General features: G+C 45.1%; 5 protein-coding genes, 1 long non-coding RNA gene and 1 other non-coding gene across 9 annotated transcripts; 2 read left to right on the top strand and 5 right to left on the bottom strand.

Moving 5' to 3' along the window:
• Positions 1-9,602: 9,602 nt before the first annotated feature.
• LOC100824383 (non-specific lipid-transfer protein 4) lies at positions 9,603-10,458 on the bottom strand. Its single transcript, XM_003568622.4, has 2 exons — positions 10,018-10,458; positions 9,603-9,878 (listed from the first exon to the last, which is right to left on the bottom strand). The coding sequence occupies exons 1-2, from the start codon at positions 10,355-10,357 to the stop codon at positions 9,862-9,864; spliced, it is 357 nt and encodes a 118-aa protein (XP_003568670.1). The 5' UTR covers positions 10,358-10,458; the 3' UTR covers positions 9,603-9,861.
• Positions 10,459-18,903: 8,445 nt separating this feature from the next.
• LOC100822638 lies at positions 18,904-25,150 on the bottom strand (the record flags this gene model as incomplete). Its single annotated transcript, XM_003568616.4, has 7 exons — positions 18,904-19,271; positions 20,345-20,476; positions 21,248-21,340; positions 21,422-21,581; positions 21,758-21,867; positions 23,775-23,830; positions 24,397-25,150. Coding segments are annotated over 7 exons (1,323 nt in total), but the record flags the coding sequence as incomplete, so codon positions are not given.
• Positions 25,151-30,246: 5,096 nt separating this feature from the next.
• LOC100822954 (TLC domain-containing protein At5g14285) lies at positions 30,247-31,525 on the top strand. The gene has a single exon (XM_003568617.4). The coding sequence runs from the start codon at positions 30,474-30,476 to the stop codon at positions 31,236-31,238; it is 765 nt and encodes a 254-aa protein (XP_003568665.1). The 5' UTR covers positions 30,247-30,473; the 3' UTR covers positions 31,239-31,525.
• Positions 31,526-38,895: 7,370 nt separating this feature from the next.
• Positions 38,896-40,995, bottom strand: LOC100822434. Its single transcript, XR_001406418.2, has 7 exons — positions 40,914-40,995; positions 40,753-40,824; positions 40,320-40,653; positions 39,738-39,808; positions 39,597-39,659; positions 39,361-39,480; positions 38,896-39,233 (listed from the first exon to the last, which is right to left on the bottom strand). It is a non-coding gene; the product is annotated as an uncharacterized LOC100822434 (transcript).
• A 2,436-nt stretch (positions 40,996-43,431) lies between these two features.
• Positions 43,432-44,676, bottom strand: LOC100831532. Its single transcript, XM_003566326.4, has one exon. It carries the CDS (start codon positions 44,395-44,397, stop codon positions 43,669-43,671), a length of 729 nt encoding a protein of 242 aa, XP_003566374.1. The 5' UTR covers positions 44,398-44,676; the 3' UTR covers positions 43,432-43,668.
• Positions 44,677-53,631: 8,955 nt separating this feature from the next.
• Positions 53,632-62,610, top strand: LOC100821921 (protein NRT1/ PTR FAMILY 8.3). The gene is made up of 4 exons (XM_014898350.2): positions 53,632-53,897; positions 60,352-60,475; positions 60,685-60,902; positions 60,984-62,610. Exons 1-4 carry the CDS (start codon positions 53,844-53,846, stop codon positions 62,340-62,342), a joined length of 1,755 nt encoding a protein of 584 aa, XP_014753836.1. The 5' UTR covers positions 53,632-53,843; the 3' UTR covers positions 62,343-62,610.
• On the bottom strand, positions 54,234-60,337 carry LOC106865981. 3 transcript variants are annotated; one of them, XR_002964117.1, is made up of 3 exons: positions 58,077-60,330; positions 57,338-57,917; positions 54,234-56,736 (listed from the first exon to the last, which is right to left on the bottom strand). It is a non-coding gene; the product is annotated as an uncharacterized LOC106865981 (long non-coding RNA). The 3 variants fall into 3 exon arrangements; XR_001405945.2 differs by having other exon boundaries at positions 59,223-60,329; XR_002964116.1 differs by having other exon boundaries at positions 57,338-60,337.
• Positions 62,611-68,716: the final 6,106 nt, after the last annotated feature.

Below are 68,716 nucleotides of genomic sequence, written 5' to 3'. Positions count from 1 at the left end.
GGTGAAAGTAAATAGTGCCTCGAAGCGGTAAGTTTGAATGATGGCCGTTCGATGTGCGATGAGTGGTTCTCGAGCACCATGATGACGAAGTGGTAAGTTCCTTAACTGAAGAACATCGACACCCATAACTGAATAATTGGACAGTAGAGCTTCAGGCGTGACAACTCCGTACTTTAAGTCTCTTCGTCAACCTCTTTCTACTGCTCTTTACATTTGAAATCGTACATTTAATACTCATCTAATCCTTCCTTTGACTAATGCGCGTTCTAAATTAGCATTCTCAGATGCTCGCAGACGCTCTTCTAACTCGTCCCCCATACACTCCGAACAATGTGATCAACTATCATTGCGGCTACTAACCCGGAGAAAGAAATAGATGGATGGACTTGGACTTAGAAAAGAAGAACTAATTAGAAGTATTTTCTATTTTTATACTCCGTATTAGTTTTACAATTATCAGTATAAAATGCACATCAAATGGAGAACCATCGTTGCCCCTACAAGGTGTGAAGCAGTACGCGCATTAATGCACACGTCACGTTCCACGTGAGCAAATCAGGTGGGCCGGTCCGTTGCCTTACCTCCTAAGGCTTGCTAGGCGCAATGAGGCCGATACGTCGACGGCCGATGTGTGCTACGACAATCCCTGCTGGTCCGAGAATTCTTGACGATTCGAGACCATCATAGAAACCCTCAAAACCATCCCAGATGTCGGTACGTGACGATCCAAAGGACCATCATGTAACACGCGACACAGATTGCGTTATATAATGGTTTTTTCTAACCGTCACAGAGTCGATCATCCATGACGGTCCTCGCCCATTACACGTGTTAACAAGGCCTTGTCTGACCCAGCCCATGAGCAACGGTCAGATAATCTCGGATGGTGTGTGCCATCAGCATTGTCAGAGAAGAATCTAAAGGTAACACGTGCGCTGACTAGGAGAACCACATGGCAAGTTCGATGGCTGAAACAAGGTAAGACAACGAACCTGTTGTAGGGCAACACATGTTAGTATGTTATTGGGACATTTTTTCGTCCACGACCGGTACATGTGGCACCTTTCAAATGGGACACATGTCATTGTTCGATATGAAAATGTATCTTCTGATAACCGAACCACGTGTCGTCACTTGAGAGGACAATGTACCACCACGTGATATAACGAAGCGTTTTTCTCCGGTCCAAGCCCATTTAAGATCCGTTAAGTCGATCCCAATAGTATCAAGGCCCAATAGAAATAGGTTCGGCCCATTTACATAGTAAAGAATAAACGTCCAAAATCATATATTTAGAAATAGAAATAACAATTTTCTGATAGATTGAGAAACGAACACTTCTACACAGGCCCGTATACTAGCAGGTGCAAGGTGGGTGACCGCATAGGGCCCCCTAAAAATTAGGGGGCCCAAATTATTAATTTGTAGTACTTTCTATTTGAGGAGTTATTTATTTAATAGTAAGCATATACTTAATTACTACCGCTAAACAGCCCAACATGAGCCAGGGAGAGGAAAAGAAAAAAAAAAGCCTAACACAATATATATATGTGAAATCATAGGTGATGTGTAACATTGGCAAGTGTTTTAGATGAAACATCGATGTGGATACTTTGGATAATATGGATATTTATGTGATGACATGTATCTTGTTTGGACTTAATTGGCGGTGTCATCTCTGTTCTTCTCGATTCTTCGTGGATTCTTCGTGCTAGATCTTTCTAACACTTTGCTGCAGGTTTATCACGAGTTCATAATACTTTTCTGCAGGTTTACCACGAGATCAAGGAAGATCGTGATTATTTCATCTTTCTTGTTGTTCCTCGAAATCGATTATAGATTAATTCTCGTAACTTTCTGTCAGCTGTTACTGATTTGATCATATCTTTTGATTGGTAAGTCCAATTGAGTTTATTCTTATTTCCTTGGTTAGATAATTTCAATCCTTTCTTTTGCATACTCATACGTATTTTTTGGTTCATCCAATCAAAAGTTAAGGCTGTTTTACTATCACGGACAGAAAGGTGATTTAGGGTTTGAACTTTCAGGAAAAGTTTTAATTTGCTTCCGCGCAATCATTCACCCCCCCTTTGATTGCCTATCTCTATCTCACAATATCTGATTATTCTAAAAAAGAAGTTATATCTGATTCCCGTTGGCCACGATCAGAGTTCGACAAAAAAAAAATACAAAACAAAAAAAATATCTCAAAATGGAACCATTTGTTTTGGTTCTGTTTGAAACATATATTCTAGTTATCTGCAGACTATCCCAATTTTAGTGTCTCCTGTTGGGTTTTGCACAGGGGCCTTAAATTCGTAGCTACGGCCCTGCTTCCACAGGTTCATTTATTTTCTGCCACCATGTGACAAGTTGAGGACCTAATAGAATATGGGGGTCTTGGAATTCCAAACCTAAGATATCTTTATATCTCCCTCCTTTCTTCCTGGATCTATCATTATATAAAAGATAATAATCGTCTTTGGAAACATATTGTAAATCACGAATATGAGGTCTCCAATCCTAATATCTTTGCTCGTGATGATCACTCCGGATCCACCTTCTGGAGAGGAGTGATGTGGGATATCAAAGCTACTAAATTGGGTTACCAATGGACCGTGGGAGATGGTAAATCCATACTTATTGCGTTGGTTAGATAATTTCAATACCTTTCTTTTGCATACTCATACGTATTTTTTGGTTCATCCAATCAAAAGTTACGGCTGTTTTTCTATCACGGACAGAAAGATGATTTAGGGTTTGAACTTTCAGAAAAAGTTTTAATTTGCTTCCGCACAATCATTCACCCCCCTTTGATTGCCTATCTCTATCTCACAATTGGTATCAGAGCAAGATCTCTCTAATTTATCTTAACCGGTTGATTAGACTTGCTAGATATGGATAGATATTCTACCGAACTCTGTGTATTCGATGGTGTTGATTTTCAGTTTTGGAAGGCGAAAATGAAGGCATACATCATGGCACAAAGCTACGCCATATGGGAGAAGGTCGCCAAGCCCTATGAGCTTCCCGCGGACAATGCGATCACACCAACAAACTTGGTCCACGTGGAGAACAACTACAAGGTGAGGAACTACATCATCCAAGGTCTACAACGAAGTGACTTCGACCGTGTCGCTCACCTTGCATCCGCTCATGAGGTATGAAACGCACTTTGTAGTTATCATGAAGGATCAAACTCTGTTAAGGAGGTGCGTCAGGACATGTACAAAAAGGAGTACATGAGATTTGAGATGAATACAGGTGAATCTTTGGATGAATTCTTTGCACGCTTTAATAAGATTCTCAGCAATTTACATGCATTAGGTGTTACTTATACTGATGCTGAGGCTTCTAGGCAACTTTTGAGTGCATCAGATATGTCCATATGGGAGATGAAAGCTACATCTATTAGAGAATCTACTGTCATGAGCACACTTACACTTGATATTCTGTACTCAAAATTGAAAACTCATGAATTAGATATTCTTGCTAGGAGAACCGGTTCCAAATCAATTGCACTTGTTACTAACCCTGGCAGCTCTAATGATGGTACTTCTACATATTGCTATGCTCTGTCTCGTTTGTCTCAACTAACTGATGAACAGTTAGAGCAATACCCAGAGGAAAAATTGGCACTCCTCACCTCTCGTTTTACACGTGCCCTGCAAAATGTTCGTTCAAGGAAGAGAGGTGGGAACAATGCTCCGAGGTGCTTTGAATGTGGTGATCCAAATCACTTTCGCCAAAATTGTCCTAAATTCTTATCCAAGATGGCGAAAGAAGAAAATGGGGAGGACAAGAAGAAGAAGCGCCCCTTCAACATCAAGAATAAAAAGAGGGACGACTTTGCTCGAACGGTGGCTCACAGTATTTTCTCTGTAATCAATGAATATGGTGAACCATGCTTGAGTGATGTGGATATCGAGTCTGATGAAGATGATGCATCCAAAGGCAAGCGCGACATTAATGGGATGTGTCTTATGGCTAGCAATAAGAGTGCTACCTCCTGTGACGACTACGACAGTGACAACAACAATGAGGTAGAACTCTCTTATGATGAATTACTTAAAAGTGCTAGTAAATTGAGTTCCTTGCTTAATCATGCTACTAAAAGAATTAAGAAATATGACTTGAAAATTGGATCCTTGAATTCTGAAATTACTAAACTTAAGTCTACGATTCCTGATGATGATTCCTGCAAGTCTTGTGATTCTATATATTCTGAGCTTACTTCTTTGCGTTCTATTCATGATGATACTCTTGATAAGCTTAGAGTTGCGTTAGAAAACAATGAGAAACCTATTGTGCATAAACGTAAACAAATTAATGATGCTAGCATGGATACTTCTGATTTGACAGATTCAATTTCTTGTAATAATTGTCATATTTTTGAATTGAAGTTGAAAGATGCAAATGTTAGGGTTTCTCATGTTGAAAATGCTTTACACATCCATGAGGTTTCTTTGTGCGCTAATTGTAAAAGTGGAAAACAAATCATGAATAGTGCTTGTGATAATTGTATTGCCCTGTCTCACCAAGTTAATTATTTACAAGCATCTTTGCAGAAATTTTCTAGTGGGCACAAAAATCTGAATATGATCTTAGATAAGTCTAAAGTGAGTAAGAACAAGACCGGACTTGGTTTTAATGCATATGCTCATTTTAATGCTAATCCACCAACTATAGTTAAGTCACTAGGCAATGGAATTTTTGAAACAACTGACAAGCCAACCAATGTGATTTTTAGATCAGCTGGCATCATGTCTAATGATACTCCAACAAGTGCAAATGTAGGTCATGCATCACATCCTAAACCTGGAAGTAGGTACACTTGCACTTATCGTAATAAACCTAGACATGATGTAGGTTCTTGTTTTAGACTAGCTAGAGTAATTAAAAAGGAAAGAAAATAAGCTAGATCTAATTTCTTCAAGGCACATTATGCTCATGATAAAACTACTACTCCCCGTTATGTGACTAGGGTGAATGTTTCACCTTCCGTTTCAACTTGCACGAGACACGTACAATCTGTCCCAATGTATAAGGAAACTCCTGCTTTGCCTACTCGTCGTGTATCTCAGTACTGGATACCTAAAAGTTTTTTATCTAACCCCAGTACGGAGATCTCGGCATGTGTTTGTTGTTTGTAGGCACTTCACTTGAGGAAGGGGAACATATGGCTAGTGGATTTCAGTTGTTCTCGTCACATAACCGGTGATAAAAATTGGTTCTCCTCCCTCACACGTGCATCTCGGGCTGAAAGTATAATTTACGGAGATGCTTGTATCTCTACTGTTGTGGCGAAAGTCCTCTTCTTCGTAATGTAGGAACATATGTTCAGGGGGAGGAAATATTTTTAGAGGTCATACCCTTATTGGTCAACATTGGGTATTATGTTATTTTTCGCAACAAGGCTAGGTTTGAAGCTTCCCCACGCGCATCACATCTACAAGTTGTCAAAAGGATTTTCAGGTATCTACATGCACCCTATGTTTTGGCATTAGGCTTCTACTTGCTCTAGTATTGTATTGCGTGCATTTACAGATGCTGATTTTGGAGGTTGTAGAATTGATAGAAAGAGTACATCTGATACATGCTTATTTTTGGGTGATTCTTTAGTACTTTCGTCTTCTAAGAAACAAAGTTCTGTTGCACAGTCTACTGCTGAAAGTGAATATGTAGTTGCTGCTTGCTATTGCTCACAGATTTTATGGATAATAGCTACAATGAAAGATTATGGGGTTATTTTAGAAAGTGTACCACTTTATTGTGATAACACTAGTGCTATATGTATTACTAAAAACCCAATGCAACATTCTAGAACTAAGCACATAGATATAAGATATCATTTTCTTAGAGATCATGTTGAAAAAGAAAATGTTGTGCTCAACTTTATAGATACCGAACGTCAATTGGCAGACATTTTTACTAAACCATTGGATTCTTCTCGGTTTGCTTTTCTTCGAGGTGAACTTGGAGTAATCAAACCATACGGATGGTTTGAGGGGGAGTTTGTTCTTCGTTTACGATATGTAAAATATCTTTTCAGTTGCTTCTTTTTCGTTCTTTTACCTTTAATAAATAAAAAATCTGAAAAAGTAATGAGCATTGTATTCCATCCTGAAATGACATTTTTGCAACCACGTTTATATTTTGAGGACATTGTCATTTTATATGTATGCTCGTATGAAGTAGTCTATCACATGATTTTCTAATACGAATGATAACTTGAACTAAATTTTGTCATGGTTAAACTTTGTTAGCTATTTTGGTCTTGGATACTTAATTACTAGCAATGATGAAAATATAATGGTATCAAGGCTCCAAATATACAAAGACACGTGGTGTCAAGCAAATTTACTAATAAAGATGCCAATGTCGCAGTACATTTTCACGAGACTGCTTACCATTGCACTTTGGTATGAACTTGGAGGTTGCTGTGTTTATTGAAACCTTTGTCTTAAGCTTCTGATTGCTTACCATTGCCTTAAGCTTCTGATTGTTAATCATTGCACTCTGGACATAGGCTTGACATGGTGTTTTAAATATAGGCTTGGCAACGTCGAATTGACTTGGCATATAAATTCAATGAAAATAAATATTATGCTTTTATAAAGTGCTATGTTTAATGTAATGTGCTGCAAGCTATTTTGTATTCAAGTATTGATGTAGTTGACAAGCGAAGACCATGTCTTGCAATAAATCGTAACAATAGTTGATTTCTAGTCATGTGTAGATTACATCATACTTATATACATGTCGAGTACAACTACTTTTTACATGACTTGGATGCACAATTATCATGTTCATGATGTTTCATAATGCTCATTACAACAAAGAAAAATGAAATATGACAAAATAAACAAAAAAATCGTGGCGTGAGTTGTGTGAAACTTAACCTGAGTCAAGTCGTGGACTTGTGATCGTACTGGTTATTTGTGTGTTCGCTTTCAGGTGTGGCCGGAGCTAGAGGAACGTGGTCGATGCCGGGATCGAGGGACGAACCTTGGGAGAAGCTGAGGTCAAGGTATCAAGGTCATGCGGGACGTTCGTGCAAAGGAACAATGAAAGTGAAGGTTACGATGATCCGGGAGGGCACCGGTTTGTCGTACGTTGTTTATACCGGAGATGTACGGTATTGGAGATATTCGACACGTGATGGTCGAGTTTTGAAGACATCACAAGAAGAGTTGATGGCATGGAGTGGCATCGATGTGACGACATGTAGATCCAGCCGTGGCTGGATGAGAGCTGTTTAAAGATTAAACAGTAGCGTCCTGAATATGGCGTCCGATGGAAACATGGTCCACATGAAAGTTGTGCGCGTCGTCAAGACGAACAACTTTTCTTTTGGAGTCATCTCAATCCGAGGTCGTATGCGGGCCTCACGGGCAAAATACCGACCGGGACAGAGGAGTTCGTGTTGGATTCGGACTCGGTTTAGGGTCACGAATTTTCCCTTATAAATAGAGGACGTCCTAGTTAGGGTTTTAGCAAAGACGTGAGGGAACTCAGAGCTTTGGATCTAGATCAATTCTTGGAGAGTTCTTGGATGCATGGTTGCATCTTTTGTAATCGATCGACATCGTTGCAATAAAGAAATTAATTGGCGGTGTCATCTCTGTTCTTCTCGATTCTTCGTGGATTCTTCGTGCTAGATCTTTCTAACACTTTGCTGCAGGTTTATCACGAGTTCATAATACTTTTCTGCAGGTTTACCATGAGATCAAGGAAGATCGTGATTATTTCATCTTTCTTGTTGTTCCTCGAAATCGATTATAGATTAATTCTCGTAACTTTCTGTCAGCTGTTACTGATTTGATCATATCTTTTGATTGGTAAGTCCAATTGAGCTTATTCTTATTTCCTTGGTTAGATAATTTCAATACCTTTCTTTTGCATACTCATACGTATTTTTTGGTTCATCCAATCAAAAGTTAAGGCTGTTTTACTATCACGGACAGAAAGGTGATTTAGGGTTTGAACTTTCAGGAAAAGTTTTAATTTGCTTCCGCGCAATCATTCACCCCCCCTTTGATTGCCTATCTCTATCTCACAATATCTGATTATTCTAAAAAAGAAGTTATATCTGATTCCCGTTGGCCACGATCAGAGTTCGACACAAAAAAAATACAAAACAAAAAAAATATCTCAAAATGGAACCATTTGTTTTGGTTCTGTTTGAAAAATATATTCTAGTTATCTGCAGACTATCCCAATTTTAGTGTCTCCTGTTGGGTTTTGCACAGGGGCCCTAAATTCGTAGCTACGGCCCTGCTTCCACAGGTTCATTTATTTTCTGCCACCATGTGACAAGTTGAGGACCTAATAGAATATGGGGGTCTTGGAATTCCAAACCTAAGATATCTTTATATCTCCCTCCTTTCTTCCTGGATCTATCATTATATAAAAGATAATAATCGTCTTTGGAAACATATTGTAAATCACGAATATGAGGTCTCCAATCCTAATATCTTTGCTCGTGATGATCACTCCGGATCCACCTTCTGGAGAGGAGTGATGTGGGATATCAAAGTTACTAAATTGGGTTACCAATGGACCGTGGGAGATGGTAAATCCATACATTTTTGGGACGACCAATGGTTTGGAGGCTCTACCTTGGCTATTCAATTTTGGGACTTGTATGTTATTTGCAATGAACAATTAGCAACCTTGAGCGAGGTCTGGGATGGAAACACAATATCAAACTTACCCTTAGAAGAGGCTTTCGAGCTATATTACTAGAGCAATTGGGAGTTCTATCTCAAATCTTGTCAAGTGTTAGTTTTTGTGATAGATCACAATCTTTATATGTTGTGGTCAACTTTGTTATGGGTATAACCCCTCTTTATGTTCGTGTGCTTTGGCAAATTAACATCCCCCTAGGATTCATATGTTCTTATGGCTTTTGAATAATAACAAGCCGCTCACCGGAGACAATCTCAGTAAAAGACAGGAGATTGATGATAAACCATGCCTATTCTGCAATGAACCTGAATCTGTGACCCGTCTATTTTTTGATTGTATGGTTGGTATATTGATACTTCAGAATATTCTGAAATTATTCAGAAAACCTTTGATCTGCTCCTTTGCAGAAATGGCTACCTATGGGCAATGTGACAAGAGAAATTGAATTATCAGTATGTTTATTGCTGCTTCTATATATGTGGACTATGTTCCGTAATGACCTGTTGTTTGCTTGTCTTAACTAGCTGAACATACAGGTCCTTTTGAAGCGATTGTTGTTCTTACGAAAGCGAAAGATCTGCAAATCCTGTTGGAGATCAAGGCAACGGAAATTCCCTGATCGCGGTGATCAAGAAAAGGTGCACTTCTCTCTCGGCCCCGGGGACACTTATTCTGAATGACAGAAAGCTCTTCTGAGTAGTTTGCTCGCTTCTTTCGATATGATGTACTTTAGTGCACCTACTCAGACGTTTTTTACTTTCGATATTTCTGCATCTTGGTATGGCCCGTTTTGGGTTTGTAAGTGGAGCTTAAACGACTGTACGTTTCGTTTCGATGAAAATGGAACAGGCCGGGCTTATACCTTTTCTCTAAGAAAAAAAAAGTTGAAGGCCTTGCTGAAGTACGCATGATTATAGAACAAAGAGACGTTCACTCTTATTTAGCACAAACGAAACATTTTTTTTTTCGAAAAAGCACAAACGAAACATGATATACGGTTGGGAACATATTCCCACAAGCACACACGCGCGTAACGATGTTACTACGTACGACAGCCCGCCCGACGTGAGCGGTACCCGTATGCAGGACTCGCTTATTGCCACACAGATTATTAAGCCTTCCACGGCGCCATATATTCATCTTGATCCGTAGCATGCATAGCTTAGCTTATCAGGGCAGCGTGTAATCTGTGAAATATCAAAGAAACTGGATTTAGCATTGCTACAAAACTGAGAACGTACTATATACATTCAGCTAGCTTGAAGCAACAAGGCACTACTAATTTAGCAGATTATTCGTGACAACACATGTGTCAATGGAGCGTACCTCCGCACTTGTAGCCAATGGGGCGGTCGGCCATGTTGCAGCGTTTGGGAATGGTGATCGCGACCTCCGGCTTGATTCCGGCCATGTTGGCCGTGTTGGAGAGCATGACGGCGCACAGGCAACTGGGGCTCTTGCCGATGGTGTGCACAGCCGAGCAGCAGCTACTCGTAGGTGCGGAGTTCGGGTCGTCCGCCGCCGAGATGCACGGCGCCATTCGCAGCGCCATCCGGTCCGGGGAGGACCTCCCGCACTCCCCGGCGGCCTCGGCACCCCCTTCAAGCATGACACCAGCAGTCAGCACCGCGGCCAGGGCAACAAGGATGACCGGCCTCATTGTCATCTCGATCGATCCCTCTGCTTAATTATTTGCTGTGATGATCACTAAACTTATGCTTTGCTTACACTATTAGTCGTCGCTGCTGCCTTCTCCTGCTAGATCGTGCTTCTTATATAGTAGCAGGGTCATGTCCTCGTGGTAAGCATGCACCTCTATCTGGCTCTACCTAGCCGGAAAAAAAATAAAAAAAATAAAAAATAAGAGTGGCAAGCATGCACCTCTTTATGGAGGGAGCACTTGGGATTCGTTGGTCACATTTGTCACACTAGTGCTGATGGTTTGTCCACTTTGGATAACGAATGACGCAGGTTAGCCGGTGGGCTTCTGCCTAGGACAGCACTTCGCGTTGTGGCTCTGCATTCATACATAGTGAACGCGGCATCTCACAAAAGAAATAGTTAACGCGGCAGGCCTGGTGCGCGCGGTTAGGTTAGGCGCGGCGACATCTACTTCGGAGCACTGGTTTGGAGGACATAAAGAATGGCGATGTCGGCAAATGTTGAATAATAGTAGGTAGTTTTAGTACAGATTTATACCAGAAAATCACAATATGAAAATCAAATCAGATCCTATAATGCAGACCAGAAATGCTAAATAGCAGCACTTTCTTGTTTTTTACTCCTCCCTCCCTCTTCGGGGACTTTTCTTAGGTCCTCCATGTACAGTTTCTTTTCATCTAATTGAATGACTGTGTCTTTGCCCTAAAGAAAAAAGCAAACGGCTGAATGCCAGATTTAATTTTACAGCAACCTTTTTTTTCGAAAAGAGGAAAAGATCTCCGGTCTCTGCATCAATCGATACACACAGCCTTTTTTTTTACAGCAACCTAGATATGCTAATTCAGCCTGCGCCTTGGCAGCCACAACAGTCAAAGGGACTTAGACGGACTTAGACTTAGACGGACGGAGACGAGCAGTCACGAGTGAACACTCCTCAAAAATCGTATTGGTATTCTCCTAAGAAGGACCACAATTGATCACCTTGTCATTGATCAGGCCCTTGATTCATGGTCCACTGTTGGAGCTAAAGAGAGCTTTTCTGGAGCTAAACTTTAGAATTCTCTTGTTGATCATATTGACATTCAAGCAACATTATTACCAAGATGGTCTGCCACCTCAACAAGCCACAAATACATCCTTCTGGTGGAAAGATGTTATCAAGCTTCTGTACACTTGCAAACGTTTGGCTGTCTGCAACCTACATAGTGGCAAATCTATTCTCTTCTGGAAGGACAATTGGAAGAATGCCTGTTTACAAACAGCAGTGGCCTCACCTCTTCTCTTTTGCTACAAATCCAAACACCACTGCTTATGACATGATCAGAACTGAAGATCTCAAATGCCAATTCCATCTACCTGATCTGTCTACTACTGCATATGAGCAATTTATTCAGCTTAATGACACCATTCAGAACTGGCCAACTTCAGCAGATAATGATGAATGGACTTACATCTGGAGTAAGAATTCTTTCATACCTACCAAGGCCTATGAGGCTCAAATTGAGCACACTGATTTCTCTGCCAGCTTCCATTGGATATGGGCATCATGCTGCTAGCTCAAACACAAAATCTTCTTTTGGCTACTACTGATTGATAGACTCAACACCAGAGCCATTCTTCAAAGAAGGCAATTTCATCTTCCTACTTACACATGTGTCATGTGTGGAAGTGGAGATATTGAGAAGAGAGACCACCTCTTTTTTGAATGTCCTTTTGCCGATGCTTGCTGGAAATATCTGAACCTACGGTTCCAAGTTAAAGATGACATACACGATAACATCTCTCATCTCAAAGATATTCTTGATATGCATTTCCATATGGAAATTCAGATCCTTGCTGCATGGAGTATTTGGAAGACTCTGAATGACTATATCTTCAACAATGTTCAGCCTAGCTTATATCGCTGCAGGAAAATCTTTATCGAAGAACTCAATCTTGTCTGGCACAGAGCTAAAAGAAAAAGGCTCAAAGGCTTTGAAGCCTGGATAGCTTCCTTTAGATGATTTTTCACTTTTTATTTTGTACATATACTCTTTTTTTCTATTAATTTAATACATGGCAATAGGCTTTTAGCCTATTGTCTCTTTCCCTAAAAAAACATTCAAGCAACATTTAAATGAATTTGGGATTCAGGCTATCAACTCAAACATAAGATTTTTTGTTGGCTGCTCCTCATCGATAGATTGAACACCAGAGCAATGCTCATCAGGAAGAACTTCCACCTGTCATTTTACACTAATGTGCTCTGTCAGCAGAATCTCATGGCATGGAAACTAGAGATCATCTCTTCTTACATTGCCCATTTGCGCTCGCTTTGCTGGCGTTACCTCTGCCCTTAGTTTGCATTAGGGTGAATGTTCACCAAAATCTGATTGAGATCAAGAGGCAGCTTGATGTACCATTCTTCATGGAAATTGCTACCTTGACGTGTTGGAGCATTTGAAAGACTAGCAATGATTTCATTTTTAACAATGTCCAGCCATCTCTCTATAGATGCCGACGTATCTTCATCGAAGAGATGAATCTTATCTTCCATCGAGCCAAAAGAAAGAAATATGCATGCATGGGTGATTGGCTTAGAACTTTTAGATAACCCATTGTATATGTAACGATATACATATTTTAGCAATAAATATTTACAGTAGATCAATTGATCTACTGTCTTTCCCTCAAAGAAAAAAAAAGAGGCGGAGCCAGGATTTGAGTGCGAGGAGGGTGAGAAAGAGAAAGGCATCAATTATACGAGAGATAAACCATTATAACATATAAAGTCTCAATGTAATATATTGATATAAAGCACATCAACAAATGTCTGCGAGCAGGCGAGTATATAACGAAAAATTAAATTTGAATTTCAACGCTAAGAATTGCATTTTTGGCACCTTAAAGCAATCGTCTTGTAAAATTGTATATTGATGGTGTCTTCCTTTCATCTCTGATATTGGAAGCATAACAAACTACACAAAGACAAATTTATTTATTAAATTAAGAGTAAAACGTATCACAAGTCCTAATTCTTTTGCAAAAGCCTCGGCGGATTGGGCCCACATGTTAGGTCAGGATGTGGCTTTGCCATCTTACAGAAACCCCCCCTACGTTTCAGGTCCTTCCGTTTCGCAGTCCCTGGTGTTCTTCTCCCTAGCCCGCACGTCGCCCCCTCGCCTACCCCGGGCAACACCGGCTCTCCCCTTCCCCAACAGCGTTGCCTCCATCTCCCCTCAAGCTCGCCGCCTTCCTCCTTTTCCCGGGCAAGCGCCGCCTCTGTAGAAATTTTCCCTTTTTGCTCTCTCTACGCCTGAGCTTCTCCCTGGCCGTCGGCGCTGAATCCCCGAGCTCCTCCCTGGCCGCCCCGCAGAATCTCGGAGCTCCTCGGCGGGTCCTCGGCGGGCGCTGCGTACTTCCTCGATGACTTGTTTGTCAACTTCGATGAATTTGGTGGAGAGAAACGAGAGCAGAAGAGATAGAAAGAAAGAGACGGGGGAGATGTAGAAAAAGGCAGGAGGTTTTTAGCAAAAGTGTGTCCAGCTTGGCACCTGACATGTGGGCCCAAATAACCATGCGTCCGAACCACAATACGACCTATGTTGAAGCACTTATGAAACTATTAGGATTAAAATATACAGGTTCAAAGAAATAGGACTAACTTGGGATCTTTGTGAAAGAATTAGGGCGTGTGATGCAATTTACTCTTAAATTAACTTGTTAACATATAGAAGAATTTAAACAGATAGATTGATCAAAAATAGAAAAGAAATTCACAAGTAATGAGAGGTTGGGAGATTTGGTGGTGAAGTGATGAATGAAATAATATAAGAAACGAGGTACCGGTTCTGCAGCAGGATTGCACTATCCAGCGACTAAGCGAGGCAGCAACCAATCGCCAACTAGCAAAATTGCAAAAGCACCAGCTAATAGAGCTGGGGAATTGATGATCTAAAAAAAGGAGGGAAAGAGGATCGGAGGGAAGCGAGGAGACTGAACGCAGGAACCACCGAAAGACATGAAGTAAATCGAGCCATCCGCCGAGGCCTCCAGCTGCAAACGTGCAGCTAGCTAGCTTATGAACCTTTGCTTATTAGGCTTTCCCCCTTAGGTACTTAGTAGGAGTAGTAGTGTTAGCTTTCCCCCTTGGGTACTTAGTAGTAGTACTTCTTAGGATACGGATTTTTGGTTCCCATATCCAGGAGTCTCGGAATGGCCTTCCAATCATCGTTTACCTTTTTCACATGTTTTCAGGGTCAGGCCACAGCTTTTTGTTCCAATATAACGTATTGAACAGTAGAGCGTACTGGGCTGGCCGGCCCAAATAAGGGTGGTGGGAACATTCAAAATTCTCGTAGGAGTGTTGGGGTTCCGCCTGGAACATACGAGCCCAGCTCGGTGAGCTGGACCGAGCCCACGGCGAGCCGAGCCAGCTCGGCCCGAGCTCGTCTTTTTTTCGACCGGACCGAGCCGAGCCCACGAAAACGGCTCGTGAAATCTTCGGGCCGAGCCGAGCCAGCTCGCGAGTTTGGCCCACCTCCCGATTCCCCAATCGATTCAGGCCCAGCCCGGCAGGAATACCACGCGAGTTAGGTCAAGTCCCGACTCGGTCGTCCTCGTCCCGTTCGTTCCCCAATCCCCACCCCGAGCGAGCGAGCTCGCAGCCGCCGCTGCCCGCAAGTCGCCCACCGCCGCAGCCGCCGCACCCCGAGCGAGTTCGCTCGCAAGCAGGCACCCCCGACCACGCGCTCGTGCCCGCTGCCGCTGCCGCCGCACGCAGCTCAGGGCACGAGCTAGCGCCGGGCGCCGGCCGCCGGCCCACCGCCATGGAGAAGGACCAGCCTGCGAAGGAGAACGCTGCTGCTTGCTGCTGTGCTGCTGTTGTGCTGCTGCTGAACGCTGCTGTGCTGCTGGCCTGCTGCTGACGCTGCTACTGCCAGCTGATCGCTGCTCTGCCGTCTGGACCGAGCCAGACCGAGCCAGCCCGAACTGGGTGTCGGGAGCTCGGCCAAAATGACTCGGCAGGTTTTCGGGCCGAGCCGGGCTCAGCTCGCCGGCGGCGAGCTCGGGCCGAGCCGAGCCGGCTCGGCGTCCACCTAGAGTTGGAGGTGCGGACTGTTTTTGGAGTGGCACATCGGTGTCCCGATGGATCTCTTGGGCCGGTCCACCTCAAGTCAACCCCCGAGCCAATGATTTGCACTGATATTTTGACCCAAAAAAACACTGAGATTTTAAACGAGATCATCTGCGGGCGCTATTTCCATCCATCAAATTTTAGAGCATGTCCATCAATAGGTGGCTAAGACATGAACTAAGAAGACTAGGGTCAAATTTCAATCAACTGAGAAGAAGCTACTAAACCGAAAATCAACAAGCCGAGCCAAAAAATTTACGGGAACAAAAAGCGGGAACTACCGAAAAATAGATCCAACAAAAATTGTAAACCCAAATCAAGGCCAGACCTGGAGCTACTTGATTGATACAAAGATGAAAAAAAAAACATCCGGAAGCAAAACTGGGCACGGAGGCAACAGCTCCTCATCCGCCGACGACAGGCCTTCCTCCTCCCTGGCACCTGTGCCTCCTCCAGAGCTCCGGCGACGAGATCTTCTAGGGGGATGGCCGCGGCCACGGGATGTATGGCCAGTGGTGAGGAGGGCCGCTGGCGACCGGATCCCGTTAGGTGGAGAGACGCCGCTATCGGATCCACGAGGAGGGTGGCCGCGACCATCCCGCGAGGAGGAGGGCCGCCACCCCCGCGCGTAGAGCTCGCGCCTTGGCGCGGAGCGGGGCTTCGTGTCGCTCTTCACGCACAGCGGTGACATGCTTGGCGGCGCGGGCGGCACCGGGGGCACACCGAGCGCGAAGCTGCCCGTGCGCGTCGCGGGTGGCTAGGACCGTCGGATCTAGAGTGGGCGCACGGAACGATGTCTGACCGGGGACGGAATCCGGACTGGGATTCGCCTCCCTGCGCTCCTCCGGCTCTGGCAGGAGTTGTGGCCGCCACTTGCCGGGATGCTAGCGCACAGCGTGGCCCGCGGCCCCGGCTGGTGCCTCGCCGGGGGTGGCGGGCGGTGGTGACGGACCGGCAAGCGTTCTCGAAGGGGGTAGGTCGTCCAATGTTTGGTTGCAGAGCGGGGTGGAATGGTATGGAACGATTCAGTCCCTATAGGAATGGAACAGAACTGTTATACTTCTTCATATTCTACTAACCAAACACCTAGAAATAATGATTCCAGTTGGAAACATATGATTTGTTTTGAGAAATGGGATGGTTAGAGAAACATATGATTCCTACGTTTTTGAGAAATGGGATGTTTAGAAGAATATTCACTTTTGAGAAACTAAATGGTTCCATTCCACTTTCTCTATTCTATGAACCAAACACAAGAACCATCTTACTTTTTGGAACCATTTCATTAAATTCCACTTCATCTCCTCAACCAAACACCAAGTAAAGGAAGCCAAAGCATGCAACCTGTGCCGATCCAGGTGGTATGCATTGCGCATAGCTGGACCGAAAGGCCATCACCTACCACGATTTAATGCAAGACAATGACCCCTTTCTTGTGGTTCTAGGTCCTAGGAAGCCTTAAGCTATCATCTACTCCCTCCGTCCCGTATTAATTAACTTTATATTACATGTATCTAGACGTTTTTTAAGCATGGATACGGATATATTTGGACGAATTTGAATCACTTAATATGTGACGGAGGGAGTAGAAAAAAAAATTCTCAGTTAGATTATCTTCGAAGCCCATTCTTTTTCTCGTTGGTACCAGGAAGCACCGAAAGAGGCGCTTCCCGAGCTTCTCGGTATCCCGCGAATCGCTTTTCTCCTGATTTACAACCAAATTGCCCTTTCCCGAATCGATTCTCCGTCCCTGCCTCTTCCCAATCGCTCGCCCCTGCCTCTTCTCCTGAGTGACGGCGCCAGGACCACGCACCTCCCCTCCCCATGTAGATCCAAGCCCACACCAGGATGGGACCGCCGACTGGCATCCTCCAGTGAAGATACCTCACCGGAGCATCTGCCCCGCCACCGAGTTCCTCCGTCGCCGTCGGTCGCTGATCTGCAACTGTCTTCTTCCGAGCACCTGCAAGAGATGCCCAGATACCATGATGCATGGGCAACGGGACCTAATAGGAATTTTCGTAGGCTATCTAACTGACGCATGCATATACCGGGAGATATATGAGGTTGTTCTTTGAGTGCCCAGTTGCACGCTCTCGTAATCTCCCCAGGTCATATTGTGCGTGGCCGGTTGACGAGGTTGAACCCTAGCCGCCAGAAGCAAGAATTTTTTCGGTTTCCCTCGTCTTCGATCACCGATTTGGCATTGGATGACGAGGGGAACCATAGATCAACGTATGGTTGTTGTTTGTGTACATTCTTTGTGAAGTTTTGTGTCCTCGCGGCGGTGTTCGGCAGAGGAGGCGACGTCGTATAGAATAATGGTATGCCGGCTCCATCCTCTTCCGGGCGTAATCAACTTGATTTACTTCATGGAGCTAGTAGATCTCGTGGTTAGTTTTTTCTCGTTATTTTGGTTTTCTTTCTCGTCGGTTCGGTGACGAATCAGCGGTTCGACAACCTGCCTTGCAAGGAGTGTGTCCTCGGCCGAAGTCTGTTCAACGATCTTAGATTCTCATCGGTTGCGGTGAGCGACTCAAGCGGCTATTTAAAACCTACGAGGTTAGTCCAACCTATGCAGATCTGGTCTTCTGCAATTTCATCACTAGAGATATGGAGAAATTTCAAGATACAACTGACGGATTTAGAATTTTTACATCAAATAACTTTTAGTTTCATTAGTGATCTTTGTTGTCGATTTTTGTTTCAGTTTCTCGATCCTGTGTACTCTGCTTATTGATTCAATAAAGCCGAATGTTTCTAAAAAAAAGGCTAGCTAACTGACTACTCCCTCAGTTCCAAAACACAAATCATATAGATTTGTGCACTTGTACCAAGATAACTCTCGTTTTTAGTGCCTGACCACTCATATTGGATTAATAATAAATAGATGTGAGTAGTTATTGGTCGGATGCGGATACCAAGAGAAAAATGAGGTGTGTTTTGGAACAAATGAGAAAAATCTATATGAGTTGTGTTTTGAAATTGAGGGAGTAGCTCTGGCATGGAACTAAAAGCCGGCAGCAGGACAAAAGAAGAAAATAGTATTTTAAGTTAGAATCACACTGCGTTTTCATCGGAATTCGCAGGTTTCCCTAACATCACTCATGCGCCATCTTGGCGCTATGAGATTGGAGGAACCTTGGGTTCGCCTCTACGCATCTAGACCTTGTGGTCTTCATTGGCAACGCTATTGCGGAGATGCTATGTCGTAAGAAAATAAAGGTACGATGATTCTTCCTCTACCGTGGTTAGGAAAGTCAAGTTTGCAGCCCACTGGTGGACTAGGCTTAGTTTTCTTAATAAAACAACAGCATTTCATGCTCCTTCCGATTCACTTATGATTCACAATAAGTGCCACCAGTTTAGTAGAATTATTATGGATCCGAGGCCATGATGACCTTCCATAGAAAATTTGAAACCGCTATGACCAATACCAGAAGCTTTAAGTTCATAAGATCAGTTAATGGTCCAAAAAAATATATTCCAGAATTGGGTTACATCCGGTTACAAAGGAAAAGAACTAAATGATTTCATACAATTGTACTAACAAAAAACGACCTGACCGTGCATCAATTTGATGCAACGGAGAACAAAATGCATTCTTGACATCTGGTGCTAGTAGCATTTTGCATATTCTGAAAAACAATGATACCGAAAGCTCAACTATGTACTCCTACTGTGTAATTTAGAAGATTCGAGCCTTCAAACGTTAATGAGGCTTGGCAACAGGAAATTGGAGCTTCAAAATATGGGCAAAACGGACCCTTCGATGACTGGCGCTTCATTGATCCGGCAAGGTCTGCACGACAGGAAAACAATACCATCAAGCAAATAACCTGTCTAAAAATTTACGGTAAGTATTAAGAAACCCTTACTTTTGGAACTTTGTTATCAAAAACCACAACTCTTGAAATTTTTATTACATAACCACAACTGTTGTGCTAATCGTTTAAGAGAAACCCGTAATTTGGCAATCAGGCAGGTTAACCACAGATCTGACTAGTGGGGGCCCACACATCATCCTCTATACCTCAAATAAGCATGGTTTTTGCTTGCCTGGTCCAGAGTCTGCCCGGTTCAACTCCAGTTCAGGCCCAGCTAAACGCTGGGGTAGGATTCTACGGACAATATAACTACGTTTGGAGCATACACCATGGCCAGAGTACTAATTGAACTGTAAATATCAAGGCTGTGGCTGTCTACGACCTTGGGTACGGCCTCATGGGACCTGGCAAATTTGATCATTTTGGCTCACTTTACTTTGTAATGGCAAATGATCATTTGAGCACAAGTGGGGCAAATTATCAAACCCTCAGATAGTCAGATCTCTACCAGCAAAAAAAGCAGTTGCTCTTGCACATTTTTACTTATTTACTTTTAGATCCAACTCATCGTTTGCTGTTCTATTGTAGAAATATATTAATTCCAATTATTATTTTGCAATTATGGAGTCAGAAAGGATACTCCAAAGTAGCAAAAGTGAAGTGCCTCCAGAAAGTCACAGAAATGCCAAACAGAGTTTTAATATTCAAATCCCACGATTTGTTCTGGTTCAATTCATCTAAATTTGGCTGATGTGGAAATACTATTTGCAGATACAAAAACCCTTCAAGGATGCCCTAGGAGTAAGAATAGAGGCTCATTCCTCTTCTAGAATTGTGTTGGGGAAGTTGGGTCATATTCTGCCCTTTTTGCCATCTTCAAGTCCTTAATGTTTCTAGGATGTCATTTTCACGGACTATTTTTCACACATCCAGGGAAGTCTAGCATGCTCAAAACAGACAATGGTAACTTAGTATTCAGATGTGCAATTTCCAACCATGGAAACACGCATGTTTGCAAAGCAAATCACAGGTAATGGCAAGCACTTACCAGGCCAAGAGCTTCTGCAACAGTTCTCAAATTACCAGTAGAACAGATGCTCCTGTATAGAGATAGAAGGTGAATCCTCTCGGCAACTTGCAAATTCTTTTTTAGTCCACCAGCAACCATTTCCATTTCAGCCTGCAGATGGCAAGACAAAAGAGCTTGCATAAATTATGTTTTTCCACACGAGGATAGCGATAATAGCATTGAAAAATGCAACATCATAATCCCTGAATTATTTTCTATTTAGGTTATTTGCATATGAACAAGAAAGTAACTGAGAATATTTTTTTCATGTAATAGTAATGATGATTAATAAATACTCCCTCCGATCCATATTAATTGTCTCAAATTTGCCCAAATATGGATGTATCTATGCTTAAAAAGCGTCTAGATACATGCAATATTTTGACAATTAATATGGATCGGAGGGAGTAGCATTTATCTTCATGAAATCAACGATGTGGTGAGCCAGCTCAGGTAACCAAAGCCAAGTTCTAAGGGCTAGTTTGGTTAATCCCAACCGGATGGGGATCAAGGGGGAATGTGGGGATCGTAGTTCAGTTTTCCACCAATCCCCCTCAATCCCCTCTAATACTGGCAGGGAACTCTGAAACCGAACAAGGACTAAGGGGAACTTGTGTAAAGCCTCAAAGCCAAACACACTACAAACTAACTCTTGGTCCCTGCAGGATAAACCCTGGAAAACTATATCAACTCAACTGAGCTTTCGTCCCCAGCTCACTCAAAATTATCCATCTTGATCTCAGAGTTACAATAGTTATCCCTTGGGTTATATGCTGTCAACACATCATGTAGGAGGCCACTTGGCCAACAATTTAGGGCTATATGTGGGATGAAAAGTAGATTGAAAGCAGAAAATAGTAAGCTCAAAAATCAAATACATACAGAATTCTCTTCTGGGGGAAACACATGATGAATTCTGCAAATATTCATGAGCTCATCTAGAGCTTCTGCTCGTTTTCCTTGAATCTCCAGAGCCTGCAGGCAATGAAAAGATAGAAAACATGACTGATACATATACAAGACTGTACACATGCCTAAAACTATATAAATCCATACCCACGATTGCAAGAGGCACCCACGTGTGCGAGCAGCAACTGCTGCACAAACAAGTGTGGCAGCACGGATCTTATCCAGCCCAATATGTCTTGCAAGACCAGCAAGAAACATTCTTGGATTCTCTCCATTGATTTGTGCTGCTCCTATGTCTTGTGCTGTTCTTTATTAAGAACAAAATATCACGACCGTGCAGATCGAGTAGGCAATAGATTAAAACTAAATCATTAAGAGAAAATAAGCACAATTTACAACTCCTTTCGTAGCAGATATTTCCCAGGAAGAGCTGAAAACATATAATATGAAACCGAAAAAATGTTGGGCTGAAACAACACACACCTGCTACAATCATCCAGAACAAAGTTTACTGTTGCCCTAAAGAATGAATCACGGGAATTCTCTGCATCGAATGAGACCTTTACACCTGATATCTTGCATAATTGCCTGAGCTGAATTCAAAAGCAAGGAGTGATTAAGGTAGTAAGAAGGCATGTTAGACAAACCATAGCATTATTCCAGAGACATTTCTGGTGCACCAAAGTTTGCCAGTATAAACCATTAACAATAATATTTGCATATTTCAGAATCCTTCCTTTAAAGCATATTGTTAAAATAGTTATGCTGATTTATGTAACAAATCAATGCAGTGGCTAACACATGTTGTTGAATAAATAATAAATGCATAGAAGGTGGCAGTGTTGTGATGAATGTTTCATGTGGGGAAATACCTACAGGAGAAGACATGTGTCAGTTAGTGTTGTGATAGAGCTGTCGGTGCTCGTGTTACCCCAGTCTAGTGCATCCGCATGTTGAGTCGTAATCAGCTTGTAGCTGCTGTTTGCGTTTATAGGGATTAACTAGTACTACCTCCGTCCAACAAAAGATGTCTCAAGTTTGTCAAAATTTGAATGTATCTAGACATTACTTAGTGTATAGATGCATTCAAATTTAGTCAAAGTTGAGACATCTTTTGTTGGACGGAGGGAGTAGAAGACTTCATAAAAAGAAAATGATTGTTAGAGACATATCAAGAGGTCATGGCTCTTCCGCACAGATCGATTGGAGGAGAAGCATTAGGTGCGCTATTTATTGCAGGCCTTTAAGAAGACATACAGTATGATATGCAAATCGTGGAACAATGCGACCTAGAGAAAGCTATGAGTTTAGCATGTGCATATTAAAAGAAGAACAGCAAGCAACGTGGTACAGGACGTGGGACTCCAATGAACCGCTTCACAACAATGACTGCTTCCAGAGCAACGACTGGCAACACTACAACGAATACCACAGTGCAAGGGAATCCAACAAGGACCTTCCACAAACCGACTCCCACAGAGATGGCGGAAAGCTGGGCAACGATTGAAGAAGGAACAGAGCTGGTAATTTCATTGTATGCGGTGTCGGAAATTTCCACCAGCGATACAATGTGCTTGAAGGTTGACATAAATGGGCACAAGTTGCTGGCCTTGGTTGACTCTGGATCCATGGATAACTTTGTGATGTGGTACAGCAGATCGGGCTCCCGCTCCAACCGGCACGTGACGGATTTCGGGTGACAGTAACCAATGGTGATCGACTCACCAGAACCGGCATATCTTGCGCCTTGGGTCTGCACAGAGCGGCATTCACAACGGATTGGGATCACAGCCCTTAGGAGGCTTTGACGTGATGCTGGGAACACCAGCACTTACTGGTTAGGAATATTACCTCATAGTTACGAAAGTATCAATTAGTAAGAATGTAAGACTAGATCTTATTGTTAGGGGCTAACCATTTCTATATAAAGAGGGGCGCCGCACCATCCATGGGAAATCAATCAATGAAAGAAGTATTTATACTTTTTATTGTTTAGTTTTTCTCTGGAGTAGTCTCATTTACCATATAGTATGATCTATGTAGTAACGATCGTAACACTACATGTCTATTTGTCAGGCTTCACTCCTGGTTTCTGGGGAGAAGCTGGAGAAGCCAGATCCAGAAAAACTGGACGTGAATTTTATTAAGTTGGAGGGAGCAATTCTGGGTAGCTTCACAGTCTCCTAGCTTTGTACCAAAACAGGAAAAGTAGATTCTTCCAGACTTTGAAACCAGAGCTCGGACAGACAAGGCGCAAGATCAGGCAAGAAGTGTATATGCTAACAACACCAACCAATAGAGTGGTTTGAAATCCATATCCATATTAAAGTGCTAAAACAGTAAGAACATTATCTAGAAGACCAGGCCGTTCTATCAGATTGTCCCTGAATGCTGACCTACCTGCTGCAGACAGCATATAGTACAAATAGGATGCTAGCGCTTCTCAGATTCAAAGATAGGAAGTGATATAGTGTCTGAAATTAACAGGTAAAAAACTAACTTGAATCGCATCATCATATCTGTAATCCCTCCCTGCGATCCTATTGTCAATGATTGCTGGAACACAGAAAGATTTAAAGATTTGAGATATGAAACAGTATGTGAAGTTCTCGTGAGTATGATTAGATCAAAGTTATAATACAAGAAATTGCATTTGCATTTGACATGGCTTGGTCTTGAATTGTGAATGAAGTATGACAAGGAACAAAGAAACTTGGTTAGCAGCAATTCCTCATTCAGTACTATATTTCTACCAATGCTAACATCACATTCCTATCAATGCCGAATGGACTCCAACCAAAACATAACTTGTTTTGCTATTAGCAGAACTCGCTTCTGTTATAAGCCTATTAATTAAGTGAAAGTAATGACCAAAACAAATAAAACAGTGTTAGTAGAACCTCATGAATCCCACATTCTAGCCTTTTACCACTTTTCGACAAGGATAAAATTATTAGGAAGTTCGTAATTACCATTTTCTGTTTGATATACTTATTTTATTTGCAAGGCGGGACACATTCAGTATTCATATTTACTTCATGTGTAATCTACAAACAAAAAAATTAGCATAGCAAAACAACATGCCAGTGTGAAAGTAGTTTCAGATATTTGCAGGGATTCACCTCGGACCAATCTATTGACCAGTCTCGCCCACTTTTCGGTCTCCTGCCCCAGCTCCATCACCTCCGTTTCCATCTCCGGCCACCACTCTGGGACCCTTGCCTGTGGTTCCCTCCTCCTGACTTCCTTTGCTGGCTCCCGGACGCGACTGGCCGGAGTCGTCGTAGTTGACGGCAGAGCGACCACCACCTCCTTCCCTCCCAAGCTCCGGTCCCTCTTCGTCACCACAGCTCCACTTTCCGGTCTATCCCACCAGCCCCGCCACCATAGCTGGCGCCGCGAAGCCTGTGAGACCAGCCCCAGCAACGCCCACGCTGCGGCGGAGAGGGCGAGAGACCATAGAAGGGCGGAAGCGAGGAAGCGCAGCGAAGAGCGGCGGAAGGTCAGAACCACGCGGTCACTGCTGACGACGCGGACGGAGGAGCGGAGGTCGCTGTAGGCCTCGTCGGCCTCCGCGACAAGGCGCTGGAGTCGCAGCTCAGCCCGGCGGCGGAGGCGCCAGATCTCCGACTCGAGGGCGCCGAAGCCGTCGTCGGGGGTGGGGATGGGGGTGGGGGTGGAGGTGGGAGTGGTCTTGCTGCGGGAGCGGACGGGGCTAGGGTTGATTCCGCGGAAGCGCCGGGCGAAGGCTGAGGTGATGACGGTTCGGCGGCTGCGGGACAAGTAGCGTTGGGGGAGCGATGGAAGAGACGGAAAGGAGACAGAGGTTGTGGCTGCTATCGCCGGCGATGAGGCCATGGCAATATGGCATGAGGTTCAGTGATAAGAGAAGGCAGTGCGTCCGAAGAAGGGTTTTCTCTTTCTTGGGGAGTAAAATGCATCCGCAGTCGTTTAATTCGAATTTGGTACTCGAACTTAGATTTTGGACGTTTTTAGGATTAAAGTATCTGAAGTGACTAATATACGATCATTTTATATCTCTGTACCCTCCGCGAAGTGGTATCTTCTAATCTGGACCGTCAATTAACCAACGGTTTAGATCTGCCTGCGTTTCTCTCTCTGACACACGGGGTCAGCCTGTCAGGAGGCCGCCCTTCCTCTTGGCCGAGCCCTGGCCGACCTCCACAGGCCGTGCCGCCGCCCGCGCCCCTGGCCACCCGTGTGCCTGGGATGCCTCCTCTTTGTCGACGATGCCTAGGATGGTCGCAGCACTTCTCCAGCCACTCCACTCCTCTTTGACGAACCGAACCAAACCACCGTGTCTGCTCTCCACGGCTCCACGCACAGGAGGCATAGAAGACACGCTGCTGGATGTTGGAGGTGGAAGACGACTAACAGGCGGGCCCCGGTTGTCAGAGAGAAAGAAGCACGGGCAGATCTAAGCCGTTGGTTAATGACGATCCAGATTAAAAGATACCCCTTAGCACGCGTATAGGTGTATAAAAGGACCGTATAGTAGTCGCTTAAGGTACTTTAGTTCCTGAAAACACACAAAATCTAAGTTCGAGGACCAAATAGCACATGCTCTTCAAGTTAAGAGACCGCGTGTGTATTTTACTCTTTCTTCAGAGCGGAGTTCGCCTATCGCAAACCTGAAAAAAAAATCCTCTACGACCTAACTCGTTCCCTCGATAAGCTGGACCACATCGATTTATCAACACTTGGCAAACTGAATCTCAAAGCAATCGACCCCCCACTAACCGCGATTCCTGGTTATCAAATCGTTAGTTTGTTTCCATGTTTACCAAAATCCCGATTCCCACGTCGGAGCTCTTTCCCTGCCATTTCATATTCCTGCCGTTTCATCTCCCTGTGACGGTTCGGCAAGATCCTGACGACGCAGCAAGATGGCCGTCAAGCAAGACGACGGCACCACGGCAAGCGACGCCGGAACGGACATGGCAGCCTCTTTGTCGGATCCTTCTCTTCCACGGCTCCTGCACCCATGGTTAGTGCACTAATAGTATACATCTACAACACTTAGTGTCCTGGCTGCCCAAACCCTTCCTCTTCTTGCAATAAAGTAACACATGTTTGCAGGCTGCTAATCAAAATTCACATATTCAGCAATACTTCCTCTCGGTGCACCTTATACGCCAAATGCCACGTTTTTTTTTATTTTGCACACGCACGCATTTCTTACTTTAACGCATCTTTAGCAATCCTTCCCCGCGTCTAGATTGTTGTCGTTGTTTTAAGCAGATATTCACCAATATTTTCACTAATTCTACATTGTTGTGGTTGTTTTTTTAATGAAAACAAGGACAAGAATTTAGAATAGGAGGAACTAATCTCTAAACAATCTATTACTATCTACTTCATTAAATTACGAACGGTGATGGTTTAGGATTTTTCGTCAAAATTATAACGGTTGCCACTAGAGGAAAAAAAAACCGTCCGATCCAGATTCTGCACTCCTCTCGCAGAAAAAAAAACGCCGAGCGCGCCTCCTCGCTCCTCGCCGCCACGTCCGATCCAGACTCATCCTCGCTCCTCCTCCTCGTCCTCCGCTCCTACTCGCCGGCCCGAGCGCGCCTCCTCCTCGCTCCTCCGTCCTCGAACTCCCCCTCTCCTCTTCGAAGCTCCCTCCTCCCGATCCGAATCTAACAAGCCCGCACGACGGCACCAGCGCCTCTTCGCCAGACAAAATCTTCTCCGAGTTGAACTCTACACGAGCAATTGCTACAAAGCTCTGCCCATGCCTCCGTCTTGCCAGAACCGCCCGAGTCTGGGAAAGGGATGGGAACGGCCGACGGGAGACAGTGAGTCAAGGGCTCGAACGACTCCTTCCGTGGCCAGAGGACAGGGGAGACGATCTACAGGTACCGGTGTGCGTGCGGGCGCAGAAGTCTCCGCCGCCACGGGAGTCGCCGCCGGCGACGCGTCCAGGGTATCGTCGGCCATTGTAGCACGAGAGGGGCGGAGAGAGACGGCCGGGTGGAGAGATCTGAGAGGGAAAGGTCACCGCTTGCTGGCCTCGTGCTCGTGCAGATCAAGAGGCCGCCATGGGGAGGATAGGGACAAGGCCACCAAGCTGCAGATCGGGAGGATTGGAAGGGGTGGGCTCGGCCTGGAGAGGAAGAAGCAAAAGAGAAAATAGGATGGACCGCTGCGGGACTGAGCCAGACACAGAGAGGAGATGGGCTGAGAAATGTACAAAAAAAATAAAAAAGATAAACATGCTGTGTTGTGCCGGTGGGCTCGAGGCCAAGGCATGACCCATTTATTATCGTGATGGGCTGAGCCCGCAATGAGTCGGGCACGGTTGGCTCGCTGTCTTTAAAAAAAACCCGCCCTCTTGGCCAGCTATGCTCGAGAGGTTAATCGGATCGATTCGGTTGCCTCGGTGGGATTAAAATATGGACTGGTGGGCTGTTTTTTTTTTTCTAACAACGCACGGGCACCCTGTACCAATAGAATTTTCTAAAAAAAAAAAACTAATCTTTTTCTACATGCCTACATTCTTGCTTTAAAGAATATTCAGCAACAAATTCCAAACAAGACTCGCAGAAAATGGAGGAGCCCGCCCTAATAATTAGGTGTAACACCCCAGCCCCCAAGTTAGTCCTTGACAAGTCTCTAGGCTCAAGACTGACCCCACATGCGTAGGTTCTTTTTGGATGGGCTATAAAAAAAAGGTACACCTTGTTGATGTGTTCTGTCAATCCTATTAAACTTAGGCCAAGCTATCATAAACAACACCCCCCCCTCCCACATGTACGTTACGATCTCTTATATCTCAAGACTAGGACTAAATTAGTCTTTTCAGGGGCACTTTGTGCTCACTCACACGTTTTCTGGAGAAACTTCTCGATCGGTCGCCCATTCGAATGGCCTACCTAAAAGAAAGGTGCACCTTGTTGATATGAGTATTCTATCAATTTTATTAAGTTTGGGTCAAGCTGTCACAATAGGGGCCAAAAACTGGTATCATCTCTGCCATGAGCACTTATTTCATTGCCCAAATATAATTTTCTCAGCTATTCTAACACGTATAACATGTAATTCATATTTTCGTTATGTATTGTTTGTATAATTGAATATTTCTAATCATATAATTCAACCACATTCAAATCCGCATACAATTCAAATTTTTAAAACCACATGATACTAACTTTTCCTCGAGCGAGTTTTCTGATGTTTCTCACGCGAGGCTTCTTAATGCGTGAATCCGTGCAACAAAGTAATGTATCCTATGCATATTTTCTTCACTAAGTTTATCTAACTTTTTGAAGCATATGTCATACGGATAATTGGCCAAAAGGGTGTATTATTGTACCAACTGGTGTGAGGCTGCCAGCCGAACCATGCGACCCTCTCCACCTCTAGTGGAATTATTTTCCTGATGTGAGCATTGTGGTCGCAGTTAACCTATGTAAAGAGAGAAGACAAATACCGTCCACCAGGACCGCGGGTTGCTGTTGAGGTTTTTCGCAAAAAATTAACATAATTCTACGAAAATTATAACATAATTCTCTACGGATTGTTGTTAAACTAGCAAAATTTTGACATAACTTTCCGTGGGAGATTGTTAAATTTTTGTGAGTCCCCTTCCCGAGAAACCCTAACAACATCCCGTGGTCTTGGCTTAAGCCCACATGGCTGACACGTGGCGGGAGTTAACCCCACAGAACCGTTTTTGGACCCAAGTGTTACGGTAATGCCAGTTTAGTGCTTTATGTGTGCGTTTTTTTAGTTCCTGAACTAAACTGTGCATTCGTTTCGATTTTATGGACTAGTGACCTCTTTTACTACGGTGAGATAAAAATTTAATATTTTTTTTTGAATAAAAGGAAATTATTAAGGATAATTTTCATGACTCTACATCTTCCTCTCAATTTTTTTGATGTTTTGGAGAAGATACAAGGTAGTATGTCTCTGTCGTTGCAATCCATTTCGACTACGATTTTGATATAAAACCCAAAACCGGTCAATCTACACAGGTTGTACAAGATTCTTTCGGGTCTCCTCCTAGTTTTGAAAACCGGACCGGGCCGGCGGTCCGACCACAAAAAACCGGAACCGGAGCTCTCTGCGGTCTGTTTAGCGCACTGGACCGGACGGCCCACGGGACCGGGAAAAACCGGGCAGTTTCGGTGAAAACCAATGAACCAGACGGTTTAGCTCGAACCGCCCGGTTCAGTTGCTGATCCCGCGTGGCCGCGCCTCCCCGCCGGTCGATCCCGCCCCTCGCGCCCGCGCCTGCCTCCCGCTGACGCCTGAATCCGGCTAATCCAGCAAAGAGAGAGGAGGAGAAACAATCGGGAGCGAGCGAGAGAGTCGAAGCGGAGACCAACCGGCGGTGGCGGCACCCGGGCGACGAAGAGGAGCGAGGGGGCTGGGGCAACGGGATGGGGCAGAAGGAAGAAAGGGTGGCGGCGCTCGTGGGCTCGCTCGAGGAGGAAGACGAGTGAGGGGCTGGGTCGTAGCGATCATGGGCGGCGGGGCAGGGATCGATCTCGCGGTCTCCCGGCTGAGAACACCCCATCGCACAGGCCCTGGTTGCACCAAGAGGATAAGGAAGGAAAGGTGGGCTTGTGGCCCATGGATGGGCTCTCATGGTGGGCTGGGGGAGAAGTTCAAGGCCCGATAAAAGAATTGGGTGGGTTTCCTTTTAAAGAATTTTGTATGTTTATTACAGCATATATATATATGTTATTTTGTATATAAAAAACCGTTCCGATTCAACCCATGAACCGGCAGTTCGATCGGAAAAACCTGAACCGAGAGACTCGCCGGTTTGGTAACCGGTCCGGTTTTCAAAACTAGGGGTCTCCTAGTCGCTCACGTAATTAAAGCAGATAGGTTTGATTATAACTAGGAGAAATTGTGAAGGTTCTTGTTTAAATATCCATCTTGGAGTCTTGGTTATGTTTTGGAGAACTCTTGGAGTCTTGGTTAGCACCAAAACCCACCTCGCGTTATCCCACGAGGCCACACCACAACCTCAGCCCGATAACCATCCACCTACGGTCCTACGCCGACTCGCCGCCGAAACCCTACGGCCCAAATCGGGACCCCCCGCCCCTTCCCCCCCGCTCGTCCCTCTCCCCCGCCGCGAGGTTTGGTAATCCGGCCGGCCCGAAGCGGCGGATCAAATCCCGCTCCTAGCTGTCGGCGCCAATCTCGCGCCCCGGGCATGGCGGAGCTCTTGGCGTCTTGGGCCGCCGAGGAGCGGTGGATGTACCCGGCGTTCCTTGCCATGTACGCCGCCATCTATTTCGTCGGTCAACTGGCCTTGTTCCGGCAGTGGGCGTGGCGGCACCGGCTGGACGGCGCCAGCTGTCTCATCTCGCTCGCCCACGGCTCCGCCGCGGCGCTTGCTGCCGTCGCGGCCATCGCCGCGCAGCCAGCGGAGGAGCGGGGCTTTGCAGTCCCCAACTCCCGCCTCCAGGACCACGTCCTCGACTACAGCGTCGCCTACTTCACCATGGACCTGCTCCACTACCTCGCTTTCCTCCCTGGGGACATCCTCTTCATCGCCCACCACCTCGCCACGCTCTTCGTCTTCATCACCTGTCGCTACCTCGTCCACCATGGCGCATACGCGCTCCTCGTCCTGCTCTTTCTCGCAGAGATCACCAGCCTCCTGCAGAACGTCTGGACCCTCGCCGGGATCTGGCGAGCTGAGGTTCCAGCTGCTGCCAGGGTGTACAACGCCCTCTCGCTGCCGTTCTATGTGCTATACACCATCGTCAGGGGCGTCGCCGGACCACTATTCTTCCTCAAGATGAGCCTGTTCTACCTGTCGGGGCAGGCGGTGGACGTTATCCCATGGTGGGTGCGCATATCTTGGATCATCGTCGTCGGCACTGCTATCACGGTGAGCAATCTGTGGATTTGGAATCTTTGGAAGGTGATGTTTAGGGAACGGAAGCAGAGTATGGAAAAGAAAGCCACATAGTTGTGGCCTTGTAGGTATACCATGTACCTGTTAGGGGCTCAATTTGTCAGAATCGTGGTGTACTGGTGATAGCTGATGAGGATGATAATTGATAAAATTGATGTTTCCTCAAAAAATGCTTATGAATTAGTGATAATGGATACTTTGAGGATATTCATGGAGAATGCATGCTTTGATATCTGTCCCTTCAGTCAGCCATTTAGGTGAGAAATTTAATTAGTAATCTTGTTTAGTAGTGTGCTTCTGTGGACATTTGCTACTACATAGTGAATTTGTCTTGGTGTGCCCTTTCAGTATTTTGTCAAAATGTACCACATAGACCATTCTATACACAGAAAATAGCTCGGTGAGTTGATGTTTGGTGCAATTGGGTTTGACTTGATTGATCTATTACAAAACAACTTTCTTAGCTTGTGGGTTTGTTCAACTTGCTGAACTGTCCTGCCATGGCGTGTAGTACTGGTTGAATAAAGAATAGAAAACGAAAAGTTAGTATGGGTTGAAATATCTACACTCTTGATTTTGTAAAGCAATACTTCTTCTGTTTTGGAATATCATATACACAGATAAATAAATTGTTTGGCCTTCCTCTCATATTCCCATGCAATGAATTTTATCATTCTTCAATATCTCTTCATGTCCACCTTGTCTTATTGAATAGGGTGTCAAACTCTGTCAATATTGCTCAGGGAAAGTAAGCATGACTGATTATACAATAATTAATTAAGACATTAAGTTCAGGGAGTCTAAATGTATAGATATTTTGGGAGAACTTGTCTGTAGTTTTTTTTTTTTGAAAAGGAAACTTGTCTGTACTACATGTATGTATAGATAAAAGAGAAATTGGTGGAGTGGGTTTAACTAATTTGTTCTGAAAAGTTGAGTTGAACCACCTGAAGCATGAGCATATGCTGCACTTTCGACTTTAATCGTGCAGTGGCCTTATTTGTGTCCAACATGTGGTCGCATACGAGTAGTGACGATATGAGCTCCGTGCTTCTCTGCCTAATTTCGTCCAATGATTGCTTGATTCTGAAATGTTTGTCCATATCAACTTGGTTTATTCCATCTGTCACTCATATGCCTATTCAAAAGCTTTATTTCTCTTGGGATATGGATTCATTCATTCAACGGAACCTCTTGTTGGTTTATTCACCAGATAAAAAGTTCAAACATCTGCTGTTACGTGCATTTGTTTCTAGATTGTGCAAGATCATGTAGATCTACCACATTTGTTCTATAATGCAGCTGTGTCGAAGTGCTGGAGTACTCTCTAATTGATGTGGCCGTTAAGGCTGTGTTTTCTAGGTAGAGCTTTTCTTCGGTCAGCCTTTCAGAAGTTTTATACTCCCCCGTCTGACTTTCTATTACATGGATGTAGATGTTTTTTAGGCAATACATTCATATTTAAGCAAATTTGAGTCACTTACTATGGGAACGTATGGGACGGAGGGAGCAGATGCTACGGATGTCGACAGAAATGATGTTGAGACTACAAGAAGGCCTGCTTAGGATAACGAACCTTACTTTACGGCCCCAACAATTGGTCCGCGTATACAAGTGAACATTGGTTTCGGGGCCATTGCATATGCTGTGAACTGTACCGAGGTCATAGGTCAACCATCAAGCTGGGTGAACCTTTTACGTAAGGCGGGACGGGGCATGATGGTTCCGCGATGAGGGCTTGGTATCCTAGTTTTCAAAACAACCCCGGAACCGGAGCCTTGTGCAGTCTGTTAAGCGCACTGGACCGGACGGGCCACCGGACCGGGAAAAACCGGGTGAACCAGGTGGTTTTGCCCGAACCGCCCGGTTCAGTTGCCATTCCAAGATGGCAGGCCTCCTTGCCGCACTGCCGGGCCGCCGCTCGATTCCGCGACCGCTCGTCACTGACGCCTTTCCCTTCAAGCCTTGCATTCCTGGCCGCGCTATGCTAAGCCGTTGTTCGATTACGCGGCCACCCGCCGCCGGCGCCACTCCCTTTCCCGTCTCGCCCGCCTCTTGGCCACGCTCGGCCGTGCCTCCATGACCGCCCGCAGCCGGCCCCGCTCCCTTCCGTCCTCGAAGCCTGGGAAAAGAATTGTCGTCTGGTACGAGCGCAGGCTGCAGGCACGACGATGAAGTTGAAGAATAAGGAGAGACGGGGCGCTGCTGGCCTGCTGGGAGCCTGGGAAAAGAACGAGCCCGTCTGGTAGCCCAAGCTAGCTTTGGTCTTGGGCCTCTTGGCCGACCTGCCTTTAACTTAAGGCTTGTTTATTTCTAACTAGCTTTGAGCTTTAGAGACAGAGTGGGCTGGCCGACCTAGGCCGATTTTGTGCCATGTTTATCGCAGCATTTATGAATTATAATATATTATTTGAAGACCAGACCGGTTCAACCGGTGAACCGCTGGTTCGACCGAAAAACCAGAACCGAGTCTCGCCGGTTCGGTGACCGGTCCGGTTTTCAAAACTAGGCTTGGTATCCCGTACGTTCGTACATAAAAAAATATATTGAGAAGATGTATTGTATTGGTCAGAAAAGATTTTTTTTTGCATTGTACTCCCTCCGTCCCGTATTAAGTGACTCAAATTTGTCCAAATATGGATGTATCTATACTCAAAAAACGTTTATATACATGTAATAGAAAATCACTTAATATGGGATGGAGTGAGTATTAGTAAAAAAAAAAAATAGATTTCTTACATTCTAGATCGCTCCGTCGGTGTTTGGGCAGCTCTCTCCCTGTCAGTTCATGTAGCTGCCATGGTCTCTACACCTGCGTCCACGATTCAATCTCGTTGTTGCTGCTTGCTTTAGTTAGTGTTTGGTTGCAGGGTAAGAAGATTGAACCGAATGTAATGGTTCTATTCGTACGGTTTTACTTTTGTATTCCCTCCGTCACATATTAAGTGTCTCAAATTTTTCTAATTATGAATATATCTATGCATAAAAAGTGTCTATATACATGTAATAGAAAGTCACTTAATATGGGACGGAGAGAGTATATTCTAGGAACCACGCACGTAACCATTGGTTTCACTTGGATGGTTCCATTACATTCCATCATGTTCTAGCATAGTTTTCCGATCCCGTCAACTGCATGCACAAATGCCGTGGTTCAAAACCAACCTTTGGCTACCAACTGCGGTATTTATACATCTCTTTTTAATCATGTGTCTTCTCTCTATTCACCCTGACACATCCATATCGTCTACTTTTTCTTTCTCTCTCTTACACATGCATGCTCTCTACTCCCCCCTCCCCCCCCCACACACCTCTCTCTTCTCTGACACATTTATCTCTCCCATTCATGAATGGCATGTGCATTAAGCTCCCGTTCATGAATGGCATGTGCATTAAGCCGTACCTTCACTTGCTATGAGATAAAGATTTAAATCACCCGAAGTGCATCTAAAATTGATGATATATTTGGCATGTGCCTGTCGTGTGCTTTGATGTACTCATTTTTAGTTTGATGCATTCATAAATCTTGACGTGCTCGTCATGTAACTTATATAATGTATAGTCATGGACATTGATGTACACGTCATACTGTACCACATACTACAAATTGATAAAATACTTATCATGTACCACGATGTACTCACAAATGAACCAATACAAAAAATGGAAAGAAAAATGTGTCGGCACGTCACATGCAAAAATGTGTCAGCCTATCACATGCAAAAAGTCATAGAGAGAATGAGAAAAACAGGAAAAGCTGTCAGCACATCACATCATCCCATAGACTGTTAATCATCTCTGACTAATTTAATGCATGATAAACTAATTTAATGCATAATAAAAGGTGTGAGCTAGTCATTGTTAAACTTGGTGCAACCCTTTTTTCTCGAGGGAAAACTAGGTGAAACCTTTGGTCTACCCAGGGTAGCCCCTCTCGCCTTTACTCGATCCTTGATTACAGGACAAAAAAGGAAGGAAATCCAGCCACGAGTTCCTCTACCGGATTATACCGAGGCATTTTGACTTACTGATGCTACGGTTTTCGACTAGGCCATCAACATGACTTCTTTGTAAATGTTGATGGTGGATTGTCGGAGAATAGTTATTCCACCATATAAATATACAACATGCATAGTTTAACTAGTTCTGGTAGTCCGACAAGTACAGGTGCCCTAAGCGGAGATCATACGGGGACACACCAATAGTGGCAGGTACGGTGGGGTCTCAAAGAAAACCTTGTGGGCTACTTGGAATGTAGTAACATGAATTATAGAAGACCAGAAAACCTTGACTGGTGCATCATGGAGTTCTAATAGGATACGAACGAGTAACCGTCATAGTGTGCATATGTAAAAGTTTGCAAGGTACCACATAAAAAGGAGTGCAGTCGAAGGATTACATAAGATAGACAAAGAAACCTAACCCGTTGAGTCCCATAGACTTGTTGGTACCCCTCATTGTAAATGACATTGTACTATGTGATACCTATATTACACAATAAAACAAGAGCATGACTATTACCCAATCTAAAGGGAGATGAACTTGGATCAATCTAAGTGCTCGATCCATCAACACCCCGGGCACCAACCTTGCCGCCTGTGATCGACCTGGGAAGCGAAGGCCTAGGAGAAACCCTAGCTGCCGTCTTCTTCGAAGAAACTTCAATCTCCAGCGGTTCCCCTCGTCTCTCACGGCCGATCTGGCCTTAAGAGACGAGGGGAACCACGGATCAACGTCTGGCATCAAGTTTTGCTACCTTCTTTTGCTAGGTTTTTGTGTGCTTCTTGGTGGTGTCTTGGCGATGGAGATGCCGTCGTCTAGAAGATTGGTGTCCTGGCTCCTTCATCGTCATGGTGTAGGCGTTGCAACCTATGCCATGGAGTCAGTGTCATGACACGTCTTTTCGGGTTGCTGGTCTTTTTTCTTGTGGATTCATCGACAGAGAAGCAGTTTTACAACTTGTCTCGCAAAGGGTATTACCCCGGCGATGGTGCGTTCAATGATCTTACGTTCTCATCGTTTGAGGTGGGCGGCTCATGCGGCTTTTCAAAACCTCTGAGGTTAGTTCAGCTTGTGCAAGCACGGTATTCTGTAATTTTGTCAATGAATACGTGGAGAAGTATCAAGATGCGAAGGATGGATCAAGAGAAGTTTATTTCCAATAACTACAATGAAGCTTTTAGTTTTGTTGAGTTTCTTTGTTGAGTAAAATACACCCGCGGTCCTAATATTATTGACGAGGTGTCAAATTAGCCCTAAAATTACTAAACTGCATATTTAGGTCCTATTTTTTTGGGAAGTGTGTCATGACACGTCCTAAGCTCGTCCACGAACGTTTGACCAGCCTACGTGGCGCGCCGACCGACTACACTTCAGCTAAAGGGCCCGCTGGACATGACTGAAGCTATAAAATTAGATTAAATGCACCCTCGATCCTAATATTATTGACAAGGTGTCAAGTTAGTCCTAAAATTACTAAAACTACATATTTAAGTCCGATTCTTTTATAAGTGGGTCACGACAGGTCCTAACCTCGTTCTCCATGACACCTACGACCAACCCCGTGGCCGCACATGGTCTCTAAGCTACGTTGCCTTGACCATCTTTCTCCGTCGAAGCTAGAGCCAAGAGCCAGTCCTGCGCTAGTGCCCTGTATCGTCGGAAACGTGAACGACAATTGCGCCGTTGCATGTGGTCCTGGGCACACTGCACGCCGTCGCTGTACACCGCCTCGGCCAACGGCCTCCCCGAGCCGTGACTCCTTGCTTACTAGCTTCGCCTCGTCGTTGTACACCTTCAACCATCCTCGTGTTGTGTAGCGTTCCACCGCCTAGCACCGCCCTCCATCGCTACACGAGCTCATTGCCAACCCTCCTCCGGTTCTCCGCCAAGCACCTCCAAACAACTCAGTAGCTGCCCCTGAAACCCAGCAAGCCACCCCAATTCTCTATTCTCCCTAGCCGCAACTCCAGTGACTCGCCGGCAAGAACCACGACGATGGGAGAGACAACACACTATTTCATAGCGCCAATTATGCCAACAGGCCCCTTAGCCGACGTGTATTCGGTCACGAAGGACGGTCAAACGCTCCTAAACGAGCTTAGGACCTCTCGTAACCCACTTAACAAAAAATTGGGATCTAAATATGCAGTTTAATAATTTTAGGACTAACTTTGCACCTGGTCAATAATATTAGGGCCGCGGATGCATTTTTTCTCATGTCAGTTATGTCGAGCGGGCTTTTTGGCTAACGTGTACTCGGTCAACGCGCCACGTAGGCGGGTCAAACGCTTCTGGACGAGTGTAGGACTTGTCGTGACACACTTAGCAAAAAATTGGGACCTAAATACGCAATTTAGTAATTTTAGGACTAACTTAACACCTCGTCAATAATATTAGGACCTCGGTTATATTTTACTCTTCTTTGTTATTTGTGTTCGGTGGTGTATCGATCTTTTGTACTTTGTCGCTTGAATCAATAAAGCCAGATCGTTGCTCTGAAAAAAAAAATCAATACCACGAGCGTATCTCCAAATCAATACAAACCACTGCGAACACCCTACCATTACAAGGCTATGATATTTCATCCGTCAGCACTATCAAAAGGAAGATAAACGTACATGCAAGTGCCACTAGGCTACTTTGGCATCACAAATTAAGGCAAGATTAGAATATAGTAGGCTTATAACGTTGGTTGTTGTTTGCCCAATCCGTAAAGACTATTTCATAGATTGCTTAGAAACCATTCTTATACTAGTTAAGAGCCCGTGCGCTGCTACGGAAAATAAAATATGAATACAAAAGATAAAATCAATCTCATAAAAGCAAGACCTAGTCTTCTTCTTTCTTTTCTCCCTTTCAATCCTATTCGGTTTGACATGTCATGTTTATCTTCCAACACTCACAATACATTTCATGTTTATCTTATAACTAATTATAACAGGCACCTAAAAGACATTGTATGTTCGATCAGATCTCAGCTCTAAATGCGAAAAAATTGGTCCTACTTTTCAGTGGAAAAAAAAGCTTCACATCGCTTCAACTTATACCAAATACCTGTGCATTCCCAACTTAATTCAACATGCAACAAAACAACTTCGTACTTCATGTTGTTAAGAAGGAGCATAAGCTATTCTGATCCTCGCCTTCCTTTTATACAACCAACACATTATGTATAGCCACCTGTTCCCCGCTACCTCTTCCCAAGCAACGGTACAAGAAAATAAAATGATACTCGATGCTCGATGGAGGACTAAACATTTGATGATCATCTCCGCTCGATATGCCCTGCCACTTCATTTCTCCTTTCTTTTTCCTCACACATCGGCTTCTCCACACGTCCGAATCCACGACACTCCCTCGCCACGGAATACAAATTGTCATCACAACATATTTTTTTTTCATTTTGGACTACAATCTTTTGTGTATGTTACGATGGTTGGATTCTTAAGTAATATGATGACGCGGAAGCCGAGGGATTCTCTCCTTTTCGAAAAAACACTGGATTTTGAGTGCATGATGGTCTCATTAATGAAATGCTTACAGACTTTTGAGACAATTTGATAGCAGAAGAAATGAACTGAATACTAAATTTTTGTGATCATATCTAGCTAACCTTTGAAACATCTGGATTTTGAGTGCATTTTCTGAACATCACACAATCAGTCTTTCTAATTCAAAGTTTTTCATTTGGTATATGGAACACTATTACTAAAATGTAACAACAATTATCAAAATCTCACATAATAGGATAGCTTCACAAAATAATTCATGTTATAAATCTGATAAAGCTGGACATAGCACTCTAGTGTTATTGGTCCGTATATGAAGGCAGCATGCTACCCCATTAGTGAGTACAATAAGCCATCCTTGCATATCTTACCATTGAAATGGATGGTGTGCCTAACATTGAAACTCAGGTATTCTGTATTAGATAAAGCCGAAAACCTGGGTAGCTCGTTTTTAACAGGTGCTTAATCAAAGTTGTTTCCCTGTATAATATTGACCAAAGAGCATAACCATTGGTTTTGCACCGAAGTTGCTGTTTGTCTGGAAAATGGCAGAATTAACAGAATGCCATGTAAGTACTGACACAAGAACACGAGCAGGATGAAAGAATATGTAATTGAGAACATTGTCATACGGAAGTTAAAAGGAAACTGAGGTGTGAATTTACCAGTGATGGGGAAGCAAAATTGGTAAACGGGTATGCAACCTCTAAAGGCTTCAGTTTCTCCACGTATAGTCTTTTTAAGCAATCAACTACAGAAGTGACAGCAGTCAGATGGGTTTGCATCTGCAAAGCACAAAGCAAAGGTACAGGAGTTCAGCTTCATACCCAAAAGAGCAAAACTATACGCTTGCTAATGACAAAATTACTGAAAATGAAAAGCTCGCACATAAGTCTAGTACCTTCTATGCTGATTTTGAGCTGAACCAATTTGTTTGCAAAAGGTGATTGGACCTGAGGGATGTCTGAATACAGCAGAAATTATTAGCAACACACTAATTAACATGATTAATCAGGAGGGCCGGGGGTTTATGTATTATTACCATGAGATTTGCACGCCAGCATCCAAGAAAAGAACAAAAGATGAATTGGATGTATAGTTCAAATCCAGATCCTAGAAGAAAAGATAAAAAAGATAACAACTGACTGAAGATTTCTTCCTAGCTCCTAGAACTGTTTATTTAAGATTCTGAAAGGCAGATTAGTGATTCTCTGTTTAACTTTTTAGATTTTCATCCAATAAACTAAAATGTTAAATACTAATTGGTAATTACAATAAGCTCATTAAGGCATGTAACCTGCAAGAACAACAGCATTTTTTTACATCATTATCATCTGCGATAAAACAGTACAATGAGAATAACTGATTGGCAAGTTCATATTGAAAAAAACACATTCAGAGAGAAAGAAAACTGTAAAGACAAGATCATCTTTAGGCTTCAGAGAAAAAGAAAGACAAGATCATCTGCAGGTTTCTTTAGCTGTGTAATTTGTGCAAAAAGAAAACTGTAAAGCGACGAGCCATATAAATGTATCAAGAGATTGACAAATTTATCTCTCATTTGATATTGGCTTGCTTGATTTTCTCTTTGGAGAAGCATAAGTGCAAGATTGTTTACACAAACCTGAATTTCTGAACTTGAGTGAATGCTCCATCTAAAATATACACCAAGTCACAATCATTCTCTAGGAAAAAAGAGCTGAGAAATCCATGTGAAGCTAGGTGCACAGTTGCTCATGCCAATTGGAGTAGACTTAATTTTAAGAAACCTGCATTCAAGACAATAGTAGTGAGATTTAGTGAGAAGGCAGAGATGAAAAATCTCACCAGCCAACTTCACAGGAAGAATGAGCTCATGTAGGCGGATGGACAGCTTGTTGCTGCTGTGGAAAAGCTCTCATCTGATGACTGGTTGTGCGGCCTTTCAAGTCCGTCGTCGGTGGCGGTCGGATGGCAGCCTTATCCAAAGTAGCATTAAGCACCATTATATTGTACAACGATAAAATCAACAATATCATGACACAAAATACAATAGTAACATGAGTTTTTGCCTCTACCTCTTGCTACAAATTAGCATCGATGAATCCCAGGAGGGGGCTTGAGCAAAAGGGAACCTCTTCGGCCGTAACCTGCAGCCGCCGCTTGTTCCAGCCACCATGGATGAACTTGACGAAACTGAATGTCGCTAAGGATGGAATCGATGCTGAGAGCCGCTTACCTGGCGACGTTGGAAGCAGCATGTGCCACGGTGACGGGCGGCGGCGGCTAGATCCTGCTTCTCCGGGAGGGGGAGGGGGGGGGGGGGGGGGGGGGGGGGGAGGGGCTTCATCGTCCTGCTGCTGCTGAGGGCCTTCGGTCGCGTCAGGGGAGGGGAGGACGGCCGTGCCGAGGGAGGGGATTGATTCGAGGGATCGAGGGTGAGGGCAGACAGATCGGGGCGAGGGTCTGTTTCGTGTGATTTTTCCTTCTATGCTGCTGCAGGTGGCAGCGGCTGCAAGGGAGGCGTTGCGGGATAACAGCAGGCGTCGTCAGCGGCGGCGATGCAGGCAGGCGGATGCGAATGCGGGGAGGACCCAGATCGGTTCGGTTTTGATTCGAGCCGGCTGGGCCTGCGAGGAAGCGGGAGGGAGGCAGCGCTGCGGATCAGGAGGAGGCAGGGAGGAAGAGGCAGGCGGCGGCGGCGCGTCATCGCGAGGAAGGCGAAGGGAGGGAGGGAGGCGGCAACGCCGGCGCGTCCTCGCGAGGAAGGCGGAGGGACGAATGGGGCAGCAGCACGGATGAGGAGGAGGGGGCGTTGCAGGGAAGTCTGCGGCGCTGGAAGGGAGCGGTGGAGGGAGGGAGGACGATGCGGATCGTGAGGAAGGGGATGGAGGCGTCGTCCAGATGGGATCGATGCTGATGGAAAGGAAGGTGGAGCTAATCGCGGGATTCTGCACATGCGTGAAGGTGGGAGGAGGCAGGTGGGAACCGGTTTTTTCGACGATGCTTTTTTTTCACGGGGGTGGGACAAAGTACGAGCGTATAACATACCAGGACACAACTGCAAATTAAGAAATAGTAAAAATTATCCACTGTTTAGGATGGATATGTATAATAATTTCTGATTATAGTTCATCAGATATACTATATTTTGAGAAAAAAATGTTACTTCCTATGTTATATAAATATTGCGTGGTTTTAAACTAGAGCTAGCTCAAGGCCACGCCAATCTTTATGAAACGGAGAAAGTATGTATCATAAAAATATGATTTTCAAGGGCGGACGTATTTAAAGACACTCAATACATATTTATAGTTCAATAGCAACGTCCACATTTAACTAGCAGTAGCAAACCAATCAGCATATTGTACTTGTTCCGTCCGAAAATAAGTGACTCGGATTTGTCTAGATTGATAAATTTGAATCACTTATTTTGTCTAGATTCTCATGTATTTCCGGACGAGGGAGCATTAACTAAGCTCGATACAACTAGTAACTATTTAGTCTAATTTTTTTGGGGCAACAGTCTAATTCTTTTAGGTACGACGTGTAACTATTTATTCAAATCTATTTTCTTTGTACTGCCTCCCTCGCACTCTAGAAGACTTATTTTATTTGTTTTGACTGAGTGTTTCTCCAATAATTATTGACAAACAATTTACGTGATTTAAATTGATATCATCATATTCATATACAATGCTTAATTATGGTTATCATTGGGTCACATAAATCACGTGTTAATGAAGTAATCTTGGTCAAAAATTTGATCAAATCAAATGCTCCTTTAATAAGTCAACTGTAGCAGAAACTTGTTAGGCATAGATACATCTCTCCGTCCCATATTAATTGACTTTTATCTAGATGCTTTTTAGACATAAATACATCCATATTTGAGCAAATCTAAGTCACTTAATATGGGAAGGAGGGAGTAGTTGCTGGTACACGTGACAGCGCAACCTTTTCTTTTGTTAATCCGCACGGATGAAGGTCTCAATCAATACCAATATAAGATGTTACGTACACCTTCGTCAATCGTATTACTTAAAAGGGAGCGTTTCATTTGAACCGTTGAAGGACAGCCATCAAATGATATGATGACAATGACTATGTATCGGCTGAAAATATGGTACTCCAAGCCATATTGCTAAACATGCAGAAACTGATACTATAACATGAAGATGAAGCCCATTTATTGTTTCTTTCTTTTTCATTTATTACGACTTCAAGAAACTGAGAGGTTGCAGAAGTGATAAACTTAGTGGATCAATGCTTCGGAACGAGGAAAGGTACGGTACACAGTATGCAGATGTTTTTGGAACACAGGAAGCAGGAGTATCAGAAGGTACGATCTGTGCCGATGAGACTTCATACCGTACCAGACAGAAACACTTTCAGAAGGGAGCAGAACTAAAAAAAATTGTCACGACTTCGCACAAGAACAAGGAAATAATTGGGGGAAACATCCCTCCTTTTTTCTCCTGCACCTCTTGCCCTTCACAATAAAACAGTACAACAATAACTGAATCTACCTGATTTCCCGGACCAAGTTTCAGGACGGGTCAGGCTACTTCAGAAGGGATTGATAAAAAACTGGAGGATTTCTCAAGCTGTTATAGAAACAGATACTATGGAGTTCACGTCCCTGTGGAAATCCAAAAACGTCGAGCTAGTATACTTCCTACTGTACTATAAATCAGATTCAAGAGCGTATTGGAAAGATAGATCCATATAGGTACATGAAGATCCAATCAAAGAGAAAGAAACAAGATCTGGAAAAGAATCCCTTCTCCATTTTATTCACACTGGTAAATTGAGGTTTGAATCATGAATAATCCATGTTCACGACAAATTAGCTAGTCACCATATACACAAATGACACAATTAACAGGAGGATGAACAGATGAACAGTATATACACACCACCCGCAGATGGAAATTATACAACGCAGGAGGGATGCATCTGACCTGTCTTATTTGCAAATTAATCAGATCGGATCAGGTCGATGGGATCTCCTCCACCACGATCCAGTCTTCCTCCCCATCGGAGAAGTCCAAAGCGATTGTGATGCCCACCATGCAGAAATCCATCTCCCCCTCCTCCTCCTCCTCCTCATCATCATCATCATCATCATTGGTGGTATCATCTTGCTCCTGCTCCTCAATTGCATCATCACTGTCTGCTACTTCTATGTTATTGGCATGCGCCATGTCAGATTCTAGGCCGTCCGGCGCAGGGATCCTGCCGACGATGAGGTCGTACAGATCGGAGAGCCCTCCTTCCGCCGGCGGGTTGCCTTCAAGATCGGCGCCGTCGTCCTCCTCCTCCTCGTGCCAGCTGTTGCCGCCGGCCATGTAAGCGAGCACGGCCGACGCCGAGGCACCCTTGTAGTCCGGGATGCCGGTGCCGGCCGCGGATGCCCCGGCGCCGTCGACGACGCGCCAGGACACGAGGCGGTGGTTGAGCGCTACGTCGCAGGCCCGCAGCTTGTGCGCGCCCTTGGCCTTGTCCCGGGCCTTGGTCACCGGGTGCTCGTGGCACCCGACGCACCGCGGCCGCCGGCACTTGCCCGTGCTCCTGGACGCGTTGGTCGGCTTCGACGGCGCCCTGGCGTACACGCCGATCTCCGCCGCGGCCGCGGCCTTAGCAGCCTCCCCATCGGCGATCCGCAGCAGCTTGCTGCGGTTCACCCTGACCGCGCCGTGCTGGAATCCTTCCCTCTTCATCGTCTTCTCGGTTGCGCTAGCGCCTGCCTGATTTCCTTTTGGGTCGATGGGGAATGTGGTGCGTGCTTGATGCGTCTTTGGCTTTGGGGGGTTCGCTTGTTTCTTTGGTTAAGAGAGTCTGAGAGGTGGTTGGTTGGTGTTTGGATACAGCAACCAGCAACCAGACGGTGCGGAGCCCCATGGGATATGTGGTTGGGCAAATGTGTGGGAATTGCCAACGCCAAAGTCGGTTGTTGTGAGGTTGTCTTGTCCTTGGTCAATGGGGTGGAAGTAGTGGGCAAGTAAAGCTCTGTACCTATTTTCTCTAATCCAAATGGTAAAATGAAATGACATAGAAAAAATTTAATTGAGACACGTCTATCAATTACTCCGACGACGAAGATTGTTTCTTCCAAGTCCCTTGTCTGCCTCCGGACTGGGCCTGGCACAATCTCTCTCTTTCCCAGCCCAGCCTCCAGCATGCCTTAGCCCATCTAGCCAACTGCCCTGCTGCCAGCCCCAACCAGCCCATCTTCTGCAATTCTCTCTTCAGTTCTTTTTTCTTTCTCTTCCTGGGCCGCACCACCCAACTACTCTCCGGAGTCTCGACCAAGCTGCCTAGCCCACCCGTGCGCTCGTCCGTCCATCTTTCGCATCGACTTCCTCCTATGCTCTAGCACGAACGCACGCCGCCGCCGCCTCGAATCATTGTTCTTGACCGTTTCTCTCAAAACCGAACTTGCCAAGTTAATCCTCGTCACCCCATGATCCGATTCAGCCTTTCTTTCAATTGTCGGTTTCGTCTCTTAATCTCTCAAAGGGACGGACGCTCCGAATGTCGGCCGTTGGCCTCCACCTCCCGATCCCCCTCTCCAGTCTGCGGAACCAGATCCCGAGCATGTCGGATGGAGCCTTTGGCTCTTCTCTCCCGAACCCCATTTTCTAATTCGACAGAAAACCTCCTGTACAGTCCATTGCCGTCTCCTCAGCCTACCGCCGCCGCCATTTTGGAAGGTGAGGTCGTGAGTTAGCTCCCTTCTCAAATTCCTTGCGCATGTAAACTCATATTATCCACATCAAATTCTGTGAGCACCTGAACTAAATCTCACAAGGTGAACACGAATTGGATCACGAATTGGAATATTTGGTAGCTGTGATTATCCTCTCAACCACCCACACAGCGAGTTCATGTTCCAGATAAGCCTAGCCTAGCCATTCCTTTCCTTTCCTAAGCCGGCAACCAGGTTCGACAATGGTCAAGTATTAGAGTATTACAGGCCTCAGCGAAACCACCCTCGGCCTGCACGTGCAGGTAAACGATGGGCTCGAGTGGGCCGTGGAGACGGCCCAGGTGTAGCATTGCTCTTGTGGTCCATGTCCAGGTCGCTGACACCCCCTCCTTCTTCAGAAGCGGCTTGCCCCGGCGCTGGAAACTCTTGACGAAGTGAGTCCAGATCCTCCCAAGTGGCTTCAGACTCCGGTACACCACTCCAACGAATCAGGCCTTGGAGTACTAAATGAGAACCACGTTGGGACAAACGACGCTGCAATACACAAACTGGAATTTGCAAGGAAGCCGAATCAGTAGGCAAGGCAGATTGTACCTGATGCTTTGGAGATAAGCATTGCTTCAATTGGGAGACATGGAAAATAGGATGTATCCTGCTGGTAGCAGGTAACGCCAAGCGATAAGTGACAGTACCAATCTTCTCCAAAACTTGATAAGGCCCATAAAAACGAAATGCCAGTTTATGATTGGAGCGATGAACCACTGAAGTTTGCACATAAGGTTGCAACTTTAAGAAGACCATATCACCCACTTGAAAGCTGCGTTCAGTACATTTTTTGTCGGCCTGAAGCTTCATGCGCTGACTGGCACGAAGCAAATGCTGGCGGACAGAAGCTAGAATCACCTTGCGCTGGTCAAGCCACTGTTGAACATCCACTCGAGCAACCGCAGAATTAGCTGAGAGGCCAAAATAAGTAGGATGCTGGCCATATAATACCTCAAAAGGAGTCTTGTTCAGAGATGAATGCCAGTTAGTGTTATACCAGAATTCACACGACGAGAGCCATTTGGACCACTTAGTAGGATGAGCACTAATGAAACAACGCGAGAAACACTCAACTTGTTGATTCACACGCTCAGTTTGACCATCCGTTTCAGGGTGATAGGCAGAGCTCATTCTCAAGGCAGAACCTGTCAATTTAGCTAAAGACTGTCAAAAGTGACTAGTGAAAATAGGATCTCTGTCAGAAATAAAGTGTTGGGGCAAACCATGCAATTTATAGACATTATCCACAAAAGCTTCAGCTACTTTCTGTGCAGTAAAGGGGTGATGCATGGGAATGAAGTGCCCATATTTAGTATACTTGTCAATAACAACTAAGATACTGTTATAATGGCCTGATGCAGGCAAACCATTTATAAAATCCATGGAAATCATTTCCCAAGCTGAAGTAGGAATTGGCATAGGAGAAAGCAAACCGGATAAGGAATTCTTTCAGGTTTAGCTTGTTGACAGATCTGACAGCCTTGAACTTGATCCTTAACAAAAGCCTTCATGCCAATCCAAGAAAACAAGGATTTAATTCTTCTATAGGTTACAGGAAAACCAGAGTGGCCGCCAACTGGGCTACTATGAAATGCCTGAAAAACCTTAGAATGCAGACCAATATCATGTCCTAACCACAGTCTGTTCTTATAAAGCAACAAGCCATTCTTCAATTTAAAAGCAGGATGAGAATCAGGAGAAATTGACAATTGCTGCAGAAGTTGTTGAGCTTTAGGATCAGATGTATAACTAGAAACTACCTTAGAGAGCCAACTAGGCTGTAAAGAAGAAACAACCAACACATGATGAACCTCATTTGGTTTCCTGGACAAAGCATCAGCAGCAGCATTGGCACTACCCTTTTTGTACTGTATCTTATAAGAGAGGCCCATCAATTTTGTCAAAGCTTTCTATTGCCACTCAGTATGCAATCTTTGATCTTCCAGATGAGCTAAACTCTTTTGATCAGTGCGAATCAAAAATTCACCTACATGCAAATAAGATCTCCAATGCTCAACAGCAAGTAAGATGGCCAAATACTCCTTTTCATAAACTGACAAGGATTGATACCTGGGCCCAAGCCTTTACTCACAAAGGCCAAAGGATGCCCCTCTTGCATTAAGACTGCACCAATACCCACATCACAAGCATCAGTCTCAATGACAAATTGCTTAGAAAAATCAGGGAGAGCTAAGACAGGAGCTGTGATAAGGGCTTGCTTCAATGTGAGAAATGCTGTTTTAGTATCCCCAGTCCAAGCAAACACGTGCCCTTTCTTGAGTAAATTAGTCAAGGGCTTACTAATCAAGCCATAATGGCGAATGAATTTTCTATAATACCTTGTGATGCCCAAAAATCCCCTGACCTCCTTAACATTAACGGGAACAGGCCAGTCTCGGATTGTACTAATTTTACTATCATAAGTTGCTACCCCGTCACCACTAATAACATGGCCTAAATAAGCAATGCGCTGCTGAGCAAAGGCACATTTGGATAACTTGACCTTCCACTGATGTTTAGCCAGGATGTCAAGAACTTGAGCAACATGAACTAAGTGATCCTCAAAGGTTTTGCTGTAGATGAGGATATCATCAAAGAACACTAAAGCAAATTTCCTCAGAACTGGTGCCAATGAAGTGTTCATAGCTCCTTGAAATGTACCAGGAGCTCCTGTAAGACCAAATGCCATGACTGTGAACTCAAAATGCCCATTATGAGCTTGAAATGCTGTTTTGTACTCCTCTCCCGGGGCCAATCTAATCTGGTGATACCCAGCTTTAAGGTCTAGTTTAGAAAACCAACAGGCTCCTGACAATTCATCTAACAACTCATCTATGACAGGTAAAGGATACTTCCCTTTAATGGTAATAGCATTCAAATGCCTATAGTCCACGACCATTCTCCAGGTTTTATCTTTCTTCTTAACTAAAATAACTGGAGAAGAGAAAGCACTATTGCTATGCCTGATCATGCCATGCTGAAGCAATTCAGATACTTGAGTTTCAATCTCAGTTTTGAGATGTGGGGCTACTCTGTAAGGCCTGATAGTCACTGGTCTGGCGCCAGGAATTAGTGGAATGCAATGGTCATAGCTTCTTCTGGGTGGTAAACCAACAGGAGCAGAAAAAACTGAAGGATACTGATCTAAAATACTTTGCATAGCAGGAGGAACTTCTGGTTGATTCACAGGAAGTAGAGATGCTATAGTAACCAAAGTAATAGGACAGTCATCAGGGAGACTACCATGCAATGTGACTAATTCTTGCTGCCTATAAAAGGACATCCAACGCTGAGACCAATCTACTTGCATTGGGCTATGCTTGGTCAACCAATCAAGACCCAATATACCATCATAAGCTCCCAAGGGTAAGATTCTGATATCACTGATAAACTGATGATCATTGCAGGGCCACTGACAATGAGGCAAGATGTACTGACAATTGAGTGTACCACCACCGGCGACCTTGACAGTAATAGGCTTGAGTTTCTGAACACTTTGTAGGCCCAGAATATGAGTGGCATCTAAGAATGTATGTGTACTGCCAGAATCCACTAAGAATACCAACATCCTGCCTTGGATCTGAAGGGTGAGCTGCATGGTAGTTGCAGAAGTAGCATGCCCTACAGCAGCAGATGAAAGAGAGTACACTTGCTCCTGATCAGAAGATGCCGGGTATTCAGAAGACTGATCCAGTCCCAACTGCAAGTGGTCAATTAGTTCTTGAACAAAATGTAACTGAACATTTGGTTTGCATTGATGATCCTTAGACCATCGCTCTCCACAAATGAAGCACAAACCCTTCGCCTTTTGATAATTCCTCAGAGCAATCCACTTATCGTCAATTGTGCGACGTTCATCATGGAGTTTGGTGCGCTATGCTGGCGGCGGCGGCGGCGGCGGCGGTAACGGAAGAGGCAAAGGCCGTCGATGGGATGGAGTACTGTCTAGGGTAGGTGGTGAAGAAGAAGTACCAGCCAATTCTTCATGCAATATAGCAAGTTCATAAGGAGCGTCTAAATCATGAGGTTTCTGAAGAGAAACAGCCATACGCACAGGTAGGTGCAAACCATCTAAAAACCGAGTCAGATAGTGCAGTGGATCTGGAATGTTCTCATAAGCAGGCAACTGGTCATATAACTCAGAGAATCGATCAACATAATCAAGCACCGTAGATGTCTGAGAAATATGGAATAGCTGCCTAATCAAGTTCTGATGCTGATTACGACTGAATCGGGCATGTAACACCTGACAAAATTCTGGCCATGTAGCTCTAGGAAACCGACGCTGGAACGATTCTAACCAACGGGCGGCGGCATCCACGAACTGAGCAGAAGCATAAGGAATCCAGAGTGCCATCGGGGTGCCCCACAGTTGGAAGTAATCCTCACACCGGGTTTGCTAGAGATGCGGGTTAGTGCCATCGAAACGCGGCAATTCCACGCAAGGTCCAAGGTAACAACGTCAAGGTGTTCATGGTGAGGCGAAGTAGGTTGGGACGAAGAAGAGTGTAGAGTACTGGCACTGGGGCGCTCACCTCGGAGTGGAGGAGGCTTGTAGAAGCCGTGTCCCTTGACGCTGCCCGTAGCGCCCGTGTCGTGGTCACCTCTTCCTCCCTTGTCCAGATCCAGACGAATCTGAGCAAGCTCGGTGCTGAATTCATCGCGGACGCCGTCGATTTTGGCGACGATGGCGTCCATCCTTGCAGTATTTTCATCGAACATCTTGCGGACGGCGATCACGGTCGAGTCTTGCTGCTCACGAGCGCGTTTCTCTTGATCCGCCGTGAGGCCTTCCTTGAGGAGATCGTAGATAAGCCGCGCCTCCGGATCGAGGCTATCCATGGCGGCCGCGCACTGACGATCCTTGAATCGGGTGTGGAAACGGTGGTGGGGAAAATCCAGGATGGTACGGCTCTGATACCAGATTGTGAGCACCTGAACTAAATCTCACAAGATGAACACGAATTGGATCACGAATTGGAATATTTGGTAGCTGTGATTATCCTCCCAACCACCCACACAACGAGTTCATGTTCCAAATAAGCCTAGCCTAGCCATTCCTTTCCTAAGCCGGCAACCAGGTTCGACAATGGTTAAGTACTAGAGTATTAGAGGCTTCAGCGAAGCCACTCTCGGCCTGCAGGCCGTGCAGGTAAACGATGGGCTCGAGTGGGCCGTGGAGATGGCCCAGGTGTAGCATTGCTCTTGTGGTCCATGTCCAGGTCGCTGACAAATTCCTTGCTGCCGTCGGCTGAATCCGGCGAACAAGAGCCACGAAGGATGAAACCTCGAGTCAGGAGCATTTCTACGACATCCCGAAGCCACCACCTCGGCCCGCACACCGAACAGACGACCACCCGGGACGTCATCTTCGTCAACTTCATCCGCCGCCTTCACCGCCTGATTCCGTCACGGTTGGTGAGTTTTCGTCAAATTCCTTGCACCTCTAAACTCATCTTTACCGAGCTTACCTCATTGTCATGGCATCTTCATCCAATTGTTTGTGTTGGCTGCACGTTTGTCAAACAATGCCGATCCTTACCGACATGAACATGACATCCCCAACCTAGAGTTTGTTCTAGTGTTCTTCGTTCCCGTCACTTTGTGCCAGTCCTCTCCATGATTCCAGAACAGAAGTCAGCTTATCGATCCAATCACCAGAGTGAAAACACCATAAATGTTTTTCCCTCTACAGTCGACCTATAGCCCATGATCTCCATCTTCCATGCGACTTAAACAACATTTAAACCGATGTAATTCGGGTCAGATTCATATAGGATTTGAATTTTTGTAATGCTCTTTGTGCACCTCTTGTTTTGTATAGTTCATGTACATGCATAGGAGCTGTGTCAAGATTGTAGAATTTTCGACATGGTAAGAAGTGGGGAGCTATAACATTCGACACGGTCTACGACGGTGATTGCTTTGGGTTGATTCTCCTTGAATTGTGGAAAAAGGGAGCTATATCACCCCCACACAGTGACATCTTTTTGTAGCCGATCCCGCGACCAGATGCCCGATTGTGCATCATCTTCTCCTTCGTCACGCACGGCCCCTGGATCCTTGGCATATCCATCTTCGCTTGATCTGGGTGGTGCTTCAGCACTTCCTTCTGCAAAACTGCAGCTCCTGCTCGAAGCCGCTCATCATCTCCAGAAGCTTGCCCAATATTTCATAAAAGCACATGCAAGACGAATGGTTTCAGCTGGGGATTGAATCAATTTCTTCTCAAAACATGCCCTATTTTGCAATTTCCAAATCGCTCAACAGATGCCGCTAACCCAGCCACCTGGAGATTTCTCCCAATCGTTGTGCAGGACGCCAACCACCAGAAGTAATGCGAGAAACAAGGTCTATTTTTCACTCCTAACGCCAAACCCACTATGCTCTAGGTATATCACGCAACTGCACATTGGAAAAAATATAGCGAATCGATTCTTCCTCGGCACAGAATCTGCAGGTGGTATCTCCTTCCCAATTACGTTTCTTCATGTTATATTTAGTAGGTATAGCATTATACGAAAATGGAGCATTAAGCAACTGTGAAAAGAATTGGATATCGGGGTGTTTTTTTCTATTCTTTATGCTAGCTGGACAGAATCCTCTATTTTTCTTTTCTTTTGACAGCGCCTTAATGTGTGATGGTTTGTTTGGAGGCCTCCGAAACTTAGTAAATTCTATGATTTCTTTTTACAAAAATCAGGGAGTGTCCCTCTCTCTTAAGAAAAAGAATCGGCCCGTGAACCCATCCGGCCCAGGACTTTTATCGGGTGGGAGCTCCTTGACCAACTGCCAAATTTCCTCCTCCGAAAAGGCCTCATCCAGTCCCAACAACTGAAAGGAGCCCACTTGCAAGAAATCAAGGTTTAGACCAAATTCACGATCCACACCCGAGCCCAAAAGCGTATGGTAGAAGTCATTGGCGATCTTGGACATGGAATCATGATCAGAAAACCGAACGCCGTCCTGCTCCACGGCTGCCACAAAGTTCTTTCTTCTACGCTGACTAGCATTGAGTTGGAAAAAACAGGTATTGGCATCTCCCTCCTTAAGCCAAGTGAGCCGCGACCGCTGCCGGGCGATAGTCCTTTCCAACAAGCAAAGGCCCAGGAGTTTCTTCTTAAGAAGTGCTCGGAGACCTCGCTCCTCCACGGATAGAGTACGGGACTCCATCGCCACATCGAAACGTAAAATCACCTCCGTGGCCACCAAAATTTGAAGCTTAGTGTTTCCAATGAGACGACCACTCCAACTCCTCAAACGTTTCGCGGTACTGCGCAGCCGCGAAGCCACCCGTTGAAAGGGCTTGACGATAACGTGGTCATCGGCAAACTACGCCTCCTCGACCACCTGAAAGAATCCCTCCACTTTAGGCCAAAACGCCTCGAAATGAAACCGTCTGCCTATCCGAAAATCAGCCTGCAGATCCAGAATTAACAGTGCATGGTCCGAAGTAGTAGTACTAAAAGCAGCTAAGAAGGCATTAGGGAACATGGTATCCCAGTTCACCGAGGTGAACACCCGGTCCAAACGTTGCCGACTTACTTGGTAAGGATCTAAATGCGACTTCTCATTTTTGTTAATGTTTGAATTGTTCTCATGCTTTTATGCCTGTTCATCGGTTCTACAGGGTAGATACCATCGCTTTAGGGCAAATCCAAAATTTACGGTAAAAAAACTCACAACAGAAACAGGCCAACAACACAAATCCGTCTAGTATATTGTAGTGCTGACCATAGCCGTCGAGTTGCCTCTCAATTCACCGGATACTGCTATTTGTAAACGCAATTGTATTACTCCCTCCGGCGAACAAAAAATGTCTCAAATTTGGTAAAGTTTGGATGTATCTAGACATGACATAATATATAGATGCATTTAAATTTATTCAAAGTTGAGACATTCTTTGTTGGAAGGAGGAACTATATGATCCCAAGATGATATTTTATCTTTTGACACCGAGGCTGCCGGATAGATTAGCCACTGCGTATATATACAAATACGAATATGAATGCATGTGCGTCGAAGTATTGTATTCGGTGGGTGGAAGTCTTAATATAATTTAATTGTCAACTAACCTATATCGATTGTTAAACTTTCAACCACTCTGTTTTGAAGCGTTCTCGCGACAATGCTGCTAATCCCACTAGTATTATTTTGCGCTACGACGACGCCGACACTTCATATATCCCCGTTGATCCACCAACTGCGCAGCGATGCCAAGCTGTCGACTGGTGCGCGCTATATATATCAGCATCGCTCTTCTCCCGGCGGCGAGCAGAGCAAATAAAGAAGCATGCAGGGGCAGCTAGCCAGCAATCAGAGATGGATTAAGGCTAAGCTCTCAGGAATTCCTCTTCAAACCACTTGCTTGCGAGGATCATCGCCAACTCAGGCGGCCATCTGGCGATTGGCATGGACGCTGGAGACGCCATGGGCAGAGGCGAGCGCGCGCCGCTCTTGCGGCAGGTGAGCGCTAAGTGGCTAACTGATCCCTCATTCGATATCTTGCTTTGTTTTGCCTGGCGTTCTCATCGTCAAGTCGTCCACAGTTTAGACGCCTTTGTAGTCAATTTATCAGTATCATGAGATGTAGGATATAATCTAACAAGTTCAGACTTCAAAGGGTATATATCCACATGTCGTATGCGTCCAGACTGGCTAGCAAAGACCATTTCAAAATTTCAATCATTCAATTTTAGAATCATTTTCTTTACTTACGGGTCTTGGAAGAGGGCACTTGCTGACGTGGTACCGAGTATAAACTAGTACTGTAGTACAAGATAAAAGACGCCAAAGTAGTAATTCAGAAGAAAGTCAGATACTCATATCAATTAAAATTAAAACATGTGTTTTTTCATGGGAAGACAGTAGGTTAAAAAACCTACTGCCATATATTAAATAAAAATCAAATATGTACAAACTACAAAGGGTTGAGAAAAGGAAAACAAGAAAAAGCTATCTGAAGTTAGAGATCCATGTCTCAAAAGAATAATCGGGTCTGTCTATTGGGCAGACGCCTATTTTTTGCCCAGGAACCAGTCGCCTGGTTTTTGGCATTCTAGTAGTCGCCTGGTTTTTTGATTGAAACCAGTCGAATCTTCTGTGAGCCACAAAACAAAAAGAATCAAGTCTTCTCTAACCAAAACAACCAGCTAACTTTGACGCCAAAAAAACCAAAGATTCAAACAACAGAGGAGAAACATATGAACCATCAGTAGAAAAACACAAAAGGATAATTGTGTGGGCATTTTGTTGTGCAAACCTGTTCTCTGTTTCTCTGTTTTGCTTCTGTGCTGGCAAACAAATTGAATCTCCAAAATCCTTCCAGCAGGAGCACAAATCTGAAAAAAAGGGCACATCCAGAGAAGCAAAAAAACATCCTTCTAACAGTGGAATAAAAGGGTGGAATAACCACACAAGCATAGCTAAGATGCTGACTGCATCTAGCATTCTCCATATCCATATGAACAGGCTTTGCTAAAAATTATATAGTACAGGTACAAAAGCTTAGATAGACAGTGCATTTAGACTAGTAGGTTTTTCTAAGATTAATTGACTTACAGCAATAACCATAACCATTACAATATGATGTCCATGCATACAAAAGGTACTGCAATTAAGGGCATGGCACTGTGCAAATTGAAATTTTAGAAAGATGAAACAGATACAATGTATGATTATCAGATAGCAAAAAATTATCAATTGCACTTCGTTAAGCTTTGAAATGCAGATGTTACAGCGTTGCAACTAGGAGTATATAGTAGTGCAAATTTGAACTATATGGGCACACAACAAAGGGTCGGAAATAAATAACCAGAATGAATCAATTTCAGTACGGTATTTAACATCCTAAAAGGGTGCTGCAAGTAAGGGCATGGCGTAGTGCAATCTGCAATTTTAGAAAATATGGAATAGATACATCATAAGATTATCAGATCTTATGAACCATCAAAATCAGCATTTACATCCAATCCAGAGTTTTCTAGCCCAATAACTTCAGAAAAGGACTCAACGCTAAGATGGACGACACCACTATCGACGATGATGTCAGAACGTTCAGCCTGGGTGTGGTCCGCTAACCATTGGGCAAAGGAACGTGGAACTCCAAATGAATTAAGGTGGAACACGAAATAAAATCCATAATTATCGATGATGCGTTTCTACTCAAAAGGAATACTTTCAGTGATACCAGATAACCATGTCAAATTCCCCCTGTTGCTAGCCAAATTTTTGCTCTCTGGGTAAATTCAAACTATGGCTCGCAGTCAGTGTCAAAAATCAAACCCAAAACCATCCCAGAAAAGCATACATCCTCTGTACAACAACCAATAATCAACAACAAAACAGGATACCAAAATGCAGGTCTGCAATTTTAGTCAGAGACAAATGCAATCGTGTTGCTTATGACAAACCAATTGCGCATGGTGAATTCCATGCAAATTGAGTAAACAGATCAGCATTGCAAAATTCCAGGTATTGAACTCAAAAATGCCTTTGACCTACAATTTGAACCTAGGACAAAATGGACCGAAATTCAGAAACTAAAAGGGCAAAAATCTGGGGATGCAATTCAAGGAGCGGGAAGCTGCAAATGACTTTGGTTATATGCCAGATTGCAGAAAAAAAAAGTGCAATTGACCATGTTTGTGACCATACATAGCAGGACAAAAAAGAAGTTGGGTAAGAAGTTTACCTGTTCATTGGTTATTCAACGGGGCCTCTAGCTTCCCTTGCCAAAATTTGAGACAGCATCTACCCATCATTCAGTTACCAAATTTTAAGCTTACATCTACTTAGTTTAAACAAAACCCAAATTAATGGTAGTTGCATGAAAATTTAGGTTGCAATACATGGAAATTGCAATTACAAGGGACTTGAATTGCAGAAAGGACAAAATATTGCAATAGGCTACTACAGTAACATGGATTGCAATTACACACTTAAAAAAGGCTCAAAAAATGGTACAGTAAGTTGATTATTGGAAAAATGAAAGAGAAACCCATGGTAATTGCAGTGGCAGAACCCTATAATTGCATGATGACTCCTAATGCAATTCACATGTACAGCCGTGACGATGATCCCAAGAATGGTAGCCAAAATTTAGGAAGGAATTTCAGAAGTGCAACTGAAAGGGAAACCCAGGGTAATTGCAGTGGCAGAACCCATATAATTACAGGAGTTGCAGAAAGCATGCATGCAAAAAGTGGTGTACCTGTTTATTGCTGATTCAAGTGGGCCTCTAGCTTCCCTTGCCGAAAACAAGATCCATCTAACCATCATTCAGATACTACCCCCCCCCCATCTCCTGCATGATATGATAGATCAAACGAATTGAAGTCTACATCACTATTTGCTCGTTTTGGTAAAACGAAAACAGGCAACCTAGAAGTGCTGCAGAAATCGAAGCAAAGCCTGGCTGGTGCAATTGAACACACAGATTCAGAAATGAAACAAAGAGCAGAAAAATCCTAGGTGCAATTGAGGTATGGTGCAGGTGCAATTGCATCACAAAAAAATGCTGAATTGCACATAGTGTGAGCATAATTGAACACACAGATTCTAAAAAAAATGGAAACAAGAACTCAAACCCCTAGGTGCAAATCATGTATTGTACAGGTGGAAAATGCGTTTCACAAAAAGACCCTAGATTAAACGAGTGTAATTGAGTAAAAAACACTAGAACAGTTTGCATAATTGTATAGGTGGATTGCACTAGTTAAGGTACGTGCAATTGAGTAAAAAACACTAGAACAGTTCGCATAATTGTAGAGACACAATCTGGATGAACAGAGTTCACAACCGGCTAGTCATGGAACAAACACAGAATCAGAAACAACAAGCAAAAAGGATGCAGATCCAAGTAGAAAAACATTTTCAAAAAATCAGAAAGGAAAGAACATAGGTACCTCTTCAGAGATCGTCCAAAAGATTGAGTGTCTCACCCCTTGACAGTCTGTTTAAACAACAGCCAGAGGACCCTTCTAGGCATCGTGCAAACCAAAAAGATATATACCTGGTTTTAACAGAACAAAGGAATAGATACAAATATGAACATAGGGTTAGAATTCATAGTTAATTCCAAAACACAGCGCCTTCCTGCCAAAAAGCAATGTAATCAGAACTAAGGAATCCCAAAAGCAAAATAATATCATGGCATTCATAGTTGCGTTACTGGTGTTAATTTCGCGAACAAACAACACAAAACACAAAATAAAATTCCGACTTTTAGTTATAGAAGCACATGATTCCACCGATGTGAGTCGACGCAAAATATACATGCTCATATCTTCAAAGCACAGACTACTAGGCGTGACATTTCCTTGAAGATGAGAAAAGAAATATGATCCTTTTCGTTGAGACCAGCTTTGACCAGGAAATCTCTCCACATGGTAGAGCCTACTGTTGCCAAACGTCCATCAGAATCAATGCGGAACTTGAGCTCGGTTGCAACTGTGTACATGTAAGAATCATAATTTATGGGACAGTCTGCACAGAAAAAAGGGAATTAAAACAATCCAAAATGAAAACAGTCCAAAACTAACAAAACATACCACATGGTCCTCAAAGAGCTCAATGAGATCAATGCAAAAGAAAGTTGGTGAAACTAGGACTACAAGGAGAAGTTAGTAAAAGAAGATATTTAACTAGCAATTGCAGCTGGGTATGCTTGGAATTGCATTAGTGCCACAAGACCAGATCATCCATCTGTGTTCTAGCAATAGGAATTTTCAAAATCCGGTTAACATCAACATCCCAGAACAGATCACGCAAGACCTGCTCATCCCAGCATCTGTTTTCAACATCAATAAGTTCAGAAATCTTAGTGCAGACAATGTCCCTCTTCTCGTCATTATTCCACGATCTGGGCTGTTGGGAGTCCAAGGATCATCACAAATATTAATGCTAGTTCCATCACCAACTCTTCAAATATGTCCACGCTAAAAGACTAGTATTCCATCCCAAAGACTTTGCCAAGTAAAAGAGCTATCCTTCTTTAAATCACAACTGAGAAGATCTCCAGAAGGATAATACTTAGCTCTTAAGACCGAAACACGTAAAGAATTCGGCGCCTGCAAGAGTCTCCAACACTGCCTAGCCAACATAGCTAGGTTAAAACAATGAAGATCACGAAAACCCATGCCTCCCTTCTGTTTAGGTATACACATCTTCCATCACGCAAACCAATGCATATGCTTCTAGTGTTCTTCATCACCCCACCAGTACTGGGACATTGTGCAGTAGTTATCCCTTTGCATACTTGTTTTGGTAATTTAGAAACAGACACTGCATAAGATGGAATAGCTTGTGCCACTGCTTTGAGCAAGACCTCCTTGGCTCCTTTCCTCCTAAAGATAATTTCTTCTTCCACCCATTTAACCCGTTACAGACTCTATCTCTTAAATGCTGGAAACAATCCGTACGATGGACACCAATAAGTGGAGGCAGTCCTAAATACTTGTCTGTAGTCGATTCTGTTAAAATGTTCAAGGAAGTACAGACTAGTTCTTTCGTTTCCACCAAGGTGCAAGGGCTGAATTTTTTGATGATTTAGCATCACATCACTCACCATCTGTCCAGAAGACTGACAATACATATCAAGCGCTTGTTTTAATCGATCAGCATTAGTGGTCGTAAATATATCCGCATAGTTCTAGATTTAAATAGCACATTCATAGGTTGAAAATCATGAGCAATAAATAGATCCACTGTTAGGAATCGTGCCATGCAAATATCTCGCGCTGGTTTTCCTTGAGATTGAATTCATGTGTGCTAGCAACCACTAACTCATACTTGCTGCTGGAGGCGGCAGGTGGTCGGGGCTGCAGCAGATGTCTGGATCTGGGTCATCGCGCCCGGATCCGGCGCTTGGCGGCGTCTCGGGTGGCGGTGAGCTCCCTGCTCGCCGGCTTTGGGGTCTGGGGTGGCGCCCCCCGGTGGTGGTCTGTTGGCCGTCCTTGGCTGTCCGTGCGTGTGGCTTAGGCCACCGCCCTCCTTGCTGTCTCTAGTAGCACCTTCTCTGCCATGGATTTTAGGGGCCGGGTGAAAGCTCAGACCGGCGGCCGCCAGCCTTGACAATGGCGACGCCTACGTGCGCCGTAGCCCTCCTTCGAGGCATTGTTGTGGCCCCTTTCACGAATCCGGTGAAAATCGTAGGTCCTTTGGACCGGGCAGCGGCGGCAGTCTGTGTCGCATTCTTCTTGAAGATGTTGTCTTGGATCCGTGGATTTCTCGGCGGGTCGGGCGGTTTCTAGTGGACGCAGCAAGTGGCCTTCTCGGTTTACGTTTTCGACCGTCATCGATCCTTTGCTTCATACTTTGTGATGAGCCGCGCACTCCTGTTGCTGCCTCGACTGCTCGGTGCCTTTCGACGGCGTGAATGGCCAGTTTCTGTCCGCAATCCTCGGGGTTGTCCAGCGGCGGTCAAGGTTCGTGTGTGGTGTTGTCTCGGCTTCGCAACGCCCTTCGACTTGGTCTCGGCGGAGAGGTCCTTCGACCATGCCACTACACTCGTTGGCCTGGTGCTTTGTTTGGCCGTGGTGATGACAGCTGAGTGGCGGAGGAGCTGTTTGTGTGCGTTGCAATGTCTCGGTGTTGTGTGGTCTTTCGATGGCTTTAGGAGTGCTCCTCTTGCGTTGCATGTGTTCCTCGTTGTGGCGATGGTCGTCGTGTAAGCCTTTTTCGGTTGCTCTGTATTTCTCTATAACTCTTGTAGCTATTTCGGCCGCTTGGCTTTGTTCTCTTCGTTCTTAATTAATGAAAAGTAGCGCTGCCGCGTTTCGTCAAAAAAAAAAATACTTGCTGCAACTTTGGTATCTCAGCCTGGCAGATTTGAGCAACAGATTAAAACCCATCTTTACTTTAATGTTTAGTCGCTTCTCTTGGCGCAATGTTGTAACGTCCTACATTGAAATTGAAACAGATCTCGTACCGTTCGTTCAAAAGAAAACCGAGTCGTGGGCCAAGGGTTCTAGATGAGACCCCAGAAGTGGAACTGCTGGAGGACAAGAAGAAAATGGGTAGCAAGGCACCAGCAGTAGTGCTAGGTAAGGGCAATGTTTCAAAATTTTAATTTGTACTCGGCCCAGAATATATGACATGCTAATTAAAGACAGCATTTTTTTAGGATAATCTATTTGTGAAGTTGCTTAAATTGTTTTAAATCTTAGGTAACTGAGAAATTGTAGTAAGATTTCAGGTAACTGAGAAATAGTAGTAAGACTAAGGTAACTGAGAAATTTAATCAATGCTGCAGGGTTTGAATGTCTGGAGAGCACGGCGTTCAATGGCATCTCGACTAATTTGGTGGTGTATCTGGAGACCGTCCTCCATGGCAGCAACCTGGCGAGCGCGTCCAACGTCACGACGTGGTTTGGCACGAGCTATCTCACACCCATCTTTGGAGCCATCATCGCCGACACGTTCTGGGGCAACTACAACACCATCCTCGTCTCCCTCGCCGTCTACATCCTTGTGAGTATACATGCAACTCGATCCAGTCCTCGATCATTTGTTAATGGACTTGATAAGCTAACTCTGTCTACTCCCTCCCAGGGAATGATTGTGGTCACCTTGACGGCATTCATGCCGGCGCCAGCCGAGGTGTGCACACCCGGCTCGTCGTGCGTTACGGGCAACGCTACTTTGCCCTTCATTGGGCTGTACCTCGTAGCGATCGGGAGCGGCGGTGTGCGGTCCTCTCTGCTGCCGTTCGGGGCTGAGCAGTTCGACGACGTGAGCGGTGTGGAGGACCAGGAGGGCAAGAGATCCTTCTTCAGCTTGTTCTACCTCTGCGTCGACTTCGGCCCAATTGTGTCCGGCGTGTTCATCGTATGGATCCAGCAGAACGTCAGCTGGGGCCTCGGCTTCGGGATCTCCACGTTGTGCATTGCGCTGGCCTACGGTGGCTTCGTGTACGCCACGCCCATGTACAAGCGCAGCATGCCCACCGGGACGCCGCTCAAGAGCCTGTGCCAGGTGGTCGTTGCCGCATTCAGAAAGGTCAGCCTCACGCTGCCCTTTGACGCCGACCATCTATACGATGTCAGCGGCGACTCCATGGATCCCCATGCCAGGATCGCGCACACGACGGAGTTCAGCTTTCTCGACAGAGCGGCCATCATTTCTGACTCGGAGTTGGAGGACAGGCTGCTGGACGCACATAGCTCGTCTTGGACGCTCTGCACGGTGACGCAGGTGGAGGAGCTCAAGATCCTCCTTCGGCTCTTACCAATATGGGCCACCAGCATCGTCATCTCCGCCGCCTACTCGCAGATGAACAGCACCTTCATCCTGCAGGGCAGCGCCATGGACATAAATATCTTGTCGGTGCCGATACCAGCAGCGTCCCTGAGCTCCTTCGAGGTGCTCTGTGTTCTGGCTTGGGTGCTCCTATACAGCAATTTCATCGTGCCGGCTCTCAATAACTTCTCCTCTGACGGCCACTGGGAGCCGTCACAGTTGCAGCGGATGGGTGCCGGGCGCGTCCTCATGGCACTCGCCATGGCCGTTGCAGCGCTCGTGGAGATGAAGCGGCTCGACAGTGTGGCAACAGGCGAGGTGATTGGCATCGCCTGGCAGCTGCCACAGTATTTCTTACTTGCAGGCGCCGAAGTCTTCTGCTACATCGCGCAGCTGGAGTTCTTCTACGGCGAGGCACCGGACTCCATGAAGAGTATGTGCACGTCTCTTGCGCTGCTCACCATTGCTCTTGGGAGCTACATGAGCTCGCTCATATACGCTGTCCTGGCGGCAATCACGGTGAAACCGGGCAGCCCCGGGTGGATATCCGATGACCTTAACCAGGGCCACCTAGACTACTTCTTCTGGAGCATGGCTGTCATGTGCATACTTAACTTCGCCGTGTACAGCGCATTCGCCAGGAATTACAAGCTCAAGACGATCCTTCCCTGATTGTCGTTTACCTTTACTTCTTGATCACCGAGCCTTGAAGATTCCATCACACAATCACCAATGGTGGTTTGTAGCAGTAGTAGTAGTACAATCAAACACAAGGACACAAAGACTCAGAAGAAAAACCAGGATTAGTTTTCCTTCTTTTCTCCGTCCTTATAAAAGCAGGGCTCCAACTGCACTGCAGGTTTTGCCCATATATGCCGCGAGAATTTGTATCTATCATGTACTATCAATATGTATACAAGAAGGATGGTACTTAAGATAATCCCGGCGCCAGTTAAGGGTTTCAAAAGTTCTAAAAAATCATGAAATTTTTACCGCAATATCGTGACAATAGTATTAGATGATAAAAAAAATACAACTATATGTACTTGCGGTAAGCCGGTAAAACATAAACAAGAGTTCAGACATATATATGTCCATCCGTGAACTGAAATTTCTGGTTTTTCTTTTTGCATGAACGCATAAAGTCGTGTTTATTCTATCGCACCGTTCGATCATCTCATCATCTTATATAATGGCTCTGATGTTGTGATGAAAAATTCAATTTTTTTGAAAACTTATATACCTTCCCAACCATTATCTACTCTTTGGAGCACCGCATTACTGAAGGGTCTTAAACTCACCTTTGGCCGGCGAGGAACCCGTCAGTAACCTATTGTTACTGGCGACATTGTCCGTCCAACAATTGAACGCTGATCGCTCTTAAATTCTTACCTCTAACCCCACTTACACCGTGTGCGCTGTAACCATACATGCAGCACACACACAATATATGTCATATACAGAAGTATCACAACAATAACTCAAAGCAAGTACATGGACATGAATAAATAAATAATACAAAAATACATGCTAGTTTACAAATCTAATAAATGGCTAAGCATGTGAGACAATTCTACAAACTTGACATACAACTCCTATGCATGTATATAAACTATACAAAACAAGGTATGCTCAAAAGCATTAACACAATTCAGATTGTATATGAATTTGACTCGAATTTGCATCGGTTAATATGTATTTTAATTTCTGCCCATTGGATTTGGAATCTGATTCAACCAGAGGGTCTCTAAGTCAAAAGGGAACTTTCCTATGCAAGGGTTGGGCTCAAATTATGGAGTGAACATGTAGGAGCATGACGATGTTGGTCATTGACAGGATGGAATTGATGTTGTCAGAGCTCCGGTCATCGGATCGAGATTTTGTTTGATGTTCTGAACTTGTAGAAACAAGATGGCATGGCACGAAGTGACATGAACGGAATTCACAGGAACAAAGAATAGGTTGGGGATGGCATGGTCATGTTGGTCGGGATCGTCATGGCTTCAACAAGCACGTAGCAAACGTGAATAATTGGAGAGCAGGACATTTCAGTGACTGCATGAACTGAAACTCACCTAAGGTGACAACGGAATCAAAGGCAGCCGCAGAAGTTGATGAAGATGGACGAAATTTGTCCCACGTGGTCGTTGATCCCAGTTGCAGGTCGGAGCGTTGGATTGTGGACCCCGCGGCTATGCTCCTGGCGCGGAAGCGCGTCCAGCGGCGTCCTTGTTCGCCGAAAACAGCCGGCTGCGGTGCTGCAGCGGCATGGCTTCGGGATGACGAGGCCAGCAGCATCGGATGGATGCAAAACCTTGTCAAGAAGATAGGAGATGACTACGTGAGTTCCCTCACGGGAAGAAATGGTGAGCAGAGCTATCAAACGGTCTCACCCTTTTTTTTTTGAACAAGGGAAGGGTCCCGAAGGACCCAGAAAGAGCGGTGGGATTACATTTTACAAAGAGGACCCTAGGATAAACAGAAAATACAACATAGTCCTCGCTTTTTATGAAAAGGACCCAAAGAGGAAGATATTGATTACAATCAAGTCCTTCTCCACCGTCCTTCCGCATCGTCACCGGGGACGACACCACTTGGGACGAGGTAGGCGTGAGAGGCCATACCGGAGCCAAAGATCCTCCCTTTTGGCATGTCAGCCGGGAGGAAGAGAAAGCCGAGACGCGAGATAGTAGTCAGCACCAGCTTGTGGAGCAGCCGCTCGAACAGCCAATGGATACAGCGGCTAGATGGCAACAGCCATGTTGGCACCGCTAGGGATGAGCTCCGAGGAAGAAACGCAGACGCAGCTTCACCTTCTTCCCATGGAGCTTCGGATCCAGGCAAATCAGCCCTTCTACCGCCACCATGACGGCCAGGACGAGCCAAATCACTGCAAAACGAAGCACCACCGAGCTTATTGACGAAGCCATCGCCAGATCCGAACCTTTTTTTCGTCCTCCACCATGAAGAACGAATGGAAAAGATGGCTGGCCTCCTCGTGTCGCCGCTCGGGAGCAGTAGAGAAAAGCTTCTTGATAACGGCACTAAGCCAAACGCCCCTAAGGCAACCCTAGACCTAGCCCTACACCAAATCCTACAACTACGACGAACGCCAGCGGCCCGGCCTCCTCTCCCATCCCCACTCCAGCTGGTGAGGCCGACGAAGGGAAAGAGGAGAGGAGCCGAGGCAGAGAGGAGCCGAGCGGTTCTCAAGGGGGAAGAGAAAGGGAGAGAAAGAAAAAGAACGGTTGCTTCCCAAACAGTCTCACCTTCAAGAATGGCAGCGGCGTCCGACGAGGAAGACGACGAAGACACGGGTTCTACAATGGTTTTGAGGCGAAAATCTGAATATGGTAACGAGGGAAGAGAGGGAGAGTCTCAAGGTGACGCTCTCGGAGTCATCATTTGTCGCCTGAGGATGGAGATCGGGAAACATATACCAAAAGCCGGCATTCGGGGCGTCCGTTCTAGTGTGAGATTAAAGGCACGAAACTGACGATTGAAAACCTGAATCGGTTCATGAGGTGATGGGGATTCATTTGGCTGTTTCTGTTTTGAGAGAAACGGTCGGGAGCGAGATAATTCATGGCGGCGGAATTGCAGATGCGTGCGTGCCCTCCTGGGTCTCTTTTTTTTTTAGAACAACCCTCCTGGGTCTCTCGACCGAGGAAGACGAAGGGTGGCCCTGGTGCTGGGCTGGACTAGGGCTTCCGCCCACGATATATAGGAAAGGAGCCAGGCAAGGGGACGTACGGCCCAAGGGGAAAAATGAAAGAAAAAAAGAAGCAGGCTTTCGGCTCAAGAAAAGGAAGAAAAAGGTTTTTCCTTCTAGATAAAAGGTGAAATTCGCTAAAAAAAAGATAAAAGGTGAAACTTTCCCTCAAAATAAATAAATAAAATAAAAGGTGAAAATCCATAAAATTCAAAATGGAATGCAAACGAGATGCACCATTATCAAGAATATTCAGCGTTGCATATTTTAATATGCCGAATCCAAATAAAATACCAACAAACCAAAACCACGTGTTTCGCCATGCCGTGTTGTTGCCTCTCCAAGCGTCTTTGACCTTGCGCAATGTCGTCAGGCCCCTCACCTCGCCGCCCTTGATGCGCTTGTGTCGGCGCGTCAACTTGGTGACATCCGCGTGTAGCCGTCGCTCCTCGATCGCTGGCCGTCAGCCTTGCCGTACAGTACACCGTCGTGTGGTATTGCCGCTGTATGTTGTTGTACCTAGCGCCCGCAGTGTTGCTGCAAGATGATGAAATAGTTCGGAATACAATAAGACACATTTAATTGATTCACATTTATGTTTCCTCTTATTTTTATAGATAAGGTGCCAGTTATGCAAAACATTCAACAATTGAACACTGGGCGAACAGGAGGTCAAGGGTATGACCCTCGCTACAACCTTTTTTTGCAGAACAATTCTAATTCATTCAACCCCCATTTGATACATCACGGTTCCTCGTCAAATTAAGTGATGGCAAAACTGATACCGTCATCGAACAAGGAAGATGAGTGACGGCAAGCGGTCGGCTGTCACTGATTTTGGAAGATGGGTGACGGCCGATGAAAACCATCACCTATCAGCTTCTTCTGTGACGTTTCCTGCAGCTGCCACCAGGCATTCAGCAAGTGAGAAGAGGTTTGGCGAGTGTTTTCGTAAAATGATTGGGAAAACAGCGACACCGTCAACTCCGTTGTCATCATAAAAGCACTTGGCAAATGGTGGCGTCGACAACTGCGGTAAACGAGACACATGGTGGCGACTTTGCTGAGTGCGCCAAAAACACTCATCAAATCATTGGTATGCCATGTGGTTTTGCTCGGCAGTTGGTGTATGTGTGTCGCCGCCGACTTCCTGCCCAACTCGTCATACACAGAGCCCACAGCCACAACTGTCAAGGCCAAGCCTAACTCCATCTAAAAGACTGATCTAATGAGTGAGGTTTGCTCCCACCTTGTAAGGGCCTCCACAGTGTGTGCCAAATTGAGGTACCAAACTAAAAATTTAGCTTTTGGCACCACTTCATACCAGTGTGGAGGGGTTGCCAAATTAAGAAAAGATAGAACCAGATCACCTACTTGCTCCTGGTGCCAAATTCCTCAAACAATATAAAACAATATTTATCCATGCACTTTCTTCCCTATTAGCTGAAAGTAGATGAGGCAGGAGAGAGAGTATATTTTATATATGAGTTTTAACAATGGTGGGTCCCATAGATAGAGAAATTTGGCTTTGTCGTCGCACTGGGCTCCGACACCGGGGGCGTGCGGTCACGCCCCCTTTTTAGGTTCGGCAGGGGCGTCGGGGATCGCTCCGGCGATCGCCGGCATGGCCGATGGCGTACGTAACCTGCAAAGTAATGTACTTAGGATGCATGCAAGCTAAGAACACATGCACACACGTTTTTTACCCAGGTTCGGGCCACCCGGAGATGTAAAACCCTACGTCCTGCTTGTCTGAACTTGTATTGACTATAGATCAAGTGTTTACACGTTGCCGGGGGGAGGGTCCCCGGGCGTTCTCTTTTTGGCTAAGTGCTCTTCACTGCTTTAGGGTACTGCTAATGGCTAAGTGTGAGTCCATCTACCCGTCAAATTGTGGAACTGTCCAGCCGCGTGATCGACGAACCGTAGAAAAAATGTGGAACCGTCGAACCCTTTGACCGTTGGCGGGGGTCCTCCTTTTATACTGAAGGGGATACCACAGGTGCCGCGGCGCATATATTACAAGTGTCGATCAGGGAGACATGCAACTCCCCCTCGGTGAGCTGGTGGCGTGCATGGACGCCACCTCCGCTGCTAGGGGTCTAAAACCCTAAAGATAGGATTGGACAGCCATTGTTCACCTGATTTGGACGGGTAATGACCCTCCTGTTGGCTCATTTAATGCGCCGTGCGCTTCACTCCTGGCCCTGCCGAGACTGCGCACTCGACGCCTGGCACACGCCCACGTGGCGCTGTTGCTCTGCCCGTTGGGCCCCCTCCCTCGCGGGGGGAGCCTGCGCCCGGGAACCCCTCCTCCTGGCTTCCCGGGAGGCACCCAGGCCCGACACGCCCGACAACCCCTCTCCCGGCAAGTGGCTTCCCGGGAGGCATCCAGGCGGCGATATTCCCCGAAGCCCCGCTAGCCCTTCCAGGCTGGTAGCTTGCCGGGCTGCTCATGACTGCTGCCCGGGACGAAGTCCTCCCGGGAACTCGGAGACGGGGCCCACGCGTCGCGCAACGGTGGTACTCCGAGTGCCACTGGTGCGACAGGCTTTGACTACACTATGTTGAAATGATACTTTTAGTACCGCTGCTAAATAATATGAGGTGGCAAATTTAGCATTTGGCACATTGTGGAGGCCTAGTCCAGTTTTTTTGTGGGCTTCGACGCTCTCAAGTCAAGATTTTCAAATTTGGTTAGTCTTTCAAATTAGTTTGGACTAATTTAGTTTGCAAGACTAACCAAATTTAGGTATCAGCTTTTCCAGAAAGCTAAGTGGGAGCATTTGTTGGAGAAGATTAAAAAAAAAACTGAGCCAAATTGTACTCCCCCACGCTTAATAATTTATATTGTGCGACTAAACCTAACAAACACGTTAGCGCAAAATCAACTTGGGCAGCGATAAGCGTACAAGCGATAGTCCGGCAATGTGTAAAGCCATAAGTTCCTTCGGCAAACACGTTCGCACGAAATCAACTCGGCCATCTTTGGTTGATGAAGCCGGCGCGCTCGACCATGTTTCCTCGCACCTATGGATGGCACCCAGGATCAACGGGTCCAGGTATGGCCATACCGGACCCGTACCCGGCCACCAAATCGGTACGCGCAACCCGGACCCGGTACCGGGTCCAAAATATTACCAGACCCGGCCCCGATGCAGGGCGGGTAGACCCGCGGGTATACCCGACCCGACAAAATATTTCACTTATTATAGTATTATTTTATTTATTCAATATTAATTTATATTTGTTCAATTAGTTTGAGCCGCGCAATGCAATTGTGCAGAGAGCTCGGCTAACCATCATTGAATGTGAAGCCACTGGGTGTCTTTAT

This window comes from Brachypodium distachyon, chromosome 2 (genome assembly GCF_000005505.3).
Source record: "Brachypodium distachyon strain Bd21 chromosome 2, Brachypodium_distachyon_v3.0, whole genome shotgun sequence".
In the NCBI taxonomy this organism is placed as follows: domain Eukaryota; kingdom Viridiplantae; phylum Streptophyta; class Magnoliopsida; order Poales; family Poaceae; genus Brachypodium; species Brachypodium distachyon.
This window is presented reverse-complemented; position numbering and strand designations above follow the sequence as displayed.

What these genes read in the sequence shown, in the direction of transcription:
- LOC100821921 (XM_014898350.2), top strand. Translation starts at nt 53,844, where the DNA reads ATGGACGCTGGAGACGCCATGGGCAGAGGCGAGCGCGCGCCGCTCTTG. An exon ending in GCGCGCCGCTCTTGCGGCAG is followed by an intron (nt 53,898 to 60,351) that starts GTGAGCGCTAAG and finishes AAATTGAAACAG; the next exon opens with ATCTCGTACCGTTCGTTCAA. An exon ending in GGCACCAGCAGTAGTGCTAG is followed by an intron (nt 60,476 to 60,684) that starts GTAAGGGCAATG and finishes TCAATGCTGCAG; the next exon opens with GGTTTGAATGTCTGGAGAGC.
- LOC100824383 (XM_003568622.4), bottom strand. Translation starts at nt 10,357, where the DNA reads ATGACAATGAGGCCGGTCATCCTTGTTGCCCTGGCCGCGGTGCTGACT.
- LOC100822954 (XM_003568617.4), top strand. Translation starts at nt 30,474, where the DNA reads ATGGCGGAGCTCTTGGCGTCTTGGGCCGCCGAGGAGCGGTGGATGTAC.
- LOC100831532 (XM_003566326.4), bottom strand. Translation starts at nt 44,397, where the DNA reads ATGAAGAGGGAAGGATTCCAGCACGGCGCGGTCAGGGTGAACCGCAGC.